The 72,089-nt window shown below is 35.3% G+C and overlaps 1 protein-coding gene across 2 annotated transcripts; it reads right to left on the bottom strand.

The window, feature by feature from the left end:
- Nucleotides 1-22,041: 22,041 nt before the first annotated feature.
- LOC149774202 (uncharacterized) lies at nucleotides 22,042-58,887 on the bottom strand. 2 transcript variants are annotated; one of them, XR_016416948.1, is made up of 4 exons: nucleotides 58,815-58,887; nucleotides 54,111-54,171; nucleotides 26,030-26,431; nucleotides 22,042-22,524 (listed from the first exon to the last, which is right to left on the bottom strand). XR_016416948.1 is itself a non-coding variant. In XM_089945618.1 (3 exons), exons 1-3 carry the CDS (start codon nucleotides 58,877-58,879, stop codon nucleotides 26,102-26,104), a joined length of 456 nt encoding a protein of 151 aa, XP_089801744.1. In that variant the 5' UTR covers nucleotides 58,880-58,887; the 3' UTR covers nucleotides 22,042-26,101. The 2 variants fall into 2 exon arrangements, 1 of the variants encoding a protein (XP_089801744.1); XM_089945618.1 differs by having other exon boundaries at nucleotides 22,042-26,431.
- Between the last annotated feature and the right edge of the window lie 13,202 nt (nucleotides 58,888-72,089).

Here is a 72,089-nt window from a genome sequence, read left to right as displayed (position 1 = left end):
CGGTTCTTCTTTTTCTCTTTGTTTTTCTTCTTCTTTCTCTTTTTCTCTTTGTTTTATTCTTTTTATATATTCACGATATTTAGAATCATATTTGTAGGGAGGTCTTTTGTTGGCAAAATATATCCAATCGATATATTTTATTTTTTCAATAGATTTTACATTAACGTTTGGTCTTAAATATTTATCCTTTTCATCAAAATCCGCGGCGATATTGACTAAATTATCCTCGTCCTTGAGTAAAGTAATAGTATCATCGGAAAAAACACGTCTAATAATATGCTGAAGATTTTCATAATCGGACTTCGATGTTTCTTCCTGTGGTTGAATTTCTTCTTGTGATTTCTTCGAAGATTCTGTCGGTAACAATCCCTTGTTGTATTTTTTCCTTGCATTTGCGGCACCTAAAAAACGAACATAAATAGGATTCGTTTTTTTCGCCTGGGATAAATTAAATCTACCTCGGTATAGATTATTATACCAATTACTTCGTGTTCCAATTTTTTTCAATCCGTCTTCTGCTAAAAATTTCATCCTGTTGTCAAAAGAATCTTCCGCAAATGTACCAAATAATTCAATGTTATTACCAAACAAGTCAAATTGTTTTGTCATTGTACTCCAACCATCATCAGTAAATTTTTCTTTTATTACATCTCGAGGTTCTCTTCCCCGACTCTCTTCCTCTTCTTCTTCTACTTCTTCTTCTACTTCTTCTTCTACTTGCTGTGGTTGTTCTTGTGGCGCTTGTGCTTGTGCTTGTACTTGCTGCACTTGTTCTTGCCGCGCTTGTGCTTGTGCTTGTGCTTGGCGAATTTGGTCCAGTCGATCTGGCACTATTCGAGTATGTTCCTCAATGTCTTTCACCATGGGAACAATTCCGCGTTTCCTGATATCCGGACCTTTTTCGTCACCATATGCGATTCGCTCGGCTGTTTCGGTAACTGGCTTTAACAATCTCGACGATAAATCGGTAAGTTCATATTTCGCGTCTTCGTAATCACGAACTTTTTTCTTATATAATTCTTTTACTGGAATAAATTTCTTTAGTGCCGCTAATTGCTCTCGCGCTATTCTGGCAGAATGAGGCTCTCCAACTGTGCTAGTTTTCGAACTCATATTATTTTCAAGTATATTATTTTAATGTGACGTAAAATTGGCCAAAAGCAGCCCACGTTGCAACAAAAACAAAAAATTATTCCCTGACATTTATTTTTCCTGTCTCGAACGCTATATTTACTAACACACACGGCGCGACCAACCGATGCACTCGGTCTGAAATGCATGAAATTTGATCTCCGTAGAAGGCTTTGTTTTTGAATTCTGAGGCTTCTACAGAGAAAGTTCGCGTAGGAAGGTTTATTTTGGCTGGACGCACTGGTCTGTTCAACTTCCCTGCTGCTGCGGGTCACAAATAGTGAATTGCGTCTAATATGTAAATATGCAGTCATATAGAAAAGCTATTATAAAATTATAATGAACTACATAAATAGCAGATTAAATATTCAATATATATGAAAGCGAAATGGAAATGAATGGAATAGATAGATAGATAGATAGATAGATAGATAGATAGATAGATAGATAGATAGATAGATAGATAGATAGATAGATAGATAGATAGACAGATAGATAGATAGACATATAGATATTTATGGTTAGGCGTTTGTTTATAGCCTGAGGAGACTCATAAATGACCCAGGAATGACATTGCAACGTGCATGTTGTTGGAGTTCAGCATCAGGAAGAAATAATAACAAACTACATAATTGTTGCTGCAGGCCACTTTCAGTGACTTCATTATATAGTATATATATAAATAAAACATAATTATAGTCAAAAGATATACAAATGCATACTTTACATACATAATGAAGCTCAAGTGCTTGAACTTTTGGGCTCCGACCGCCCTTACAGACATAGTAAAGATCAAGTGCTTGAAATTGTATACGTATACACACGATAATATGCGAAACTATATAATAAAGATCAAGTGTTTGAAATTTTATACATCTAAACATACATGATAAAATTTGAAACTACAACCATGCAATAGAATGAAACTCAAGTGCTTGAAATTTTTTGGGCTCCGACCGCCCTTACATACATAATAAAGATTAAGTGCTTGAAATTGTAAACATATACACACGATAAAATGCGAAACTACTACCATGCGACAAAAACCAACGGTGATAAACATGTATTTATGATATGCAGATTACATGCAAAAATAAAAAAATAAAAAAAAAAGGAAAAAAAGAAAAAAATGGTTGGTTGTATATGGGCGGAGGTGGGACTTAAAATTCCACTTAAATGTACTTACGCAGGCGTAAGTAGTTTTATGGTTAGGCGTTTGTTTATAGCCTGAGGAGACACATAAATGACCCAGGAATGACATTGAAACGTGCACGTTGTTGGAGTTCAGCATCAGGGAAGAAATAATAACAAACTACATAATTGTTGCTGCAGGCCACTTTCAGTGACTTCATTATATATTATATATAGAAATAAAACATAATTATAGTCAAAATATATACAAATGCATACTTTACATACATAATGAAGCTCGAGTGCTTGAACTTTTGGGCTCCGACCGCCACCATACAGAGAAGACCCGCCACATCAAGCGCATTTGTGTGTTCTTGCAGCATTTTACAAAAATGAGAGACTCGCACGAGTGTAACGTAATATTTTGATTGCATGAAGTCAACCGTTATGATTAATTTCAAACATTTCTAGTTGTTATGAGCAATGCCAGATTGCGATACACATTAGCAGAAAACAACTTTTGGCGATATCGTTAGGGATCAATAATTGTTTGTGGAAATGAATGAAAAATACAATCAAAAGCGATGCTTAATACAATAATGATAAACAACCTGACCAACATACTAGACAATGCTATTGTGTTTGATATAAGAAGCCAATCACAGTTCTTACATACAGGTCACTGACTATAAATTAGCTCATACTTCAGTGATAATAACCCTTTATCTTGTTTATTTAATTCACTGACAACAGTAATATAGCAGCCTTTGATGAAAAAGAAGAAAGGGGCACTCTGGTTTATTATAATAAAGCTAGGGAAATACAAATCAACTTTTCTTTTCTGATGTATCAAAGAGATATAAAAGTTTGCCTTATCAGCCCTGTTAATAAATATATAAATATTTAAAAACATTAGCGTAGGGCAATGTCACTCCTCCACAATATGATAACGTATGCAAAGACATACAGATACAAGATACTATATAACATGATGAGATTAACGAGAATAATTTAATGATTTACACTCATGTGATCACATTTTTGACCAGCAATATTGTTACAGAATTGAAATACAATTAACAAGGAAATGTGCCGTAAATACTGTCTATCAATGCGCATTTGTGTTGTACATGGTAATTAGCTTCTTCCACCAACCTGTTCCAATGAAGGAGTGAGAATATGTGTTGATATAGAAACTTGGATTTTCTGAATAAAATTATTCATAGCTCAACTTTCCTGTACTCAAGAGGACGCAGAATAGTATTAATACTTGTCAAGCCCAACTTGATGAAAGCATGATATAGCGACGATTTGATGTAAGTGTATACATCTCCTGTCCCCTGAGCTATTCGTCCAGATATATATACAAACCCTTTGCTAACTATCAGCTTAAAGTTATTTTACTATTCCTTTAGCTTAATATCTTAATATCTCCTTATTTCATCATGTTAAGATGTGATAATTAACCTACGTATGCATTTACATTTGTGTACTAAATGCATGCTAAGATTGTGATAAGTAGGGCAGTGGTAGTAGCGATTGACGTGGGTGTAAATAACGAGATACAGGTAGCAATAACCTAAAATTAGCTGCGACGAGCTTTGTATCAAGACGATGTTACCCATTTATCATTTAAGTAGACATGAGTGATGTTGAACAAATCTTCAATCTTATCATTCTCTGTGAAAAAAATATATATGCATCATCAACGGGACCTATCTCATTTCTTCAGTGACTTTGAAAGCATTTGAAAGAGTATGGCATGCAGCCTCATGGGGCAATATGAATATATACAAAATAAACGCTATGCCTAACAGTACCTTAAAAAACGGTATGACAAAGCGACTAGCTTAGTTCTCAGATTCGGCAATATATGAGACTGCTTCAGAACCATGGGCGAAGACATACAAGGGTGCCTCCCCTTACACATTTTTCAATATCTACCTGGAAAAATTATGCAATAGCAGCTGTTTGTATGATGATCACAGTCCAAAGTGATGTCACATTTGATGTAATTGGTCCACAGACCTCGGGATTTTTCAGATAATAGCAATGCCCAATAAGTAGAAAGAGTTATGGAACACTGGTACAAAGGGTTAAAATTAATAGCTGGATAAAACAGTATTGATTTGTGAATGTATGCTGTTTGAGAACTGGTTTCTACTAAGAACCGAATTTTCTCTACAGAACCGTTTTCATCTGTAAGCAGGTACAATAACCTAGAAATTTGATTCCTCACAAAAAACATGCGATTTCCTTTCCCCACACCACAATGGGAGCTGGCAATCCTGATCTGATTTGAAAGCAATTGGTCAGTATTTTATGGCAACAGAAACAAAAGGTTAGGGCTGTTAGGCAAATGCCACTGGTTGTCATATGAAAAAGAGTGATTTGCATATATATATATATATATATATATATATATATATATATATATATATATATATATATATATATATAAGCATATTTATTAGGGGACGCACATACATTGTGTATATATGCTGAGGGTGGGGCATTTGAAGTTGCACTGCGGTCAACTCCGTGTTCGACTTTTGAGAAAATATAGAGCGTTCATTCAATGTTTATATTTTCTATTATGATGCACAAAACAATAATTAATATATAGGTTAATACTTACAAATTTTATTTGTATAGTTGATGTTCGGCATGTATATATGTTATGTAATTGAAAAGTTCCAATTTTGGAATTTGAAAAAATCTGACAAATGAATATATAGCACTAATGTAACCGGTCACAAAACTTAAAATTAATTAACCGACTTCAGTCAAATAAAGAACAAGACACGCCCACGTTTACATCTGTAACTTTCCACATTAACACCAGATTGCATCCTTGAGGGTAACTGAAATGTAATTCAATATTTGCTGACATTTGCATTCCATGATAAACATGTTCAATTTGCATCGATTTAGTTGTGTGAGTCCTTATATACTTTTATTGATTATTTTGTATTAAAAAAATTCTTTAAGTACAATAGCATGAACATATATCTTTGGCTTGTCTCTAACACGTCTGTTATCTCATGTATCGTTTTAAAAGTCATTCGATAGAGGACCCATATTTATAATTTGTGAACAATTGCTTTTATTAGAGATATCGAAGATGATAACAGACTGAGAAAAGGGATTTATGCGTGTCTTACAGTTAAGGAGGTGGTATTGCTTTGGAGTCGTCCGCTAAAGTAATTAACATGATACATACAAAGAGATAATAACTGGTCATAAAATCATAATGGCAAAATAAAGACAATCCCCTTGAAACATTGCAACCTTGATTTACGCGAAATTCTTTCAGTACGATTTTACATTGGTTTGAAAATATCCGCTTTTTCACTTCAATTCATTATATCTGGTTTTGTTTTGTTACAGATATTTTAAAACATTTTGCAAAACCAATCATAGCGGTGTATGATTTTGTCCGATAGTCTTAAAAATGGTTATACTCATCCTTTTTTAAGCGATACATGCACTATTTAATTATTATCATAATGATAAAAGCCAAAATGTAAGATTGCTGTTCAAGATATACATATTTTTAATATATTATTTGAGGACAAGATCCGACAACAAAAGCTATTATGTTTTGCCTTATTTTGATATATTGTAAAGCTGACGTCGCGTCCTTCACTAGCTCAGTCTATAAATATAAAACAAGAAATGAACACATAATTAAGCCATAATAACTCTGTAATCTCAATCCAAATTCTCAGTTGTAATTAATATGTAAGGTGCAGCTTTATCCAAACGTACAGCTTATATTTATTTATCGGAACGTTTCTTTACTGGCTTAATTTTAAATGTCGTAAAGGTAAACATTGGAAAGCGAAGGTATTGGAAACTTTGCAAAAATATGTTTATAATTATTTCAATAGCAATTGGTACGAAATGGAAATATTTAAATCTTATAGAGTTTGTTAGCATTTTCGTGTAACTAGATACACTCACATACATATATGTTATCATCAATTTCAATTTCATCTTTTTCAGCCATTCTTAAACGAGCTGATATTAGTCTGTTAGAGGAAAAGCGACACAAAATGTCATATTTTCGATTAGATGGATTGGGATTTTACCATATCAATTACTCAGTGCAAAATTGAAAGTCTTTCATCGTCACATTTGCGAGAAAATGTTCCATTCTTGTGATCAGTGTAGTTTTGAAGCTTCAAATATTCCTTTCAACTTGAACGCGTCCCTAATATACTTTTCTTTTACAAGATTGTATGACACCCTGATACGTAATGCTTTCACGGGCTTGTATGACTCCCTAACATAACTTACTTTCTCAGGCGCGAATAACAACCTAATACGTAATATTTTCACAGACACGCGTGAGTCCCTAATTCATAATATTTAAGAAGCTAGTATGACTCCCTAAAATGTTTACTTTTTCTTCACAGGCAGTATGACTCCCTAACGTACATTACTTTCTCAGGTGCGAATGACTCCCTTATACGTAATGCCTTTACAGGCTCGTGTAAGGCCCAAATACATATTTTCACAAGCTCGTAATACTTAATAATAGGTAATACTTTGACTATATTATAAGGTTTCGTAACATTCATTACTTTCTCAGGCGCATACGAATCTCTAATGCGTACTAATTTCACAGGCTCATATAACTCCCTAAGACATAACTTTTTTCGCAGGTTGGTATTGTTCGCTAATACGTAATAGTTTCACAGGTTTACATATCTCCTTATTATCTAATACTTTCACAAGTTCGTTTGACTCCCTAACATACATTAGTTTCTCAGGCTCGTATGATTAACTTTCCAAGGCTTGTAAGCATACGTTACATTCAAAAACTTATATGATTATTCAATATGTATTTTGTTCAGGCGCCTTTTACCCGACTTACACATATTGATCTTAAAGCATATGTTACTTGTACAAGTTCATATTCTTCCACATTCGAATCACTTCGTATGACTCCCTAATTTGCATTACCTTGACCAGTTGGCATTAGTTCCTAACAGTATTAGTTTCATCTAAAGTACCATATGAGAAAGTGCACAGAGTTGCTATGTCGAGACTTGCTATGTCGAGGACACATGATAGGAATTACTAATGTAACAATGACTAACCAACATTACAAAATGGTACGTTTGAGCTAGTCGATATCTGACAATCTAAATTAAACCCATAAGTTTAAATGTATATATGGATGGTTTGGGACCTCAGAACTTTAAAGGATTTACTATGTTTACATTTTTGATCTAATTCAATGTGATTTGTAATGCATTATATCAAATCTGACAGTGGCAAGTGGGGTACATAATATGCATGTTTTTAGTTGGGGTTGGGGAGGGTTGGGTAATATACTTAATTGTAAAACAGTTGATATGACATGGATGCTACTCAAACAAAAACACGCAGACCGTCATACAAAAGACTGGATGAACATACACACAGATATGAACGGAGATAAAGCATGAACGCGAACTAAAGAAGGGTACAACAATGGATGCACGGAATCTGTACAAACCGACTGAAAGAGCATATCGATGTTCTAGCAGATAGCATTACATTTTTCGTTGGGGACGTAGGGTTTCACTATCGAATACTGAGTCAAATTACAAAATAAAAGTAAAAATCACCGTTCGATACAAATATTTAGTTGGGTTTTTTTTATGTAAACTATAAATACCTTTCAGAATGTAAATAATTTAGTTTTCAGTTGCAGTAATATGCATCTGGCTATTTCCTGATTGTTTCATGTCCTCTTTGTGATTTTATAATATCGTCTTCAAACAGTTGTCAAATATTTTATGAAACACTACATCCAATAATCATTTTAAAGAGTATGAATTTCGAAGTATACTTTGCATTTGAGAAGAGGAATCTGACAAAAACGTGAATGCGTCATTATATTTACTTTCATATCTCGAAAAGCGTGCATTATCGTCCTACATACAATGATGCATACTGAATATTCATGAATGTTCTTTCTAAATATGCAAACATCGTACAGATGAGACTATTAAACATGACGGACGGTACTTTTTCACGTTTGCAATATGCAAACAATCTTTACTCATTTACTTTATTTTACTCTTTCAGGAAAGCCAAAGCTTGTGGAATTAAAAAAACCAATCATTTACCAACCATTCGAACTGATGTGCAGCGGTCCCTTTGGGCTTACATGTTTTATATACAAGTGGAAAATTGACGGTTCAGAGATAATGCCCGTCCGCAACGTAAATACGCTTTATATCTCCAGTCTGCGTGTGACTGACAACTTGAGCCGAATTACATGTCAAATATGTTCGAATGAAACAGCAAGCAACTTCTCAAGTGAAATTTGCAAAACTGATGGCTGCACAGTAGATAGCGATTCATATAATATCGAAGTGATATGTGAGTTAATTCAGCATATATCTATCTATCTATATATTTATCTATCTATCTATATATCCATCTATCTGGAAGTATATATATATATATATATATATATATATATATATATATATATATATATATATATATATATATATATATATATATATATATATATATATATATATATATATATATATATATATTGCTAAATAATATTAATTCCATCGTAATTATCGTTTGCAGGGATCGCAATCATCGCTCACTTACTAGTAAAGTGTAGATTTGGAAACTGCAAGATGAGATTTGAAGCTCTATCGGCGATGTATTTATGTTTGAAATTTTAAGTAATATATTATCCAGCAGATCATTGGCAAAAAACCTAAAATTCAAATAATTTTTCAATCCGTTTCTGGTATGGAGGTATATTTATTCGATTAATGCTGTCATCGATGTACTTATCGTACAATATACATAGCATGTATAGATAATAATGTGGCCATACATGTTCGCATATTATCATAGACAATTATCTAGAGAAGAACCATTTCGTTTCATGAGATATATAAGTTTTGCACACATCAGTTTTGTTCACATACATGGAAATATTTATATTTTTCATTTATTACTATATCTCCTTTGATGAGTGGCTCTGTAGGACAGTCGATTGAAGATGTTTGTGTCACATTTTAACCAGAAGTTGTCGCCATGCTAACTATACTACAATTAAGATACCTACATGTTGGTTTCTTTTTTTTCTCATACATTTCTTAACGTACATTCTCTTCAACGGAAGCATTAATAAGTTAATTATTTTTATCACACCATAGTGAAATCCGTTTAGTATAGTTCAAGCACTGTCCAGAGTAAGTATTATTTGATACAGTGATGGTGATAAACTAAACTGTGACCCACTTCATATTCTCTCTCCCATTTAGATGTGAGAAAATGATCATACTGAATTAGGGTTAGCGCTGCAAAACCTCTTGTATCAAATGAAGGTCTGTCCTCGTATCTGTTTCATTCTGGTGTCTACTTTATTTATGCTACGTGTTTAAAGTCCCGAATTGAATTGTTTCATCGGTTTAATTACTTAAAACTTAAAACTTGAAATGAAATTATTGCTATGTCCATTAGCGCTTATTATGTTTGCAATCGGTTTTCTTACTTAATTAATCATATTGTTTCTTGTGATATATCAGATAATTAAGTGTAAACAGGCCCAGTGCAATCGGAAAAGCCAATTATATTCTGTGTAAATATGGCATATCTATTTATAAGCAAATCTCCTCTTCAAATGCAGACTGTAACTTTCTGTAAGAATTGAATTTAAAGTGGCATGGTAAATAACATCTGATTCGATATTTCTTGACTGTTCTTATTTTTCAGTAGTACTGTGTATCTATTAACTTTAAATAATATTTACATTCTGCTTATAAGAAACAATAATTTTCATATCATTGTTTGGTTTAGTTTAAAACACCGCCTTGCAAAAATTGTACCAAAAATTGTCAAGTAATGCATTTCGTTTGATTGAATGGTTGTCTTTATTCTACTGTTTATCGTGTTAAGTCTTTGACTTGGCTCACTTTATTCCTCATCCTCAAACTTTCTGCGTTCTATGTTCTATAATCTCGTGAAAGTTTTCCAATATATTTTTCAAGTTTAAGCAAATGTCTTCCTCTGGCAAACTGTTACGTCTTGTGATTTATAAATATTTCAATTGTCTGCATGTTTTACAGTCACCACATTCCATTTACCTATACGAAGTATATGTTGTCCTAAACAGCAAAGCTTTCTAAAAGTCAGTATTATTTTAAGATTTGCTTCAAGCTATTAAAATCATATTTCAATTGGTTCAAGTCATGATTACAATAACATTTGTACTGGCTCAAACAAATATATCAAATGTTGAAATTTAACAGCAATACAATTTTAGTATTGCATAATTATTTTAAAATAGATAGTACAAAAATAAGTAGAAATAGGCATACAGCAGGTGACAAACTTAAGAACATAAAAGCCAATTTAAAATATTTGTATAAAAAGCCACGTAAGGATGGAATATAAATAAAATCACAAACCTGCATTAAATGCTTCAGACATTGCTACCAAAAGAACAAACAATTAAAATTAGTTCACTTACCGAGACGTTGAATTGTACAGACGTTCAGATAAAACATGCATTAGATATAATTCCTTATGCATCATTTGACGGTTTGAACTTGATGATTCCTGGTCAAAGTACAAGGTAGTGTTACTATTAAACACAAAGCGAGTGAGAAATGCCATCAAAAACGAAATGAAGATTACAATAGAAAGGTACGGTTTTCAAAATTGTTGCTTAATAAGTTTAGAGGTTGAAATCAAGAAATGTTTCGCTTCTATTACATATTTTAACACAGAGTATGTTACCTAACATTATCTTAAGAATTTTCATTTCAATTTGGAAGGCTTTCACTTGTATAAAATATTTTCGTTTCTTTTCTTAATTCGTTTTGTTATTTGTTTAAGAACATTTTTTCGCATTAGAACAAAGATAGACCGACAACAGCAGTTGTTGTATGTATTGAATATCAAACAATGCTATATGTCTCTCCAAGATTTATAACTTAGTTATCAAAACTATCTGTGTTTATATATCGAAACATTATTTTAGACCAATAATATCTTTATCGTTTAAATGGTTATGTAATGTCTGTACTAAGTGAGTCGTCTAACTTGGTCACCTTAAAGCAATAAGGTACACTTATCCTTAGATTTTCATAGATATTTGTTTAAACATTTTAATCACTGCTAGGTAGACTAAATAAGCTATATTAAACAGTGGAACATTAAAATTAATTGTTATCTGTGGAATATTTGAGCCACTTTACATTAAAATTAATTGTTAACTGTGGAATATTTGAGCCACTTTTTAAATTCATTTAGATTCATTTATTAGATTGCTGGATATCTGTGACATGGTTGACATTATTACTTATCTTCTTTTGCTCATCCCATGATATCTGAACCAGAGTGATAGTACGACCTAGAACGTTGGATATCGAATTCATTCCTTGATTGTTGAATAATTGAATATATATATATATATATATATACTCTCCTAGATTGTAGGTATTATATCAATTTCAATTCGTTTTTTGTTGAATATCATTATTAATTTGCAAAACAACGATTGACTTTATCTTATTATATTACTGGGGAATGAATGGGCATCTCTGTTTGGCCCTATTAAGAAATGTTTAAGTTAGACTGAGAACTTATATAACATGAAAGAAGGAAAGATGTAGATCAGGTAATAAATCATGGCTGTTGTTTTTACTATAATTTGAACTACAGTCTTCGGAACATGTTAGCTTTGCTTTCTAATATATTCTCCTCTTTAATGAACCTTTCTCTCACGAATTATATCATACTCTTGAAATGAAATATTAAATGCACCTTCAAAAAGGGGGTGGATGTTTAACGGATCTTATTGAAGTATTGTGCTGATGGTGGGAAATATTGGTATTCCAAAAAATCGAAAGATTGTAAAGTGGTCATGTGTTTGAAAGAATTAGGTTGAGAGACGGACTGCTTCGTTTCTAAATTTGGTGAACAGTAAAGTGGTAGACTAATGCCTTTCACACACAATTTGTTAAAAAATTGTGTGGGTGGTTTTTGTCATTGTAAGATTATAAGGCCACGATATTTGTAATAAAATATTCTTGTCCTGTTGCAGTTGGTTGTCGGTATTTAAAACATTAAACGAGGGTAGGTGAGTGGGTGGTCAAGGAAGTTTATATTATTTACTACTGATATAACTGAATCTTTGCATGAATATTAAGCCTACATCTGAATATCATTGCCTATCAGCAAATGGTACAAATTTATATCAGCAGTAATCCCCATGTGGGATTCAATAAAGTGGAATAAATTGAACTGTTCAAAGGAAACGTTTGCATTGTTCAAAGGTAACAAATGCATTCACTGAATTTGGGATTAGTCCACTAATTAATTCAACTGACTTTGCTTGAATATGTCTGTGAATTATATATTAGGCTCATTTCCAAAGACCTACGAATATGATGCATTTATATGCATTATAATATAAGATATTACTAATAGTAAATACAGTGGCCTGATATAAAAGGTGGTGTTAACACTATTTCTTCCTTTTGAATCGAGTTCTTGACCAACAGTGTTGCTCCTTACTGGGATCTAAGTGGCTGTTAGGCATAAGATACTACTTCATGCAGTGAAGCTTGTCACTTAATAGATCACATGTAAATGTCATAAATTAATTGGTTGTTTTAGGAGGCAGTTGCTGGATCGCTGATTCCACAAAATACGTATGGCAAACACTAGCAGACTGTCGCCTTCAAGGTGTGAGTGTCATCTCGTGCTGACTGGTTTATTGGACCAGCTTTGATACTGTTATGCTTACCACAACATGACATAGACAAAAAAAATTACCATAACTTCGAAACTGGTCACTTAATTTTCATTAAAATGTTCATCAAATTCGCTCTACAGCAAAACACAGATCTTCAACTTCATTACGATATTCATATTTTGAAATCTGCTAATAAATGTTTTTGAAATTATCAGGTATTGATCAACAATGTGTTTCATCTATAAAGTTTACAAATCGTCTGCCCATAATTGTTATAGATATTGACGTTCAGATTTGTTGTTATAACTTAACTCAGCTACGATCAGATGTTGAATGATCTACGTAGTGTGCAGTAATTAGATCTTATCATTAATGACACCTGGTATATAACTGAACTGTTCATAGGTGTGTTGAACGCATTGCGGCAATCGGAGTAACAAAATCTTACGCACGGAAACACAGCAACAACCGACAGAACACATATTTGCATCATTCGAGGCCTCGTCATTTACACAGTCAATCGACATCTCGATCATTTGCATTGCATTTTTATGTAAAGCGTCCCTCAAGATTATAAGTATTGCAGATAAAAGATGTTTTGAAATCAAAGTTAATCAGTACGTGCAAAATTGAAAATGTTTAATCATCCTGAATAAGAGATAATAATGATAAAAAATCATCACTTTTATAGTATTTGTCTTCGTCTTCGCATCTGTGACGAAGGAGTCCATATTATATGGAAAAGGCCATACATATGTTCATACTTTACGGGTTAGAATAAATTAAATGACTCCGTAATAATCATATTTTTTATAAGTTAACAAGTAAATTTCCTTTCCTGGTAACTTACTTTCAGATGGACCAGATAATATAACCCTCAGTCTCAAGGAACGCCATTTTTACCTAAAAGAATATGAGCCTTTCACAATAAATTGTTTCGCCAGTTGCTATCCAAGTTGCACGTTCCGGTGGATCGGTCATGCCACTATCAATGGCGAGAAACTAAACATCATCAGCTTTGAGCCTAGAATGGCCGGACAGTACACATGTTATGTTACAAATCACCAAACAAATATTACTTCAATAGCTGACCCAATTATCCTGCATCATGTAAAAGGTAAAGTACAGTTCAAGCAACATACTTGTCTGTAAATTGACCATACATAAGTTTGCGTTTATCATCATAGTGTAACCCCATAATGTACATTAGAAAATATATGTCCTCAACTGATAAAATTTAAATTAATTTAGGAATAATGGGCAAAAGTATTGACATTTAAATTATGAAAAATAACAAAAGGAATATACTTTTATGTTTTGTGGGTACAGTTTACATGCATAAGTGGTTTTTGTTCTCCTTTTTAATTGCCATGTCTATTATTGACATTTAAAGAGGAATTTACTAACAATGGTGACAGAGGTGCATTACTACTGTTTTATGTTATATACAAATAATATAGATATAGTTTCTTCGTCCAAATATGATATATAAGGTAACCTAGACAGTATGATTATATTAAAATTCATATAACAACCAGATCATCATTATTCTTCAATCGATGTTTAGAGTAAGTGGTTGTTAAACGATACGTTTTTTTTAATTGACTTGCAAAATGAAGCTCATTCCCACTTACTCAAGAAACTTTATACATGGAAGACTCAAAGGTATTATTTACAGTGGATAACTATTTAAACAAGTTTGGAAATTTCTCCCCAAAGTTAAAATGTGAAATTATTGATGCACTAAATTCCTAAGTTAGTAGGTATAGGATCGAACTTTGGCTATCTTACCTACTGGATATAGTTATAGTGACACAATTAAATAGCTTCCATTCAAAATGAGATTGTCTATTCATACTTTACATAATGAATCGTGCAGTTGTAAGAGACCACAATCTACCCCATTAGATCACAGGCTTGTATCTTGTCAAATGTGTTAGGAGACGAGAAACAATTTTTCTTAGATTGCCAATGTTATTTTGCCATTATGAAAAATCATACATATTCTCAGATACGGTAAGCTACAATTTTCAACTAAATCTGCCAAAGTTAGAAATTTCTGAAGTATTATCTTTATGACATAAATTTAATACAGTAATACGATGAAAGCTCAATAAAATTTACTCGAATTGATTGATCGATCCATCGATCGATCGATTGACTGATTGATTGATTGATTGATTGATTGTATTCATTTTTTAAATACTAATATCATTTTTTATTTAGTCTTACGTTCGAAGTTACTTTATAAAATGCCTTTTCTCCGTTTTTGTTACTTCATACATGCATTATTCTGATATTTAATGTATAGTGTTCTCCTGATACTAATATGGAAAGCATTCACGAAAACCCAATGCTGCTTATATGTGTACGTTTGATATAATTTTTGATTTTTTGAGTGTAACAAACATTCCAGCCTAACTCTCTGCAGGAAACTTAAATGTAGATGTACATATACGCTGACGGCCAATGGGCTAGATGCAATAAAAGTCCAGTTATATGTTAAAAATGCCAGAATGCTAGTAACCATAATACAAGTATTATTTTGAAAAGCTCTAAGGTCTCGCTGTTTACATTGTCATTGAACTATATAAATTCAAAACCCTTATTCTGGTTAGCAATTATTGTAGTATGTGTTATAAAGATTTACGAAGGAAAGATCTGTCTGAAAGTAGCCAATACAGCAGGAATTCGAAATAAACGCTCAAAACAATGTTCATTAGAAGCTAATATTTAATTCGACCTTACTTTAAATATTAACAGTATGAAAATTCCATAACTAAGAAAGAATGTATTATCCATCTCTGCGCATATGAGTGTCAACGACCCCGCAAGTAAAGTAGTGCGTTATTTTCTTGATTATTTGTTAATACACGGATAAAACAAGTTGTGTCAGTGTAGCTGATTCGTTATGTTTCCGGACACCTTTCCTTCTCCGTCTCATCTGTACAGAGTCTAAGGTTCGTTCCAGAATTGCGCGTCATGTTTTCTTAGCGACGTTCTTGTCACAAACCACGGTATTTCTTGATATCGTAACCTAGTGAGTGGCCTATGCATGCATTTAGAATGTTCCCGTGACATAAAAGTATTTATCAGGTATTTACTTATTTGATATTTATAAATATGAAAAGCATGGGTATGCATATAAAGGAACGCAAATTGTATTCTGTTGTACCAAACAATTCATGTTAACTTACCAAAATTACCTGTTGAGAAAGAATTTAGAAGAAAAGGCACCACAAATTTACAAATTATGGTTCTTTCGGTATTAATCCTGCAGGAAGATACGTCGCTACAATATTATGATTTTTGACAACGTTTTATGATGAGATCCATGTTTGACATTTTATTAGGGTAATTAGATGGCACATGCCAGAAATATCGTGGCATTGTTGATTGCACCCTCTATCTTAACTCCTTTTCTCGCTAGAAATATCCAAGCAGAAGGACACCAAACAGCTTATAATAATATCAGTTGTGACCCAGTGAACAGTGTAATGTCTAACATGATGGCGAAGCAAAAGTGTACAGCGACTTTACATAATCAATGACATTTTCATGAAAGGTTTTTTGAATGTTGATGTTAAAAGCAAATGGATTATAGGACATTTTATTACATTCGGATGAATGTTGCAATATTGATTGAACTATAAAATTCATGTATCAATTGTTTCAATTACAGATGAAAAGCTTAAAGCTGAGGACATGGGAGGTAAGACAGTATATTAGGTCAAGACCAACTAAAGGTTCTCTTTCACCGTAAAACTTCAAACACCGTTTAAAATCTGTTCGTTTATTGGTTTGCAGACTTGTTAGTGTATTTTAACTGAAATGAGTTTCCGTTTTAATTGCTCACCTTGATCAAACTTATATAAGATTTTCCCGTTGCTATATTTATTTTTAAAAATGGATCTGCCCTTCCATCGTCTTACTAGTTGGTATCTGTTCCAATGATAATATGTAGATACTAAAATTAGGTGTATAATATTCTCTTCTTAGCTATACCTGCAGACCAGATGTAGCATGTGCACGTAAAAGGATGAGTGCAAACCGGTCGCCAATTCTTGTTGTAATACTGGCACTCTGGTCAACAATTAGCAGTCAATGCTCTTTTACGAGTGCAATTATTAACGTTGGAGTGTTCGAAAATTAAATCTCATAAGCACAAAGAAAACAACATCGATATAAGCACACACATATTATTTTAATCACTGCATTAAGGAAGCATTATACACATTTGTATGCGATTACTAAAATATAAAGATGTGAACGTCATGTAAACGAAGTCATAACGTCGTGTGCTTCTCACCATCATAAGGCTTTCAATATCGTTAGCTATTTTGATAAGAGAACATTATTCCAGAAAGCTAAACGTATTTTATTTATTGCTGAATGATGTTGCTCGCAATGTTTTGTAATACATTACGCTGATGATGTTGCTAATTGTGCTCATACATTAATCATCGTAAACGTTAAAATAAATGTCATTGAACGTATCTAAGATAAAATCGGTATGATGGCCAATCACGATAAAATGAATACCAGTGTTTTCAAAGCTGTTAGATATCTTATGTAAAAGGATGTTTGGCCCTTTCAAAGAGACACGATTGAATGCAAATATATGGGCTTATTTTTCACCAATTGGTTGTTTGGACAAAAATATCAGATAATATCTGCTCAGGCAGGAAAAGCAACTACAAGAGTGTTTATGTTTCAGAAGGTATTTGGCTGCTTTAGTGTAGAACATATATTTTTGATAAAAATGATTCTGAAAACAAAACGCTTTCTACTAGTCAGAAATTTAGCGATATGAATTTAGTAAAGATACTGCAATGGAAACACAACGTTTGCAGACAGTATTAGGTGCAACTAAAACTTTCAATAACGAGAATTGTATGGGGCAGTGTGGAGGATACTCACTTTGTACTTTGAATCTATACAGTTTATTATATAATGGGTGAAGGTTGTCAAAATGGCCCCAACTTACTACTCACACCTCAGTTATTTAATATTGAAAAGATTAGCCAACCGAGTCAACTGGGTTAACATTATTAAAGACGTGCTATTTCGTTTCTTGTTTAGATGTCCGCATACATTGTCAATTTTCCTCTATATTTTCGTAATGAGCTAATGATTGGTGTTTCAATAACTGGCAATTCAAATAAATATGTATATTATGGTCTGCATGCAGTTGATACAGAACCGGACATTTATATAGTATGTGCATTATTATTAAATATCTAGGAAGTTACTTGCTAAGTTGAGTTACTCAGCGCACATGCTGATAGTAGAGACAGGTAGACATAGTAACAGTGAGAGAAATAGCAGGAACTGTGACTTATGCCGGAAAACTAACATCTTGTTTGTGTTTATCAAGCTTACGATCATTTAAGAAAGAAATACTTTAATGAGATTTCTTAGCCTTATCTTTATTTAGAAAACTTGGCATCCTTCATGAGTCATAATAGTATACTAATTTTGTGGAATCTTTCTAAATATATCAATTCGGCTTTTCGTCTCTGACAATCTTTTAATAGTTCATACGAATGTTGAACGATTAACATAGTGGATTTAATATATGTATAGCATCTTGTAGTGATTTATTTTATAGGAAACTGAGTATATATAGATGCATCTCCATACAGTGATATAAAGAAATGGATAATGGTATCCCTACTACCACATTACTCATTCGTATTAGAAAAGCAATTTAACTGGTTAGTCACATCTTTAAATTAACACTAGTAACTAAAACTCAGATATTAGTTAATGTGCATATACCATATTTTAGGTACGCTTTAAGAGATAGAGATCCACCTCATTTTATTTTAGGAGTGTCTCAAGGATACATTCTTTTAATACTTTCCTTTACACTGATTATCACTTTTTATTGTTTGTCGTATCTGATCATACGTATATTTCAGTGTATGGGGATGCATCAATATTGACGATATTGGTACGCCAACAATGCTAGGTGCATATATTCAAAACACAAGGCTTTACTAATTGACACTACTTAGAAGAAAAGGAGAATGTAAAATGATCTATCCCTATGTTGCGGACGTGACAACTTTGAATTTGTCATTCGTTAAACCCTTTTCAAATTTACAGTTGATGAGGATTTATGATGGAATAAGCAAAGAATACTATGTACAGAACCGAATCTCCTACAAGTTTCTACCTTTGGACTGACTTAATCATTTGCACGACAGAATAACATATCACTTTTCATTTAATCTCTGTTGCTTCAAGTTGATTATTCTCCCAGTATTAGTAGGCATTGTTCATCTACATTCATAAACGTATTTGATCTATTCATATGAATGTCTCTAGAACTCTTTTAGATGAACATTATTAAATACCCAATGCAATTTTATATTGAAAACCTAAAATTGTGATATTACTAAGATATACTAAAATACAAAGAAATAGTAATTACTTATAAAGTTAAAAACAATCAGGTACCAAAGTATATGAATATTTTTACTCCAGTCATTGAAGTTCTTTGTCAACATTAGCGTTCTTTTGTTAATATTTTAACAATAAATCCCAGACCACATGACTAGAGTGTTTTAAATGAGTTATATATGTGGTTGCGCTCTTGTAAGAAATACATTACATACTGATATTATACAACTTTTACTGGTTTTACATATATATGCGAAACAATCTATTTAGTTCCGAATATTATTGTATCGTTTTGTTTCAAGAACTTATGATATTATCTTATTTACAGTTTATGATAAACCTGATCGTGTGTAGTACGTACTGTCTTCTAGATTATGTGAATACTGTGCATTGTACTGCATACATACCCTGTGTAACATGAACCCTTTACTTATTAATCCATTCAAGATAAATTTAAGTTTATTATTATTATTATTATTATTGTTATTATTATTATTATTATTAGTAGTAGTAGTAGTAGTAGTATTGTTATTATTACTAGTAGCAGTAGTAGTAGTCATAATAATTACTTCCGACATTTTTATAATAAAATTCTATTTCGCAGAGAAGTTAAGCATTGGTGGAAATGTTAAATTAGGGGATATGCATAAGAAGCAGAATTAACCATAGAGAAGAACAGCATTATCCCCATGATTAAGGGCAATGAGAAATAGACTATTTTCGGAATGTCCGCAGGAGAATATTCAATTCAAACGTATTCATCAAAAGCATTGAAATGAATAAGAATTTTTCAAGATTTCTATACATGTGTGTATCGCGAAAATGATATATTCAAGCACAATGATATCTTTTCTACTTGTGCCATTTTAAATCTATGTTTGCACCAGACACTGCAGTAGATGTTGCAAATATCAACTAATTAATGAATATTGATTTATTTTATCACATAACATACTATATATGGACCGCAATCAACACAATTGTTCTCTTTTCACATATTCATCATATAATGAGTAATCTTCTGTGTAACAATGCGTCATTGTTTCAGCATTATTATTTTTATTATTATTATCCACCAAATAGTCTATAAATTACTTTTTCAGGTCTTCGACTAATGCAGTACTGGATAGGACCAGTCATTGTTTCCGCCTTGCTCCTCATTGTTGGAGTTTTAATGTTAGTCACGCATTGGCGTAAAAACACAACCAGAGTAATAGGTATGATTTATTATTTTCATGAATCAGCTCTACCAAATATTTTGTATGGCCACCACATAAAGACAAGCAAACATATTCTTATGATATTGCCAAATTAAGGCGATTGGCCATATAAACGTTAGTTCCGGAAAGCTAAAACAAATCGAAACTTTTTTGCATGAATATGGGAGCCAAAGAAAGATGTCAAAGAGGAGTAAATTTTAAAATAACAGTTCTGAATACGAATGATGTCAAAATAAATTTATTTTATATTGTTGTTTACGTTGAAAACATGTTTAAAATCCTATGTTTGTTTGCTCTCGATAATTATATTTCTGACAAATATGAATGAAATGTTCTCGGACTTCAAACAATTTGATGATAACACTCAAACAATGTTCTGATATTGCAAATATATACAATATATAAGAACTTAAGATAACAAATTCTGAAATCGAACAAACAAAAGAAAAAAAACAAATGTATACACTGAGGCTCACTATGTCGGGGTTTGCTTATCTTTTTGACTATAAAATTAAAGAGGAATATTAATAATAAAAGCAATGTTGTGAAAACGTAAGGCCTGCCATAAAAACATCCCAGACACCACAATTCACTCCGATTCATTTGTTTTTTATTCATAGTAGTACCTTGATTGAAGAAACTAAACAATGTGTAGAACTAGTGCACTGTACACACACACACACACACACACACACACACACATACATACATACATACATACATACATACATACATGCATACATACATACATACATACATACATACATACATACATACATCCATCCATCCATCCATACATACTGTATATGGCATCATAATGAAGTAGCAACGCGATAAATTCGGATCTTATTTCTCCGTTTTTTTTTACAACATTACCTGCTAAGTAATGCTTGATCCATAAGTCGAACTTATTCATCATTTAAGATGTTTCGATGTTTAGCTGGGTGGAACTAAGGTTTATATCTTATTCAAGCACAATTACATATTGCTTAGAGGAGACGCGCTATCAATGTCTACAGAACAATGTTTCTTGTGTAAGGAATAAAATGTATATCAATAGCTAGAGTTGTTTGTAAGCTGTAATATTTTAGTTATACGCCTTCTGTGCATCCATGTAAAACATACGAACATAAAAGTTTACTACAGATAGCATAACGCTTATAAAAACCATATCAGCCTTCTGTCCTTAGCTATATCAGACTAATAAACCATAAACTGTATTATTTGTGATGAAGTGTGTGTGAGAGGATATCAACATTAAGGAGGAAAGTAAGAATTTGAGCATAACGAATAACACTGAAAACGATTTTGTTGATGCATGCCACATAAGTGACATTTGTATTGAAAATAATAATATATTCATATGATCTAACATGCATAAGGTTATTTACAAAATTACTTTAACATAGTATGTGATAAACTACAAAGTTTAAATTCAGACCTGAATGTAAATTTGTGACCATCAAACCAAAAAACAATCCATTTGGGAGCTGAGACCGTTAAATTCAGACCTGAATGTAAATTTGTGACCATCAAACCAAAACACAATCCATTTGGGAGCTGAGACCGTCATAACACAGGAACCATGCAAGTCACCCACTTTGCATGGGGCCTGTGCAGCCCCAAAATGGACCGTGGCCCGCATCAACCATGCCTTTCTCAGTCTGCTCCCCGACATTTGTGACTCCCAAGTGAGAATGATAGAAGTGCCAACTGTGAAGATTGCACATAGTGAACAACTATCAATGCTGTTATATTCACGTTGGAGTTATATTGTTCTTGACTTCAGCCGTGGTTCCATCGTGTGTACTTTTCCTGTCATATTTATCAGCAGTGAACTCACTTGCTATTCTGATGTAATTATACAGTGTGTTCAGGTCTGTAAACGCATTAGACCTGAAATGGAAAGAAACGTTTGCGCGAGTATTTATGTGACATGAAAATAATTTGATATAACATTTCTATATATAATGTAGGGATGAGTGGTGAACCTTATATTTAACCAGGTTATGATTATGATGGAAAATGTACTTGAAGGTGGATTTTAAACAAAATGTAGCTAAGAACAGCCGATACCTCTTTGTGTGCTAACTTAATTGAAAACCGAAATAAATTAGAGGTTGGAGTGACGTTTAGAACATCTGATATATCGTTTGAAAGCATCCGATTTCCATCGCCCTGATTGACGAATCTGACTATCGGACAAGCCCTGCGCCGCAGCAGTTGTTGCTGCTCCGATTCTAAAGCTATGACTCTTGAAGCATTTTGGATCAAATCTGCAGAACTGCAGAGCGAGTTTGAGCTGTGCATTGAATTCTGCCCGAGTTATAGGTGTGTTTGAAAGATACTAAAATATTGGGCCTGGACCCGTACCTCGCTTTTGGATGTATCGCTGGAGATTTGAGACCGGACACACTGCAGTATTATTGTTATTTTATTTAATTTTTAAAGTGAACTTCTGACCCTGGCTGTGTTTGAAGGTGTTAAATATCAGAGTGATGGAATGGTGATCAAGAGCCAATGATCAATGTGCAACAGATTAGGGTTATGGAGGCTAAGGGACTGCACTGTGATCTCCCAAAATATCAGGAAGGCATGGAATGCCAAGGAAAACAGCTCGAAATAGGAGCTGTTTGTACCAAGAAGGTATAGTGCACGTTGTAGCATGGATAAGTTTTTCTAACATACACTTATCAATTGGCAGTCTAGCATCACAAGTGGCATGCTTGCATCAGTTTCTGTATTAGAAAAGAGTTTGTAGGGTCTGCAAAATTACTGATTTTGTGTACAAACCCAATGGCAGATACATGAGGATATCGTTGCTGAGGCATAGTGCTTGTTAACCAGATAAGAGATGAAAAGTGCCAAATTAGTCTGAGAGACTGGGATTGAGGTTTCCAAGGTATATTCTGCAGTGAAAGCTCGATATAAGTTCCAGTTGCGTCCGTAGGCTGCTTTTGACATTCGTGTCAAGGTACTATCCAGTAGCGTATCAAGTGTGTTTATTAGTGAATCAAGTTGGGAAGTGCCGGTATGGACACTGGTTCTGGGTCCGCATGTGGAGCCATGGTCTGGAATCTGTACACCTGCAATCGAGAAAGAGCGTCAGCCAGAACATTTTCTTTCCCGGGATGTGACAGGTTTGGAATAGTATGTTGTATCTGAGGCATGCAAGGACCAGATTTCGGACAAGGAACATAATGGAAGGGTTCTTTGAGGTTTGCTTATTTACAATATCAACCAATCCCTTGTTGTCAGTGTGAAAGTAAACGCAATTGTTTGCACGTTGAGGGGCCCAAATTTTGATGGCTAGAACAATTGGATACAGCTCAAGGACTGTGATATCTAGCGCTCGCCATTCCTTATTCCATGTGCCATAGAACCATTTGCTGCCTAATACACCGACATATCCAACTGTGCTTGATGCATCAGTGTGCAAATGAATGGCATCAGAGTCCAGCCAGCGATCAGGGAGGAATAACGATTTACCATTGAATTCTCTTAGGAATGTGTACCACAGATGCAGATCAGCCCGAACTTCCCTCGCAATGCGTATGAAGTGATGTGGTTTTGACACACCCACTATCAGATCAATCAACTTCTCAAGAAAGCTCTAATTGGCAGGACAACTGCACACGCGAAATTGGGTGTACCAATTATGGATTGGAGATTATGGAGCGTCAGTTTTGTTTTTTGTTGGCAGAGTGTTATCAGACTGTAGCAGTTCTGGAGTTTATCTATGGGAAGTCTTACCTCCATCTTGATTGTATCCAGTTCATAGCCCAAAAAGGTCAATGTTGTATTGGGAAGAAATGTTTTTCCTCAGACATGGGAACCCCAATATCTGCACAAAGAATTAAGAATTGGTCTAATTTCTCCTTACGGGTGTTATAGTTTGATTCCAACAGCAGAAAGTCATCTAAAACATGTACCATGTGGCCAATGCCCAATTTGTGTCCTGCCACCCACTGTAATGCAGTGCTTAAATATTCAAAGATTTCGCAACTAGATCTACAGCCCATGGGAAGGCACTTGTCATAATAATATAGGTTATTCCAAGAGAGGCCAAACATATGATACTGAATCGGGCAGAGTGAAACAATTCTGAAGGCATTAGCTGTCAGTTTTTGCCATAACACAACCTCTACCAAGTTTTTTAATGATTGCAATAGCATGTTCTACAGTTTGATATTGAACAACACATTTTTCCGGAGATATACCATCATTTATAGAAGAACCCTGAGGATGTGATAAATGGTGAATGATGTGAAAAGTACCAGGTGTTTTCTTTGGAACCAAGCCAAGTGGTGATATCTGAAATAGCGAGAAATCTAGAAAGGCCATGCAAACCTGCCAGCCTCAAGTTCTTTGTCTATTTTGTCTTGCACCATCTGTGGATCTTGTATGGCTGACCTTAGATTATGTGATTGAATAGGGGATAGAGAACCCTTGTGCCCCACTTTAAATCCAAATATAAATCCATGTATCAAAATTTGTATCATGGCAGTGTTGTACCCTTTAAATCAATGTTGTAACCTTTCAGCTTTAACAGGAGTAGGAAGTTTACTGTTTTCGCAGGTCCCCTTTTCCTTGCTGGCTGTGTTGTAGGGAGTTTGATGTAGGTCATTGGGACTGAGTAGGTTTGTAGCCACCACGAAAGGGCTGTATGCTGTCAGTTCTAGCTTGTTTTGGGCATATTTTGGCAACAATTTGAATGGGTGTTGAATGGGCAGTTTGCATTTGCTGAAGGGATGGGCTTCCAAGCAATCGAAACAATTATGCTGGTATTTACAGGCTAGCCTTGCTGAACACTGTAGACCCCTATGGTAGTTAAAGCAGGCCCCTTTTGGAGGATTTGATTTTTAGACTGAGGATGGTAATGTGGCAGTGCTGATGGCCGCCCTGTCACCAATGCTGTCCAGAACAGATCGCATGTAAAGTTCAAGGTGGGTGGATCCCCATTTTGCCTCTCCCCTCTCTATCATGCGCTGAAACTGCTCATTGAAGTATCTCCAATGAGCCCTGCGCTCAGACAACTTCATGACCATTTCTATGTGGTGAGATAACACTGTGCTCAACCTGGCGGATTTCATGCATATTATTGTAGCAAATCTGTTCCATGCTGTCAACCACTGATTGATCGAGAGAGGGGACTTCCTGGCCATGGGGACTAGGTTAAATTCAGATGTGTTTGATGTGATATTGCACTGTAATCTATATGTATTGTCCATGGATGTCAAAAGGAGAGTTTGAAAATCTATGTATGTCCCAGCCCAAATCTGCTGCTTAATTTTATCAGTTATAGAGGCAGTTATATCAATTGATGTGCTTACAAAGTTGGACTGACTGTGTGTATCTAATATATTAATAGGTGCTAATAAATCACTCAGAGTACCTATACCTGCATGAGAGAGTCCAGTTAAGGTGAGGTATTCTATGCAATGCTTCCCCCGACGGACTTTTCAACATTGCCTTATGTTTGGACTCTTGAGGAGGCAGATGGCCCTTGCTCTGTTTCCTGCGACAACATGGCAGGCTGTTGTGGACGAGTGGTCCCATGCAGCATCTCCAAGATGTGGTCCAGCTTTCTGTCCACTTGAGCGATGATCACAGGTGTAATCTGCTGTACCACTTGCTGTGCTATCCGGTCAACGGTAGCTTGGTCAACTGTATCTGCATGTGATGCTCCAGCTCCATGCTGCTGTTTTTGGCGATCAACTGCTCTAATCCTTGAACCAGATGACTGAACCCTCTTTACAGCCTGTTTAACCCCTGTTGATGTTTTGCGCTTGGGTGGCATGATCTAGTTAAGTTAGAAAAAATAATGTATTAAACATAATATTAAATGGTAAGAAACAAGTAATATGGACTACCTTGTATGGTCCTATGCACAAGGCATGTCATTACTTAATGAAAAAAGCACAAACAAATTGTCATTAGCAAACCAATGCATGTAAGGTTACCTGAAATAATTTCTTCATTGGTAGACACATATACACACACACACACACACACACACACACATATATATATATATATATATATATATATATATATATATATATATATATATATATATATATATATATATATATATATATATATATATATATATATATATATATATACAAACCCTTTGTCCTTAGCAAAATGGCCTTTGTATAGAAGGTGGTGGTCTGGTATGCAACCGGACCTGTTATCAGGCCAACAGTCTGATGCAAAAGTGCAAAAGAAAAAGAGGACAGGTACGGGACCTGATGTGTTATCTCCCAAAGTGAGCAGATAACAAAAGACATTGAAACATGTTCCAGGAAGCCACTCATAAAGGACCCCCTGTGAAATAATTAATAATTAAGAACAAGGATATCTTGGTATATAGTCATTAAACTTGGGGGTGGGGGCAACAAAATAATTATGGGGAAACCCTATTATGTAGACCAGAGTGGCTTGTCAGGAACAAGTCCCAAAAGGATCAGGTACCGGACCTGACCCAGTGCCTCCACAATGGCAGACACTAAGGTTGTTTACGAAAAACAAAGGAACAGGTACGGGACCTGGCCTGATATCTCCCTTTGTGGGCAGATACAAATGAAATTGAAAGCAAAATTAGTACAAGAGCTAACCTAGCCTAGTTATCGTTGAATGACTGTGCGTTATTTTATAACATGCATTGAGAAGAGCTCCCCGAAGTGACTTATAAAGGTGCCACTGTCCTTTAGGGGACAAATGAATGACATCTGAGCGAAATTTCCTCCCTCACACGAGGCCTATCGAAGGCAAATTTGCTATTATGGTCCCAAAATGTTAAATAAGGATAAGCAGACACTTCCGATCTCACAATATCGTTGACCTCCTTTGCTAAGTGACAATACATCTCCTTATAGTTTTTATCGGCTGCTTCATTGTTATGGTTTAGTATTCCCGCGACCCCAACTTGGTGTAACGTTGCCGGGATTCTAGGCATAAGCTGACAGAATGATCTGTTTAACCTTATATTTCTTATGTAAAAGCGTATCCAATACGACCATCTTATGTGCAGTTACCTCTGGCGATGTCTCTGCGTTTACATCGTTGTCTTCAATCAGGAGAATTACAATATCGGGGCTTCTTAAGCGGACTTCATTCATATCAAGGCGAAAAAACTTGTCGATTGTGCGCCCTCCGATACCCTTCATGTTTACATTACAAACTTCCGTTACATTAAAAGACGGAACTAGTCTAAGATCCTTCCCGGATCTCAAATACCGATCTATCCATTTACAAAGTGAATGGTCTGTAATAAGTGTTTTTGTCATTGTCTTTCCAAAAGGTAGACGATGGCCATGTACATAAAGGAATTTCTACTAACTTTCTTCTTTCCAAAGTGCGAGCAAGAAAATGATCCTCACAATTATGAGAAATAATTGTGCAAAAAAACAGGAACAATTAAAAGGATCGAAAAGAAAAAGAAAAAAAAAATGTAAAATTTATGCTCTCTAAATATACTACCCGTATCTCCAAGAATTCTTTGCAAGTGACGCTAAGGATGCTGACCGATATATTCATACCCCTTAACTATCTTCCATTGGCTGAACGAGTCATGTAACCTCATTCCTGGGTTCGGCTGCCCCCCCCCCCCCCCCCCGGACAATATTGCTTTGTTTCCATTGCATAACAAGACCCGTTCACCCCTCATCACAAATATCCTTGCGCTAGCGCAAATAGCTTTCTTTCTTTAAAATATATCTAAACCAGCTTCTGCATCTCTTTGAAAACAATTTCGTAACTATTTCCTATCCAAGTAAATCTGCTTTGCTAATGTGATTATCCTGCCATGAATACAAAAAAAAAACATACTTCTTGGCAATTTGTTCTGGTATCATCCAAAAACATATTGCGATGAGTCCTTGCTAAACAGTTGCTCAAAGAGATATCTGTAGTAGCCCGAGGAACATTTAACATAGTCGCACAGACTGATTAATTAAGCTAAGAATAGAAGTGCCTGAGAGTTCAACATGTAGAATAGACAGATCTTTTATATGTCGTGGAATTAGCAACAAAATTCACTGAGAATGGAAATATAAACGAATGTGTTTACATAAGGATGCGAACCGTTAAACATGAAATATTTTAATCGAATTAATCATTTTCGTGCAATTTTAGAACTATAGTGGGTTCAATCCCTGGCCGAGTCATACCCAACAAATATCTTTAAGCTAACTGTCTTTAAATGTGAGATTATGACTAGCCTGTGTTTTTCTCTGAATGAGATGAGATCAAATGTACCCTGAAGCTGCGTAATGTAAGAGTTCGGTTTGGATAAATATCATAATGAACATTATGGATGAACATTGCGGTGACAATATTATTATTAAATTGGGAATTAGTTTCAAGCATTATACTGCTTACAATATACTGTATGCTAGCTATATCAGTATTGCTTTGAATCTTGTTGCAGATTCAGGAGAATTTTGCCAGCCATGTATTGGACAGACTGACAATAAAATATCCCAAGTAGAAATAGGGAGCTCAAACAGATCTTTGCCCCATACAGCAGTGCAGAAACATGAATCCAGAAAAACTAAAAGATTAAAGTACGATAATTCCATAAGTTCGCAAAACCATTCTGACCACACAGAAAGCTTAAGGAATCATGATAGAGAAAATGTACCTTTACGACCTTTGCTTCACGCATTGCACACCACAAAATGTCAAACAAGAAACAGTACAATTAGTTGTGACTTGAGGAGTAACAAGAGTAGCTCTGAACAAGATGTACGAGAAGTTGTACGAGAAGATAATTCTGCAGCAAAACTCCAAGAAGACCCATACTGCGCCATTGATGAAGTAATATTGACGATAGACCTCTCTCTCTCTCTCTCTCTCTCTCTCTCTCATATATATATATCTGTTTTCGTTTATTTATCTTAGAAGTTTAATTATTGTGCAAGTCTTGACTTGCAATAGCTGTTGATTTCAGAACAAAATTATTTGTTTGCGTGTCATAACGTTTGATCTCAAATGTTTCCTCCTAGTGTTCTTAAATCGTATATCAAATGATTCCTTTCACAATTGTTTAAGTAATAGGACATTTCGGTATGGTGCATATTTTTACTATGTCTACTGATCATGGAATATTTCTCAGCACAATACCGAAGGAAGGTTTTGCAAGGAAACTATCCAGACCTATCTGTGAAAGTTTGTAAGAACATGTTGACCTTCTTTTCGTCACAGTAACTTGACAGGTGTTACTCTGTTGAGGGAATTGAAAAGGTTGTTAAATTCGTTTTGCGATTTGAAAGTTGGCAGTGTTTGTTACTATGTCTTACAAAGAAAAGAGAAAACCCAGCATTACAAACATTTATTGTGCTTTTTTATCAAAACAATATTTCGTGTGTAAATTTACAAAGACTAAAAACTTCATAACGTTCTAGACTTCCTGCGTTTTATGTATCATATAAACATAGACAACAATCACGTAATCAGTTAAACATAACCAATATACCATTGAGATGCAGAGGAAACTAATGTTTCTGAACAATTATCAAATCGTTCTGCACGACTTCAAATAAACACTATAGTTTGAATGCTAGAACAAACGCTTAAAATTTATAATAGTATGAGTATGAATACTTTCCGAAGATATTTATCGTATTCCATGAAGTCGGCAGCATAAACTATTAATTCACAGATTTAATTAATGTCATTAACAGATTATCCTGATTAGTAGACAAAACTTTTTAACAGAAATAGAACAATCGGCGACATTCCATACTCACAACACACACTGGAATAAAAATGTAACTTCACACATTCGACATGGAAATAGTGGCTAGTTTTGATACTTATCATTATTATGCTGTTATAGCTTATCAGTAATTAATTACAAATTTACAAGGAACAAAATTTCAAAATCTAGAATTCGAAAAGACATATTGTATATAATTTCAAAATCTAGAATTCGAAAAAGACATATTGTATATACCTGAAACGAGGAGAAGAGAACTCTCTGGAGGGCAGACACAATTATTCCTCAATCTTCCTCCTAAGAGCCGATTACATAGCTCTCCTTGTCTGGGATGTGCTGAACCTTACAAAAAGGACATAACGAAACCGCCAGGATGCTAGTACTCGGCACATTCATAAATATTTGAATAAGGCACGTTATCCATGACATAGCTTTTGGTTCTCTTTACGTTGCATATCCTATCCCATGGACTTGTAAAAGGGGGGACGGAAGAAAGTCGGCTGGCTGATTTTCCGTACATTAACAAATGTTACATGTCCCTGATTTACATAGATAAGGAAAAAGAAGAAATACAGAACAGTCGGCTCACAATCTTGTATCAGTTTGCACTGAAAGAAGCAACTCTCGGAGGTTAAAATGTACATTCTACATGAAAACGTTTAGAAAGTTCAATCTTCGCAACATGAGAAAAGGAGCACAATGTTCAACCAAACTAAGCTATGCAAGCATAAATGTCCTCTAGACTAACAGTTATCGCACCTTTTATCACATGTAATTTACTAGGATAATACAGAAGTCAGTTTAAGATAGATGACACGGGGTGATTTAGTTATGAATTAGCTAACAGTCTTTATGTTTCGACCCAGTACGCAATGTAGATGCATGACGTTTCACCTGATTCTGCAAATTTTCCCCTATAAACCTTTCATCCAGCTCAGGGATATCCAACGTAGTAATTACTCTGTTATTTCCTTGGCTTCTCTGCAACAATAAAAATATATTCCCTCATATCCTTTTTCTTAAGGATGTTATGTCAGTCAACGATCACAGCATGGACAACCTATTTGAAAACCATTCACACCAAACTGGAAGGACTGCTGAACACGTATTTTATGACTATGCCCGTTCTGTAGAAATATGTCATATTGAGACTCCAGCGGTACATGTAATAGATGAAACCTATATAACCCCAATCAGTGATTTGCTTCGTCCGTCTGACATGTTTCAGGAAGAAACCTATATTACCCCAATCAGTGATCATCCCCATCCTGCTGAACATCGTGAAAACGTGGAAACTGATGCGCTTGGAACAGGTCAAACATATATAGCACCAATAAATGATTTTGCGAATCCTGATGATATATATGACGTTGAAAGAAATGACGATAATGAAAGAGACACATCTTATAGAACTCCAATTACTGGGTAATAGTATAAAGTCGTGAATTACTGCACAATACATAATTGAATCAGACGACGCATACATGAACGAGAACCACGGTGGCTCAATGGTTTCCGTGCCAGAATCAAGACTGCAAAAGTGCATGTTTGAATCCTACCATCTAACCAGTCTGTGTCAGCTACTCTGGCGTGTTCATGGGCAAAGTACTTTAATCTATTTGCGTCGGCACTAACTAATTTACTTGAAGTGCTTTGCCAAACAACAACAATCAAACCAAACCAAACCAAAATCATCCAAAATATAATTTCAAAAGTTTCATTAAAATTAAAAGGAACATTATGTTTGTCGCTATCTTTATATTAATCATCATTTCATAGTTGTAGACAATTGTCGTAGTTTCAACAAAATCAGTATATACGATATACGTTACTAAATTGGAATTAAGTGTATTTTGTCATAATTTCGATTTAAAATTTAGAACGCGACATGACTAGGTGTCACCTGATTATGTATATCTATTATGTATGCTTAATTTTTGTCCGTAATAACGGGCTGGATATCTGACACGTGCTATGATTATAAGTGGTAGACAATAGGTTTACACGAAATATTAAACTTTCATATCTTGAACAACATGAAATGATTGAATCAGACATTTTTTATAATGTAAATATGAGCACTTGTTTCCTTATGTTCCAATTGGACAAATGCAATCTATAATGACATTGAGATTCTATATTCTACACCTGAAAAACATCGTCCTTACAGGATCAATCCTTTCAAAGAAGAATGTTTGAAAAAAGAAATACAATACCTACTGGAGGAGGATTTTATATAAACACGTAAAAGCTATTGGAGTTCTTCATATATTCTTGTGCTTATATTAGATGATACATTCTGCACGTGTACTACTCACTAGAGAAATTTCAACAGTGCCACCAAATCGGATACATTGTAAATGGCAAGAAGAGATAATTACATTGAGACAATTGGAAATATAACATATGTCACCACGTTTCGCATTTTAGTAGGATTCTGACATATTCATCTCACGGCAAGAGCAAAAGAAATTTATGCATTTTCAAATCCGGATGGACTTATATAAATATAATGGATTTAATGACATAAAGCATAATGTGGTACCATTTGGTATGAAAAATTATCAGGCAACATTTCAGCGTTTAATGAACATGACGACATCTGGACAAGAGACATGTGAGTAACATGTACATAGATGACGTAATCATCTACATCTATAACTGGAAAGATAACTTCGAAAAAATTCGGAAATTCTTTTATCGCAGCAAAGATGCAGATCTGCAACTAATTTATGTAAATCTAGTTTTCCCGTGTTTATGTCACATATTTATGACTTGTTATTAGAAAAGGACAGGTTAAACCTTTGGATGGTAAAGCCAAGATTATATCTGAATTCCCTGGTGCTTATTATGAATAAGCAGCTGATGCCAATTTTTTGATAGTCTTTTCTGTTATCATCGACGTTTTTCTTCAAATTTATCTTTAATTGCCGAGCTTGTGACAACTTTTTAATTAGGATATCTAAGTTGCATTGGTCCGACAAGCGTCAGGAATCTTTTCACAAACAAACGCCAATACGTTAAGGTGCGACGCTTTTTCGGCCCCAAATAGGCAAACCATTATTTTAGCTCCTACTTAAAGTAAATTATGAAAAATGTTCTGTTCTTGCAATAAATATAGGCGTTGGTGAAGTATTATTCAGGAATCTTTAAATTTATGTGGTTCATCCAATGTGCTATTTTTTTTACAAAATTAAACATTCACTAGAGCAATTACTTTACAAACGAGAACGAATGTTTAGCTTGATATTGTCGTTGCACCATTTCAAGTGTTTGTTTAGCTGCTCTGATTATTGTATTCAGTGATCACGACACCTAACGTCGTTACTTTCATTAACAAAATGAGAAACAAAAATCAAATATTGTTGAGTTTGAATTTCATGCTATAGGAATACAACCTTGAAATTAAGCACAGCAAGCGAAATGATGTGATCGAAGTGCAATTTCACGTGTATACATGTACCATATTATTTTTTGTGTAATTAAACTGGTTTTTATTAATAAGATTTATTTTTATAGTATTTTAATTATTATAGTAGTATGTACGTAAAAATATATTTATGCTGTAAATCTTTATTTTTAATTGGGGAGGTGTTATATATGTATATAATGCATGCTTCGTTTTTGTCCTTAATTGTGGTTGGAATTGTTCTCCTACTAGACTTTCGTCATGAATATAAATAGTATATAAGATGTTCATTTTAATTTGAGTTCAAGGAATGGCCGTAGTTACGAATTAGTCGGAGTTTTCTTATGGAAACACATATGTCATAGGTCACTGAAATGTGTATATCAAGGGGACTTGATAAACATTTCATACCTTTATCATATCAGACATATAAATCTATGATCAGAGTTTATGGTAGTGTTCAGATGTTATCCTTCAGGAATAATGTATCTGAATCATTCATTAGATTTACTAAGTGCTCATCGATTGTATTAAACATTGTTTTGAGATTATTGTGAATTCATTCAATCGCATTCCTGATTGTTCTGTTGGTACTACAGTAAAATATTATAAATTTAAAATAACTGATTTGCAAATATCATAACTTGTGCATGAACTTATTGTTCCAGGAATTCGATGTCTCGTCAACTTCATGTTTGCATGCACCATTTCAGAACAATATATTTATACAAATGCTAGCTGATCATACAAAACATTACCTATGGAATATCTCATTTAACTGTTAAAATTTATATCCACTTCAAAAATCTAGCCAATTATCTTCTCGCTCTTTACTTTAATTATGTAAAGTGAATGTGGTATCCTCGGTTATTATTATGGTTATATTTACATTTTTATAATGTCTGATCGCATACATAATTTTGAAAATATTTCCGGATTTGGTTTGGAATGTACACAAAATGTTGTTTATTTTTGTTTACTTCTTTAAACACCCAATGTCGATATCTTCCACAGCTATTTATATTCTTCTTCTTCTTCTCCAAAAGCAACAGCGCTTTCCATGCAACAAATGTGAATGTCAATAGAGTGAAGAAAAAAAGAAACGAAACATATGCACTAGTAAACAACAGCACCAATCCTCCGCCCATAAAACATTTCTAGAACTTCGAAGACAGGATGTGATTTCTTACATACTACAGTTAAAACTTTACAAATACTCTGATCCCCGTATGTATTTCTCCTTCGAAGGCGTTTCCCGATCACGTTAAGAATATAAGTTCTACTTCCTCCCCCATCCAGCGTTCCCCAAAACGAAAATTCCTCTTTTCAGTCAATATAATACAGACAGTGGGCAATAACTCTTTCACTTACTTCCCACTGCCACCTACAGGTGGCGCTAGGTTTAAGCTTTCGAGCCTTAACTGGCAAGATCATTCACCTTGCCGCCCCAAATCCATTGGAATGCTACTTTTCATTCATTCATCAAGGATTTTGTTATTTTCAGATGTACATAAGGATTATTCTACGGGCGGTATATATTTTATGTTTTGAATTTCGACCATAATTATGTAGTGTTGTTCACCTATGCGGAATTAGTTTTGGTTTTCTCTGACCACACGGCTCTAGACTATTTTTGAATGTTCTTGGTAGAGCACACTGTCTATTTATTTATCGCCCCTGATATAGCATTTGTCTCTGCCGTTCGTAACGCAGTTGACTATGCATTCCTTCGTTTATTTTATTACCTTCTAGTTGGGGAATCAACAATGACGAATATGTAAGCTAAATGGAAGAATGCAAGACAGAGAGATATCTCATGACTTATGCCTCGCATATATAAAATGAACAGCGCCGGCTACGTGCAGCTTGTGCTCCAGTTGGTAGCGGGAGACATGGTCGACAGACATAAGAAAAATTCCAAGTAACAGGGATTAACGTAGGAAATCAAAGGAACGAGAGTATTGGTATTTTGAACATTCGATAATCAAAGGACCTAGAGTAGTTGTATTGTAAATATTCTTCTTATAATTAGTATTTGACCGGTCTGGAGTGGGACTCCGAGATATCTGTGGATTATCGATACTTTGGGGAGGGTCACGGAATTTTAGATAGCCCAGGTAGACTAAGCTCTCCGCACGTCCGAGCATAGCTTTTGGGCCTGTAAGTCACGGCACATGGGTTTTATAAATGACCTGAATGGCCATTTCTACATCCTGCCAATTTCCTCTGTTTTATGCGACAATGTCTAAACTTTGGGTGAGATTCCACCCAACGCTAGACCACCCAAATGGATTAAATCCGCCCCCCCCCCATATCCGAATATGGCCTTTGGACCTGTACATCCCTGTTCACGGAAACAAATAATGACTTGAATAAGCTGCGTAGAATATCCGCGCCTCAGTTCTCGTGCCGTCTCGGCTGCCAACCGTACCGCCCACCTCTCCGGTCCTCGATCCCTATCGTTCAGCTGAACATCAGTTTTTAAGCTGTCTCTGCTGTCAACCATAACTTCTTGATAATCCGGCTTTCGATTCATATCGTTCAGTGACCGTATGGCTTCCGTTACATATCGTTCTCTGCCACATCATCCAGAGCCATGGAAATTTAACATTATTGTGGACCTTGCTTATGACACGTCCGTCCGCATCACATTGCCAAGACTCCCGCGGTACAATCGTCTACACTGCCGTCGTACGCCAACACCGGTATTATCCGTTCATACCAAATCGACGACTACATTCTGCGGATAAGACTAACCATTTTACTAATGGCTTACCATCTTGGAAAGTTGTGACAGTACTCAAGACGATAAACCTCCGGAAATGTATTATCTTAATCCCGATCAGGACTACCCTACACTGAATTTGGGGATAAATCTGATCATAATTCATGCTCAGATCCCATCATCGACGGGACTGAGTATAGCTTTAAGCTAATACAATTTTATTCGGAGTTGCCGAACTCAGAATATCCGCCACCGCCTATTCTGTACCGGCATGTCAAGGCCTCCGTTGGTTTGACGAACAGGACGAGACCCACTTCAAAGCTCGTTCACAGTATAATAGACAAGTATTTGTTGCTGAACTTGGCATCTCTGGTGATGTTTCAGGCTTGAAGACATGGACGGCAATGCCCACCACTCTTGACCTATGAACTTCCATTTAGATCGTCTCTGCTGTTCGGTGAAAATATAGATGACTTATGCAAGCAGGCAGCACAATAATTGTACCTCCATCTCTCTGCGCGGCAACTATCTCTTTATACATTATCTCCAATTCAACTTCAATGAAGGGATGACCGGATACAAAGAGATTTAGTATCGTTCTTTCCTCAAACCAAAAGTCAGCTGCTATCCCAATCCTATACAGGAAGACAGTCTGATCATCAGTTTAGACTGCAGTCATATAAAGGGGTTCTGAAACAATGTTTAACTACCCCTACACCTCAGCTCTCTCGCCTATGACCCCTGTCTCCGACATACCACAATCAATTATCTGAAACGCGACCGACTCTTGCTTTCTTTCAAGAGAGTTGAATATGTCTATCTGCGCCAAGCGAATAGGGGATCCGAATTGTCTCATAGGGGCTTCGGTTCTCATTGTACACACTTCCTCCCTTTTCGTCCTCTCTATTCCTGACTAAAGTAACGCTGGACTAGGTAAATGATTCACGATACTAATTCACTTCGCACAGTAATGTTATGCAATAATTATAATAATAAAATCCAAAAGTTTAAATGTCCGATTACTCATGATCAAATCTATTTTTATCAGCATACCTGCATCCTCAATGATAACCCATGTGTAAAGAAAAGTATATCAACCGCGGCAGTTTATGGATCTAACTGTGTTTGAAACAAGTGCTTTCAATTCCGAACTTAAGAATCAGGTCTTAACTTCAGTGATTAGTGCTCCAAGTTCAGTACTGTTAAAGGACTTAAATTTCGCAAATAAAACAATATCTCTATATATTTTCAGTTGCACTTATGATAAGCTTTTAAATAAATCCTATACTTCAGCATTATCCCATCCTTGCCAGACAAGCCTATATATACTTTCTTTTTTCACCCATTTTCAGATTGGTGCCCATTTTTCCATACAATTAGTACCGAGTGGACACACTTGTACATCAACATGTCCAGGCGCTCATGGAGAAGCGGGAGTTGGAGAGGCTTTTTGTTCGGATGGCCAATAGCATTAAAGATTTAGACGGCCTCACCATCCGTCCGAAACATTTAGAATCTGTCAAGATCGAACAGGCGAATATATTCATATTCCAGTCCCATCCGTCCTTACGGTTTATATGCTGAGGAAATCTTTGTCAGTTTTATGTTTCAATTTTTCTCCTGGCTTGAACATAAGTCTTTCAGCCTTTATGAAACTACTCCAATTTATGGTTTCCATGGTCCGTATAACTTCATCTATTTCCACGGATCCCTATTTGGACGACATCGTCCAGACATATATGATCCGTTCTATTCAATCAAAAGAATGATCTCAAGTAACGTGTTCATCATTAAGGCTTTCTAATCAATTAGGAAGTCCCACTTATGTCCGTCCAGCCGTTCATCCAGCTGGGGATCGGTTTTCCAGCCACATCAACCAGATAAGTATTCACTACCCTTGGGTGTTCCAAATCGTCAACTTCTTAGAATAGATTTAGAACATAAAATAGATAACCAGGGCGTTTCTAAATTCTCCCTTTCTAGATGATGTTGCTATCTTAAGGGTGTCCATGAGAGAATCAGCGTAAGGTATGAGATAGTATAATTTCTGGTCCAGTGACGCATCCAATGTTGGCTCACGAAATCAATATATCGAACCCGGAAATGACAGTGTGTACAAACGCACAACATGTGCGAATGAGCGATACATCTGTTACCGAAGTTTTGCACTATCAAGATGAAAGCGTTGACGAAAGCCTGTATTTTTTGGAGCAATCATCTGCAAAACAAGATTGATCCCATCATGTCAGAAGATGCAGCGGTACCAAGTTATATTCTGGTATGTGGGTTCCGTCTTTGGTAGGCACTGCACAATATCGACATCCAGATCAAACCTCTTACAGGCATACTCGGTGTCAGGGCCGATACTCTGTCAAAGACGGAACTCGTTCTCGATAGAGAATGGTTCCTCCGTCCTCTGGTCTTTGATCAGATTTGACAACTCACCGTAAGGAATACCTGAGACCCTTTGCCGACCCCCAGCGATATTAAATTTAAAGATCATACAGAACTGAGGGTCCAGGAGTGACAAATAATTATGATTGCCCTTCTTGACTGGAACAAACACTGGACCAACCATATGCTCGATATAGCGATAAATATACCCAGGAGCATCCTGCCCAGCCTAATTTCAGTTTCGATATATGGTCTGGCATTACTTAAGGCGCAACACAATTTCATCCCCAGAAACTGGGTACCATTAGAGGACAATACAAACGTAATCAAACATCCTTTTTCTTGTATTGACACGGCTAAAGAGGCTTTCAAACACGGCCCAATACGAGTGAGCAGATTTTATCTGAAGCAAACAGAGCCAGCTGCTTGAGCTCAAAGACGCCTCTTTCTTCTGGTAAAATCTTGGACAGAGGACATAACCTCTCAATCCTCTCTTCCAAAGTACACATAAGAGATCTTTTTTTTTAAAAGGGATCATTTTCATCTTCTTTGTCTTCCTTTTTATCTCAGACCGCTGAGTAAAACAATTCCAACTATTCCTTTCACAATAATCAACGCTCCAGTCAATTCTTTGATCAAGTGTCCTAACAGCATGGGCAAAAAAATCCTTCGCGTTGCACCAACATATTTTTCTTTTGTACACATGGTTTCGAGAACTTCTTTTGAGGCTGTTTGAATGAGTTGTTTTCTCGTGGGTGGATGGGCCGTCGACTGGACCGACAACACGTCCCAATGTTTGACTAAACAAGAAAGCAGACCTTTTCTTTTTCTGTTTATGACAGGAGAATGACGATGGTGGTGTACACTTCTTTGTGTGGCTAATCTTTATATCATTAGCAATACAGCACTGAATCGAATTGACTGGCACGGGTCGCTCTTATACTTGAATACGTATCTACTGATTGTCGGTACGTCGTACAATTTTCATGATGGTTATCACTCAACGTTGAGGGGTTTACAACGGACTATATCGTGACAGTTCTTGCTTGGACAAATCCAGTAAACTTTGTAACAATCATGATCTCTCTCGTAGTTTGATCTTGGTGATGGTACTTTTTTAGCGGATGCTATTGCAGCTAAAAAAGAAGAGATCTTCGCCGGAGAAGTTCCTTTAGAAAAAAGGTTTCCCTTTTTTCACCATATAGTGAAAGAAGCGTGTTAGATCGGGTTTGGCTGGCATCACGAGCAAATGCGAAGTGGAAGAATTTGCTGCTGGAGACACGGTAACCTGAGGTCGTGGTTTAGGGAAGTAAGATTGCGTCCTGGCAAGACTGCCTCTCTTTCAGGTAGAATGTAGTTTATTGGGTCTTTTCTTTTTGTTGGGACTTTCTTTTTCTAAAGATGTGACCTTGTCGTGCCATACTTTTTCTTCTTGGAAGTCTTTGAGGAGAGACATTTTTCTTGAGTGTCTGCTGATGAGACATTAGGATCCCATTTTGATAGGAAACGAATGATGACAACTCCAAGAGAACCGCTGCCTCCAAGTTTCAAAACGTTTTGCTTTTGGTTTGAGTATCAATTCTGCCTTCAGCGAGTTGCGACAAGGCTACTTTTGTCTGTCAAAAAAAGCTTGGGTTTACGAGGGATGTGGATGATGCTTTGAAGTAGTTGACGCGCTATCACCGTAAGCCAGCATGCGAGTTCTTTCTTTGAGATAAGCTTCTAACGCACGAGAACGCACTTGTGTAAATTGTCACGACTGATTCCATAAATTAAACGAATTAATTTGGCTAGAAGATGATTTTTAAAGGAAGTCATATTTACGATTTTTGAGACAGACATAAAGTGTCGGGGTTTTTATAGTTTATATTATGTCGAGGAGGATGTGTAAACGAAGAACCCTCCGTCTTAACAATAGTCGTGAAACAAAGGAGAACGAAATCGCAAATAATCGGGTGTGGTTGGTTATAAATAAATAACCGTGAGGTGCTTAAATGGCATCATCGTACACATAAGTCACCCAACACTGGGCTAACACTTGCATTTGAGATTTATCTCGGGTACTTTTAAACATGTATAGGATGACCAGATGTGTTTGATATGTGTCAACCACAATCATGTCGACTTCGCGACGATGGATTCTCCTTGACTTTCTTGAAGTTGGTTGTAAGCTGATTGCCAGAGCACCACACGATGCGCTGATGTGGACAATCCATCAAATGTGTTTTGTTCTCGATCAAATGTTGCACGTTTTCGGTTTTGCTTGAACCGCTCGGTTCAGCAATCAACATGTTAGAGAGACGGCGAAGATACATAACCTCCCAACACGACCGATCTAACGTTTTCAATGGCTTTGACAGGAGAGGAAGAAGAAGAAAGGGAATATGTATCCCTAGCAAGAGTGTTCAGAATTTTGAAAATAACATAGACACGACAAGAAATTTTATACTTTTCAGGATACTTTTTTGACTGTCAATATATTGCGATTTGACACGAAATCAATAAGAGACAATTTGTTAAGTACATGGCTAACATGCAAAGCTAAACGATTAAAATGCAATACAAACAAGTCATTGTACAACATTTTCGAGGAATGTTTGGTGTCCTAGAATTTTTTTTTTGAATTCTGTAATGTTCTTTGAGTCTCTACATTATTGACTGTCTCTACGTTTTCCTCCCAGAATGACCTTTATTTTGTGTCGATGTCGACGACGATACTGCCGTACTAAATTTGGTTTTCCTCTATGCCGTGTTCTTCAGTCACTTTGACTAACACTGGTACAAATGCCACATTTGTCATTTGACGTTTCAAGTCCACTCTTTTCTGGAATCAATTACAAATGGCATAATTAGCTACGTATGCGTCCAAGCATCAAAGTTAAAGCTTTTCAAATCATGTCCATCTTTCCAGTAAGGCTTAGTCACAAGCTACACACACATCTTCGTAAGCATCTAAAGGCGATAAAGTTTTACGCATCTTTTCATTAGGTTGAATTTGAAAAGTATCGATATGAAAGCGCTACGATTTTAACAGACTGAGTGCCTCTTGCATATTTAAAGGAGGAATTATGATGTTTTTATAGGTACTGTTTGTAAATAGCCCACAATGAATCTGTTGGCAAATTAAATGCCATAAACTAAGTCGCTAACACGCACAACACATGGCGTCCAAAATTCACTTGAAACAGTTATTTATAAAAGGCTTTGGTAATCCTAAAATGTTTGAATATGGTTACTGATTTCCTTCCAATGGATCTTTGCAAAAATACTGATAACGGTCGTATGATGGTAAGTTTTCATTACCTATGTCAGACAAAGTCTGGAGTTTCCTTTCTTGGTCACACACTTGTAGCAGAGTAGAATGTATCGATGTAGAAACTTATTTCTGGTCAATGTCGACGAGGGTAACTGTCACGAATGGAAATGAAATCTTCTAATGAAAACAGTCTAAAGATTAATACTCTGAGAAACAAAGTCTTGATCAAGAGAAATCAAATTACTCTGTTTAATTTTTCACTTTCCATTTTTGAATTTCTTGACACAAAAGGTCTAAAGTCACAAATTGATAATTTGCTCTTGCAAGTTCGATCCAAATTTCGTTGTAGATCTTGTTTTGCAGTTCTGTTGGCAATCCTTGAATACTAATTTTCAAATTTTGGTTTAAATATTTTGCTCCAATGAGTAAATGGTGCTTTCCACCTGTTGGCTCTTAGCCAGTTTGACTTCTTAAGCAACATGGTATGCAAAATCGGCGTAGGCCACTTTTGTTACTTGAGTCCTACTAAAGGAAAGTAGTGACAGTGCGAGACTATCGAGCATGCTTCAAGTAAGCTGCGTCTACCTGATCCAACTCGCGAAGCGAATCACCGCAACTGAAGAAATTGACTTTATCTCCTTCTCCCAAGTAGATAAATCCAGCTCTGGCTAATTCGTTGGGTATAGGTCCTCCTAGATATTTGGTCCTTTTTACTTTGAACGTTTGGAAACAACTTCAAAATCTGACGATTTGGTAAGTGAGTATACATACAAGTTTTGTCGTTTGGTAGGTGGTCACTATAAACCTTCGATCCTCTCCAAGCTGCAAAGCTTCTTCAGCACACCAAACTTCACCGCTTGAATCGTGTATTGATTTAACACCAGTCGGTGTGCAATTTTTCTCGTTTTTCTCGGTATTCGTAACCGTAATTTTTATGGACCGCCGCTAGCGTAACTCATACTCTTGTTTTCGGGTGCTTGATGGTACATCCTACTAAACGGTCTCCTTTGAACTTAGGATGAGGCGATCGATGTTGCTGAAACTGTTCGTGTTAAAGAACAGTACACGATCTTCAAACTGGTATAATGCTTCGTACAATTTTAAGCGAGCTTGGACCGTCAATTATGCATCAATGGTTACATTTCCAAATTCATCGGTCAGTAAAAACAATTTTTTCCCTAATTTACCAGGATCAGATCTTGGCGAAAGACACAACATAAACATCAGTTTTCTTTGGCAATGGTAAGGTAAGACGGAATGGTACAAGTGAGTGGGAGGCAAGACTTTGCATCTAATCAAGCCTTAGTATTGTCGAATGATTTTCGCGTCAATGTGTTCCGTCACCGTTAGTGGCAATATTTGTACATCCAAGGATACAGTGAACCCACGTCCATGTATTTTATTTATTTTCCTTTCTTGTCGTTCGCGTGGTAGTGCAGACACATGGCATTCGTGCGTCCTCAAAACAAAATGACCCGTGGGTCAAGAGGGCCTACCAGGTTATAACTTTCCAAGATGCATTTAAAATCGACATCGGTTTTAAATGGCGGTTGTACTTGTTTTACAACTTTTCAATGACATGGTATTCTTGTTGATCTAACTTCAATTGCCGTTGACAAGTTTCCTAGTATACATCTTCCATGGTACGTTCTGAGAATACATTTTGTCATGTCACGTTGAGGTCAACAGATAGGGCATGCAGAAAATAAGTATCCCTAAAACTCCTATAAGTTTTTGTGGTCTTCTATGTCCCAGCCATCCACTGAATATGTTCCAATATTCATTTCGCCTCCTCCATTTACGTTCCGTTTCGCACAAGATATATAGCCAGCGCAGAGATGGACGGCGTCTGACCGCTATGGTGTTCTCGGGCATGAATCGCTTGCGTTACACCAAGTAGCACGCTTTGGCTATGGTGCATGCTTCCTCAAACGATCGATCCCTGCATGATCAGTAAAAAGGTCTCTTATTTTTCCACCTCAACGATGTAACATGTCCACGTCAGAGTGACAATACTTTAATATTTCTTCCTGAATATCGAAGGGAAGGGGTCCAAAGCATGAGAGCGTTGCCATGCGGAGAAAGATTCTCGTTGTTCGGTGCTCATGTTGGTGGCTTCTTAGTGGTGAGCGTCAGACAAATGTGGCAGGACTGCGTGCTGATTCGCTTCAGTATTGATAAGTGTAGAAAATATTGTTTAGCCATTTCCGTCATTCCAAATGTTTTAGCCATTCGAGTCAAAGCCATGGCTACATAACTCATAGGATCTTTAAATAGAACGCGCCCTATTTACAAGGAGATGATTTTGGTTCCGTTTATGGCCTTTTGAAGGTATTCGGGTCATGTTCTGCATAATACTCTGGAAGAAATTATCCATCGTATACCTCGAAATTGTGACCCATCACCGCAGTCTCCATAACGTTCCATGTCATATTGACACCACCTGTCGTCTATAGGTCTAGATCCATCGGGCGAAATCGGTAGTCCTCGAAAGATTTATTTCATCTCCTTTAAGAATTGTGCTACAATGTGGGCACCAGAAAAAGATTCGTAAATGCACTTCTCGCGGACTCGACAAGCCACGCAAAAATCAGGAATGTGAATCTTCTACTTGAAATCAAAATAGATGAAATACAAATTTTCCGTTTGATCCTCCTCATCCTCCTACTTCTATTGGTATCTTGTAAGGTAGCACTTTTCCAAACCCTCTTTTTTTGGGGTGGTGGGGGGTGGGTTGGACAAATATGACAGAGTTTCTTTCCTTCGCAAATATGCACTTTGGGTTGTTGCTGCGTATAATATTTCCACAAGTGAAGCACAATCTGATGACTTGGCAAACACTTTTGTGCAGTGAACTTTGCGTCATGATATGTTGTTAGCAACAAGGAGGGCTGAAAAATGGTTTCTCACAAGCGGACCAGTGAATTCGCTATTGTCCTTCGTGAAAACAGGGCTTAGAAGCTTAACAAACCCGACATTTCAAGCCAAAATAAATGCGTAACTCTCGATTCCTTACCCAACGTCGTATTCCTCACAATAGTAATAGTGTCCCAGGAATCCGGTGATAATGGTAATGGCATCGAAATGTTCTTCGTGATGATAGACGTGAATGTATTTTCTGTCTGAGAAATCGTTGCCATGAAACACCAGAGGTCAGTACTTTTAACGTGTGGCGTGGAGCTAAACCGTATTGCAGTTGTTTTGCATATTTATAATGCAACAGTCAGTCTCTTTACACAAGCAAGCTTGCTGTAACATGAGTTCTGATTCTCTTTGTTGCTAGGCTCGGTCCCATTGTGTGATGTTCTGCAAGGCTCTTTTCCATTCTGTGGCAACTTTCTTGTCAGAATACGTTTGTCCCAGGATGAAGGCCGGGGCTAAACACATCTGGTCTTCAGTGTTGTTGTTAATTTTGGTTCTGCGAAGTTTGTCCACTAATAACACTTTTCTGTTTTCTCTCCCTGTCGGAAAGAAAATGCGGGCCATGTAACGTGTAGCTTTTCCATCTGTGATGTGATGTTGGTCATTGGATTGCTGAACGTGTCGAATCTTGTCGATGACTTTAAAAGGTGTCAGTTATGCCAGGCCGCTAAATTCAATCCAGACGGGCGACGTCAAACTATCGTAAAAAATAGAATGTCTCAAACAATTGTATTCTTTGGTTTGGCATTGATGTTTCAGTGTCGTTAATAAGGAATCCCACAAATCGGCGATGAACCCTTCTGTTTTCTGCAGCGGCATTTCGGACTTGAAATTTTTTAACTTCACCGTGTAAAGTATACGCCGTTGTTCTTAATTTTCTGTAGCAATGTTTTTCCGCCTCTCGAAAGTGGTATTAATGTTGGGGTATTACTGGTTGACTTTGGCTTGCAATAGACTCTCTCAGCATTAGCGCATATGTGGAAGGTTTTGATTCAGACTCACTCATGTCGTATTCTGGCATGGATTTGAGCAAGACTTCAGCTACCGTGCGTGGCTTATTATTTTTTTCAAGGTACTGATGTACATGATAGCAGTTGTTGAAAGCATCTCCCATCTAGAGGCTGAGGCCATCGTCCAGGACAATTGTCAACACAGAATTAGTTCTTAATATGTGTATTTGTTGTCTGTTTGTTATTTATGAAACTGTAAATACGAACGCAAACAAAATTCTAACAATCATAAAATAGTTGTTGTTGTACCATTTGTATCACATATTAAATGACAATAACATTAATCCATCATAAGTTTTCTTTTAAACATTTCTCAGCTGTAACCCTTTGAAGCAAAAGGTTCCATACCTTTAACTACTCATTTGTTGTAAAATCGTAAGGAAGATATCTAAGAAAATACATTTCTATTTCAATCTCTTTGTATGTCTACATGCATACATTAAGCAGATCCTAGACTCCCTTCAAGACCTTTCCTTCATCTAAATCAGTTTTTCTAAGACTAAGTTACCAAAAATGGCATGCAAGCATCATGCAACAACTTGGAATAACCCTCATAACAATGAAATATGGAAAGACTGCCAGTAGCTCCAAGTGTTTCTATGGATTTTTTTCTCAGGATTTTCCCAGATTCTTGCTACACAACGTATACTGGCCAGCATGTAAAGCCTATAATATTCTGAAACAAATGGCATTAAACCCAAAACTAAAACAGGGCCCTGGGTGGTCCAGTGGTCTAAATTTCTCACCTATACAGATAACTGACATTTCACTTCCATCCGAATCAATCTTTACCAGCTCATGCTTTTATTATTATTATTATTATTATTATTATTATTATTATTATTATTATTATTATTATTATTATTATTATTATTATATAGTAGTAGTAGTAGTAGTAGTAGTATTAGTAGTAGTAGTATAGGAGATAGACTAGGGGGAAGGAGTTATAACATGAACATTTACTCAGCATATTTGTGATGACCACCATGATCTCATCACTGAACAACTGGCTTGGCTCATTATTAGTGACATCTGGAGTCTAAATCATTACATATATTACTATGGAGACTGAATCTGTAACATCTAGTATGCCTCCCTCTCCATTTACACATTGCCCTACACCATTAATTCATTTGTAATGATACCCTGTGACTCACCATTATCTATTGCTCTAGAACTGCATATAGAAACTGCTCTATTTGCTCTATTTCTATGTAAACACACAACAATGTATAAAAACTATCTATCCCTGAGTAACAACAGTAGATAGTCACAATAAATTATTGCAAAATCTTCACCAGTAAATCTGCCATTTCCACCTTATATTACTTTTGTTATTTTTCATGTCATGCATAGTGAAATGCTCTTTTCCGATGAAGAAACTCTTTCATGTCAATGTTTGTCCTTTAAATGTGATTTTCAGCCATTTTACAATGGAAAATAGCTTAGCTTCAAAATCTCTTAACATCTTAAACAGAAGAAGAAAAAAAAAAAACAAATGTGAAGTAAAATTTATGAAAATGTATATAGTACTTCTATGAAAGCCTTAGAAACAAATTTCTACAAACTGGCTTCCTTGTTGTCTTCAGTATAATTATCACATTCTCATACAATATAACATTCTTGCAAAACTTCAAATCGCCCACAATAAAATATTGGAATGAATAAATATAGTGCTACAATTCTAAGGTCTTAAGCTAAGTAAGAGAAAACAGTAAAAACCATAAATGATTTGTAAAAATATTAAAAAGAACTTAAGTATTGTGATTTGAAACCCAAATCATAAGTCCAAATGTATGATGTTCCAATTTAAGTCCAGTGGTGTTCAAAATAAATTCGAATACTGGATGTCTATTCTCTGTTGTCTCAAATGTTCCAATGTGTTGTAATGTGGCAATGAATTAAGATTCCTTTGATGTATCACAATACTATATTCCCAAATGTCTTTGACTGAATTCACTATAATTCCAAATTAATGATTTTATCTATGAAGTATCAATGAGCACTTTGTAATTCTAGTGAATAACAAATTGAATAAATAATTCTAACCAAAGTAGAATCTGAACACAAAAATAAGACTGATTCTGCTTCAGTCGCAAAAGCAAGAATGAATACCTTTTTCAAGTCAGCAACACTGATTTAAAAAGCTATGATATAATAATAGAACCTGGATGTAGGTCAATCTCCTCTATAAAACAAGTTTATGAGTTTCCAAGTGAAAAACGCCATGTCCTAGGCTCGGATTCAAGTAAAGATGGTAAACATGTTTACTTCCATTAATAATGATTTGAATATTTAGTTTAGAATCTAAGAAAGAAATGTTAGCTATGCATTATGTTCATTACAAAATTAATGTCACTAGTCAGGTACACCATTAACTTGAATGTGGACAAAGGTCAGTAACAAAATACAGATATACATCACATGTAACCATTGAATAAAGCCAACAAATAATACCAACTAAATATATACAACAACAGGCATTAATTTACATTGATTGATACATGGATATTGCTTTTTATGGCATACCCCAACATCCATGAACATCTTGTATATATCATGTGTGACAGTTCGGAACAGTTTGGTTCTGCATTTTACTTGCATTAGACTTAAAAATATTAGATATGGAACAAAAGTCTGCACAAAGTTGTGGTAGTTTACCAGAGCCTTCACACATATTGGAATCACTGAGTTGTAGTATCTCATCAAAGTCTTCACACCTACTGGAATCGCCAAGTTCCAGTAATTCACCTAAAACCTTCATAATTACTGGAATCACCAAGTCCAAGTAATTCACCAAAACCTGCTGGAATCACCCAGTTACATTAATTCTATCTGTAAAGACTTCACTTTTAGCATTTTACAATCATGCAGGAGTTAAGAAGGTGTTTGCTCTTTCGACCATTGAACCCTGCAACCACACAGGGGGTGGGGACATAATTTTGACTAGATTAAAACATAATAATAAACCATGACATAATATGAGATACATGTTCTCAAAGATCAATAAATGTAACAATTATTTTTTAAAGAAAGAAAAAAGATCTCATAAAACAACACAAGGCTATGTGATTATTCACACATCAAGCTTACCACGTCAAACCAAACATCTTCCTATGTCATTAATATATTCAGTAAATATCTCAAAATGTTATTAATATACTCAAATGACATACCACTATGGCATTAATATACTCAACAAACATCCTATTGTGTCATTAATATACTCAGTAAACATCCCACTATGTCATTAATATACTCAGTAAACATCCCATTATATCATTAATGTAACTAGTTTGAACTGCTTTTTAGTAATATGTTTAATTATGAAATAAGATTTTCTAGCTTGATTCAGTTCTGAGTGATGTATTTATTTCTGAAATAAGATTTTAATTTGTAGAAGTAATATCTTAGTCTAATATAGTATTTTAAATTAAACATCTCTTAATAGATTACCAAGATGCAATACCAGTAGTTTCGTTTATTAAAAATCTCAACCAATGAAACTTATGAATGAATTTTAGGCACCACATAAGAATGAGTCATTTTTAAAGTGCAAATGTACAACCATAGAGAAAATTAGTATTTAAAATATTATTAAATGAATGACTATTACAATCATCATGAAAAATAATTCACGTAATATAGATATACATGACAGTAATATTTTGGCATCACAAAATTGTTTGCAATGGCAATATAAACAATTATATTTTGCACGAAAGAAATAAGCTGATTGTGAAAATGCATTGTGAAAATGCATTTTCTAAGTACAATTATATATCAGATTTTTTTTATTCTTTTCGTTGCTATAACATGATTACTTTAAACAAACACTACATGTTCCATCCTGTGAAATTAAGTGATGTGTAAATATACTAGCATAATTGTTAATTCTATTTATAAACGGAACATATTTCTTAAAAGGACAAGATGTCGTTTTCAGAAATAGTGATAATATGATATCTCATTGTCCATATAGGTCAAATGTCAATGTATCAATTGGAAGACAAATGCACATGGTCTCCTAATGGCGTTTTAATTTGGTTTCCTAAGTTTTACAAGAAACATTACCCCATCGCAACTATTATATTTATTAATAGTATGTGTAAGGAAACGCTTATGTGCGTCACATGACACCAGGTAAACTGAAGCTATGATGTGAGTTCTGTCTGCTGTCCTATCATGGGATAAGACTAATTATTTCAAAGATTGCCACTACGTGTATTATCCATAATTTGTTATGATACAACTATAATACGAAAAAAAATGATTACACATTTTCTGCTCGGACTGTTTTACGGAATCAAAATGTATGTGTCAAATGGTTGAGATTTTCTCAACAGATGATATTAGGAATTATAATTATTATTATCCGTGTAAAATGATGTAGTCTGTAATAACACGCACTTTCAATATAAATTTAGTAATTTTATTAAACATATAAAAGTATACATTCTGAAAATAGAAAACAGTATAAGAATAATATATTTTCTGCATATGTTCAAATCTTTATTTTAAACACAAAAGAAACTTGAAAGAGTGTGTAAATCCTCTCAAAGTAAATACTGATCAAGGCCTTCACAACTAACTCTGCGAAAGCTATGTATGATATCGTTAAAGTAGCTTGTATATTAGCCTGTCGCCAAGCAATCTTTAGACAATGTAGCATACACTTTTTCTGATATTTGCAGGCACGACTGACCATTGCACAATATGATGAAGTGTATTTTCAGAACAACTTACACTGTACGAATGTGTACGTCCTCTCAGTGCAAGTGCAGTTGAGGGTGTCGTACCTAATTTGTAGAACCCACGCAATAGGGCCTTGAAACGCAATCAATAAATTATGTTTAATTTCTATTTTTGACATTAATCAGTCTGTCCTGAAAATGTGGACAACTATGAAATCATCTAGAAATGAAATCATCTAGAAATGTTAACAATTATTCATCATATACAAAAAGAGTAATATCGACATTTAAAAGTCTTATAGTGCTAAAACAGATCAAGGCATTCACATGAATCTTGTCCGTGTTTCCTGTGATAACGCATTATGACTCTTGTTTTGATACAGTTATATTTAATTAACTAAAAAAATTGTTTAACCTCACTTGCAGTGACAGATAAATATTTTATTATATGCCAAAAAGCCGTATTAGAAACGATAATTATATGTAAGTGCGAGAAATATATATATATATATATATATATATATATATATATATATATATATATATATATATATATATATATATATATATATATATATATATATATATATATATATATATATATATATATATAAACGTTTGCTCTATTTCAAACGAAGTTGGTTTTAACTGCCACGTATGCTTTATAATTATTTTGGCAATCTTAAGACTCATCTGAATATCCAAGCAACAATTCGTCGACTAGAATAAATTATTACCATACTTCTACGGTTACGTTAGACATATTACAAAGTCGACTCTATACATGAAGACAATATTAGTAATCAACGTTTCTAAGTATCGGTACTTATAATAGATCAAGGGAATTGTACATAACAAAAAGTATTGTACACGGGTCTCCTAAAAACAATTTATTATTTTATTCGCATTAAAATTATGGAGGAAGGATTTGCTATTAATGCGAAGTGCACCCCTGGGTAAGATATTATCAACATCAAAATTTATAATATAGTAATATACCTTAACCCGGATACTGCTCGTTACTTTTTAATAAACTTTTATATGCTGTAGATCAAGAGTATGCATGCTATTGAGCCTCAGCTATATATATGCTTAAATAAAGTTTAGAAATGGGCAGATGGAAATTGACTCAAACCGTACAGAAGCAGGAAAACTAAATATGGCCAAATATTGGAAAATTATGTGTGCCGAATCACCATTGTGTTTATAAAAGACTCCTCAATTTGATTTTATCAAACATTTTGCAACAGTCTTCTCGTTCTTCGGAGTAGGTTCAATTAAGTCAAAGGATCCAATCATGACTATGCGTCCTTACATAGAGATAGTTCGAAAGCCGGAAACAAGTGCAAAAGCCCCAGGCAGCATCTCGAGTTTGTTACTGTGTAAAGCCTTAATTTTCTAACCATACCAGATCTTTAATGTACAATGAAATATTCTGTACTAATGGCTGTCTATTCACATAAGTATTAAAGATAATGATAGGGCAGATAAAGTTACCGTGCAACCAGCCATTTGCAAATGGACGATTGCATAATCTGATTTCAAATGTTATATAATTATTCTTCATTCCTGGCTAAACAGAGAATGGAAACTCCACAAACACGTGTCAGAACATTCATCTTATCAACATAGAGTGACATCCCTCATATATAACAAGTCACAGAGATAAGGTGATATCATGCAGATCGCATATAGTACACACATTCCTGACTCGTGCATGCATTCTGAACAGCTAACTTCGACCATATTGCACAATCTGTTAGTATCCACTGATAGTGGGGTACATTCTTATGGAATATGTCTACCTAGTCCGTGTGAGACAGAATTATTTTTAAAAAGTGTCATCCATGGACTCGATGAAGAAACTTTAGGATGATTACCGCCAGACAACATCTTGGACTTTGAGGGAAAGTGGTTTATATACAAAAATATTTTAAGGACTACTTTTTTAACAAACGCTTTACATAATTATTTCATATTTTCCTTTAGACGACTCGCATTGTTTAATAGTTCATTTTAAATGCTTATGAAAGGCTTTTTGTGATTTTTCAAATAAATTATAGTATTTGTTGGTGTAATTCGTTATAGTAACACTTGCAGAACTATACCTTTAATTTGAACCATATTGCGGGCATTACATTGACGTGATTTGCATCCTACTACAACTATTACATTACCAAACTGAGTAAACGTATTTCCTTCTCAGAAAAGGAGTAATGAACTGTTTTAGCAATCACATTTTAAAATGATAAGGCCTTTTGTGTGACTGATAATATTAAACAAGCAACTAATAATAGAGATTACGTATGTTATACATTTTGCAGACAAAATGCACGATAGTGATTTCAGAAATAATAATAATAATAATAATAATAATAATAATAATAATAATAATAATAATAATAATAATAATTATCATCATCATCATCATCATGATAAATGTGCTAGGCTTGTCATTCACAAAGTGTTTATAAGAGTGCCTCCTCACAGTTGGAGCGTGGTTTCGTTAACCGGGATCGTAGGTTTCATTCTGTTTTACCCTGTAATACTTCAATAACTGGACTGCAGTCATTGTAGACTTTCTAACAATACAACGAAAAGTCGCTTCTAGAAGCTGTATCAATATAAGTACGCAAGACACCTCAGTTTCAATACAGGTCAATGGTAATGTGCATGATAAAAGGTCAGATATGTGTAATACTTCAATAACTGGACTGTAGTCATGACAGACGTTCAAACTATACAGCAAAAAGTCGCTTCCAGAGACTGCAGCAATACGAGTATGTAAGACCGCTCAATGACAATATAGATCAAGGGTACTGTGTGTGTTAAATTCAAAGTTAATGTGTGTGATAAAATATAGGATATATGTAGCGATTCAATAATTCAAGGTTTTACTGCAGTCATAATGAACGTTCTAACAAAACCACGAACAGTCACTTCCAACGGAGATTGCGACTATATAAATATGTAAGACTTCACAATGTCAATACAGGTCACTGTAAATGATAAAAAGTCAGATATACCTGCCTCCTTCACTAGGTCTCATATTTTTGTTCTTATTCTTCCAAATTTATGAATGAAAGCTTTATTACAATCGCACCATGTATAAGCAATTAGGTGTGTCAGTAGAAACATATTTTAACACATGGCGCTCCCAAATTGACTTATCTTATTATCCCGAGGACAAAGAAGTATTAGAACCATACTAACCGAATTTAGAACGAAAGCTACTAATAAACCGCAAAATTTTAAATGTTAGATCATTATTTTAGTCACGTGTGTATCTACTCTCGATGTAAATGCAGATTAGAGCTTTCGCATCTAACTTAAAAGATGAATTACCTTTGTTCCGAGTGAGAAGACTGTAATTCCATTATTGTGATTCGAGGTGAGGTGGTAGTTTCTAAAAAACAATGTCAAATGTTACTTTTATTTATATGTAGAGGCTATGAATGAAATTATGGAAAAACAATGATTTGTCAACATTTTAGATTTCTTAGTAGCAAGCTTAAATGGATTGTAAATAACTTAATGTTATCTCTACTGTTATGAAAGCCTGGCAAAGAGCACATGTAGTGATATTATACCTTTTTGGAATTATTATTTCTTAAACGTTCGTGAATAAAAGAATACCACTCTGTATTTATATAAAAGAAGGCAAAATAGTTATATATAGTCTAACGAAAGGAATTTGTATCACCTGAAATGACATGAGGGATCTTCTTAATATAAATATAGAAACACTTGATTACAACACTATTTTGTTGCCATTAGTTCAATGTAATTATTCTATGGCATCTACCTTCTTGGTCAGATATTAGAAGATACGGGGAAGTATTTATTTTAAACGTTTGTATTCTCTTAGCTGTAGTTGTAATATGGACTGTAAACATCTATGAATACAACATGTTTAAATAACTGTGCAGTGAGTGTGGAGTGCTTCCTTTAGCACCCTTTCCTGTTTTTCAATCCTCTCTTAATTTTTGTAATAAATGTACTACTCAAGGATTTCCTCATTAATTATTTTTATTTCCAAAATAATCGGGTTGCATTCACTCCCTGATAAGAACTTTGGCAAATTCTTGAAGGATACTCTTTTTCATTTCATAGGTGGTTCGTTTGCCTGAAAAGGAATTGCTGGTGGCAGATTATTCTATTAATTCACACTTTACATTTTTTAAATATTAGTTCTTGCCATTAAACTTGAAAATAGTTTTAAGTACGTCTTCTGGAAAGTTGTGGAAACTGACTAGTACTGTAGATCTATTCTTGAAAGAAACTGAGTTGTCTCTCAGGTGAATGAAATGCACAACCGAATTTCTTGATGTATTTGCAAAAAGATAATAATAACTTCAAGGAATATGTTTCGGTGCAGACAAAAGAATGTATTTGAATTGCTTTAACAGCCAGAACAGTTTTAATTTCAAACTGAAAACCATGTAAGATTTAGTCGGAATATACACAAATCCTGCTGATCGAGGAAACATTGAAGTAGTTAAGATCCATTTTGTCCTAAGTCAAATTAAGTCAATATCATGAAAGGTGCATGAAATAACGTGAACTCATTTGATTTACAACGTATGCAAAGATTTTAGACAACGCGTTCAAGGAGATTATTTGTATGCCATGCTAGAAATTTCCAAATTTGTGAGGCAATATTGAAGAAAAACATTGGAATGTATCCTGAGGATATTCAGTGGAGAACGTTGTTACAGGTTTTTACAGTGAATATTATTCATGATGTATATATTGTGCTTTCTAAATACATGGTGACTCCACAATGAGTGAAGTATCCTTGTGGACACATTGTCCACAAACCATGCTTATGAAATTCACACAAACCTGTAAGAAAGATTATTTTGATTGAAGATTACATTTTGTATATATCTCTGAATAATTTAATTCAAATCATTGATGTCTAACTTGAATCTGCAGACATCAAAATAACATTCATCCGTGTATTTCCTTCATTTACGGTTTTCCCAGCATATAACTTTAGCAGGTATCGACAAGCAAGCATAGTCATATCGGGTCGAAGAAAAACAAATCGTAGCTTAATTTGCATATAAATATGATGCTACATTAGTAACATACAAACTGTGAGCTATGTCTTTAAATAAGAGCAGTAACAGGAATGTGTTGTCTTCTTGTTCTCCTGCATTGTGTTTTATTTTATGTATATCTGCAGAGATTACCTCTAATCAGTAACTAATCATAGAAACTTGTCAGATCATGATATATATTTGTGGTGTTCGGTAAACGCTGTTTTGTAATTCGTAGAAACACGAAGATAAACTAATGATAGGAAAAGATGGATGTCATACAATTCATCAAAACGCGAGGGTAAGCCGATAATCGGAAAATATGGTTATGAAATTAATCGAAACAACTGGGCTACCTGATAATCGAAAAAGATGGCGGTTTTGTAATTAATAGAAACAAGAGGGCTAACTGACAATCGAAACAGATGGCGGTTATGCAGTTCATAAAACGAGTGCTAGCTGATAATCAGAAAAAATTGCGGTTAGATAGTTCATAGAAAAACAAGAGGTATCTGATATTCGAAAAAGATGGCTGCTATGTAACTGATAGAAACTCGAGGGCTAGCTGATAATTGGAAAAGATGGTCATGTAATTCATGGAAACACGAGGGTAGCTGAAAATCGGAAAAGGTGTGATTACGTAATTCATAGACAGATGAGCCTAGCTGATAATCGGAAAAGGTGTTTGCCAAGTCATTTATAGAAAAACGATGCCTAACTGATGGTCAGAAGAAGAAGAAAAAAACCGGCTTGCAAGCCATTCATAAAAAACGTGGGCTAACTGATAATCTGCAAAGATGGCTCGTGAACTTGAGTTAATATGACAATCATAGCCCGCGAACTAAATTTTGTCAAGTGAGTTGGTGTATTTCATATCCGGTAAATCAGTTTAAACCATTCAAAGACCATTTTCATTTAATTCATGTATCGTCTCACGAATCCTTAGATTTATCATTATACTGGTCACAGGCATCAAGATCGTCACTTCATTCTCATTTGACCGTTTGCAGTTTAATTATAAACGGGGCATTTCGCAAATAGAATTACAACATTAGAAAAATGTAAACCTTTTAAGCAAAAGTTTAATTGAAGAAATTTGTGTCTGTGAAATGACACAAAATTCAAAGAGGTTAGCGAGAATATTTCCTTGATTATGAACTTGACCCATTATAAAATAGGCAAGCGTTCTTGTTATAGCATGAATTAGCATAGCTTTAAATTGATTCATCCTAAGGATGATGACGTTATTAAAAGGGTTTGGAAAATATGTGCAAATATAAAACTTGAAAACTGAAATATGCTTTTCGGTTTCCTACTAGGGTGAGATTCACAAGAACGTAAGTACGAAAACGCAACACCAGGACGTGCCCTTCTACAAAATGCATAGCTGTACTGGTGACAATAGACACCGCAACAAAACATATATGTTATGTCAATTATCCAGGTCTTTACTGAAAATGCGATATGGGTCCTATTTTAGGAATAAACCTATTATCTGGCGAAACCGACGATAAGAAACTAATGCATCCGGGACATAAGGAGGCAACATTATCCACCTGTATGCATTTGAATAAGGTAATCTGAGTCGTGTTGTTGAAAAACCACACACAAGATAAACGATGTTTTCATTTTTAATTGTCAAACCTTGAGAAAATATGTTCGAATTAAAATCAGACGATTGCAGGTAACTAGACAGGAATGTGAAAGTTGTAAGCATTCCGTGTCGTGCTTGATGTGATTATAGACAGTACAAGCCCATAGATGCAAATAAGCGAAATTAATACTCGTCCCTTTATCAAGAGCGCAAACATATATTTTAAGCCAAATATGTAAATCTCCATTTTCGTACCATTTTAAAACATACTCTTAGCGTGTACACTATTAAACCATATCTCCCCTTATAGTTGTGCCATCTTATTATATTGCCATTGTAACCTTTTTGTATTACGTCAGTTTAAGTCTGGAAACTATAATGGCAGTTTAATTCTTGGTAATATCATGCCTGTTTAACTTTGTGTACTATAACGTCATTCTAACTATGTGTAATATAATGGCTTTTAACTCTATGTACCATAATGTCAGTTTAACTCCATATACTATAATGACAGTTTAAATCTAGGGTCCTATAATGTCAGTTTAACTCCTTGTACTATAATGTCAGATTAACTCCATGTACTATAATGTCATTTTAACTCTGTGTACTATAATGACAGTTTAACTCCATGTACTATTATGTGAGTTTAACTCCACGTACTATAATGTCATTTTAACTCTGTGTACTATAATGACAGTTTAACTCCATGTACTATTATGTGAGTTTAACTCCATGTACTATAATGTCATTTTAACTCTGTGTACTATAATGACAGTTTAACTCTATGTACTATTATGTGAGTTTAAATACATGTACTATAATGTCAGTTTAACTCTCTGTACTATAATGACAGTTTAAGTCCATGTGCTATGTCAGTTTAACTCTGTGTACTATAATGACAGTTTAACTCTTTGTACTATAATTTCATTTTAACTCTTTGTACTATAATTTAATTTCAACTCTGTGTACTATAATGACAATTTAAGTCCATGTACAATAATAAGTTTTACTCCATGTACTATACTGCCATTTTAACTCTGTGTACTATAATGAAAGTTTAACTCTGTGTACTATAATGACCATTTAACTATGTGTAATATAATGTCAATTTAACTCTATGTACTATAATGTCAGTTTGAGTCCATGTACAATAATGACAGTTTAACTCCATGAACTATAATGTCATTTTAACTCTGTGTACTATAATGACAGTTTCAGTCCATGTACTATTGTGACAGTTTCAATCTGTGCACATAATATCAGTTTAATTCTAGCAGTTTAACACTGTGTACTATACTGACATTTTAACTCTGCGTATTCTAATGTAAGTTTACCTCTGTACTAGAATGCTAGTTTAACTTTATGTATTATAATGCCATTTTAGCTGTGCTTATCATACTGTCAGCTTACCTTTGGGTACTCAAATCTCTGTTTAACTCTGTGACTTGTACCGTCAGTTTGACTCGGGATACCATAGTGGCAGTTTGTCTGTATGAATTATAATGTCGCTTTATCTAAAGGTACTCTCAAAAATAATGTAGTGGGTCACTGCGTAAAGACTGTAATCATTCACCACTATGCTGATTTCTCCTAACATTGTAAAGTTGTTTGTTTAATGGTATTTGTTAGCTGTATGTTTTCTTCCAGGGTCAAAACCTTGTCAGGACGTTTGCCAGGATCTTTGAAACTTAAGTATTACACGTTTGTGATATCAAACTCATTTTTAGCACATGGATGTCAAGTGTGAATTAGTAACATAATCTACCACCAGCAACTCTTTGCTCTAATTTGACATTAGACAGGAAATATTGCAAGCGGACACTGCAATCCGTCGCTAGCATTACATAGCTCCAATTTGACAATACAAATCCACTGCTACAGTCTGACACTAGCAAACCATTGCTCCAATATGATGCGTGCAATATATTGCTCCAATCTGACATTAGGCAGCCACTGCTCCAGTCTGATACAGAAACGTACTGCCCCAATCTTCACTAGCAATACATTACTCCAGTCAGACACCGAAACGTACTGTCGTAATCTTACACTAACAAAATATTCCTCCAGTCTGACACTAGCGAAGCACTGCTCCAGTCTGACACAGGAAATACTCTGCGCCAATCTAACACTAGTAATCTATTTGTTTAATTCCGCCAATAGTATCCGCGGACCGCTCTCACTAGAAATGCTCTATTTTAATATTAACATTACATTGATGTGGTCTTACACTAGAAACGTACTGTTTTAATACTAACATTACATTGGTGTAGCCTGACACTAAAATCGGAATGTTTTAATACTAACATCGCATTTATGTAATCTGACACTAGAAACGTACTGTTTTAATACTAACATTAAATGTTTGTGGTCTGACACTATAAACCCACTGTTTTAATACTAACAATACATTGCTGTAGTCTGACACCAGAAACGCACTGTTTTAATACTATCATAACATTGCTGCAGTCTGAAACTTAATACTGATAAGTTATTTCTGTATTCTTACACGATACACATGCTGTTTTAATTTAATACTAACATTACATTGCTGCAGTCTGACACCAGAAACCCGCCGTTTTAATACTAACATTACATTCCTGCAGTCTGATACGAAATACACGCTCTTTTAATTTAATACTAACATTACATTGCTGCAGCCTGACACGAGACACGCTGTTTTAATTTAATACTAACATTACTTTGATGAAGTCTGACACTGAAAACGCACAGGTTTAATACATATATTGCATGTATGTAGTCTGACAACAGAAATGCACTGCTTTAATACTAATATTACCTTGCTGCAGTCTGTAATGAGACACACGCTCTTGTAATTTAATACTAACAAGTAATTGCTGTAGTCTGACAAGAGACACGCGATGTTTTAATTTAATACTAGCATTGCATTTATGGAGTCTGACACCAGAAACGCACTGTTTTAATTTAATACCAACAAGTCATCGATGTAGTCTGACAATAGGAACGCTCCGTTTTAATACTAACAGATTGCTTTTGTCTGTCATGAGGCACATGCCGTTTTAATTTAATATCAAAAATTGCATTTATGTAGTCTGACACTAGCAACGCACTGTTTCAATTTGCTACTAATTTAATAGATATTTTTAATTTAATACTAATTTAATACATTTTATACATTAATAATAATAATTTAATACTAATTTAATACATCGCTCTAGTCTGACACAATGAACGTTCCGTTTTAATACTAACTTTACATTGCTGTAGTGTGACACTAGAAATAATCATCTCAAATCGAACGTTACCAAAACATTACAGAAATCTTCTTCTCCAGTCTGACAATACCAATACATTGCTCCTGTCTGACAATGCCAATACATTGCTCCATTCTGACAAGACCAATACATTACTCCAATCTGACAGCACCAATCCATTGATCCAGTCTGACAATACCAATACATTGCTCCAGTCTGACAATACCAATACATTGCTCCAGTCTGACAATACCAGTACATTAATCCAGTCTAACAATACCAATACATTGCTCCAGTCTGAAAGCATCGTTACATTGGTTCAATCTGACAATACCAATACACTGCTCCAGTCTGAATACATTGTTACATTAGTTCAATGTAACACTAGCAAAACATTCCTCATTTTGACACTAGATTTGCTTTGCTCAAATCTGAAACAGAAACGCATTGATCCGATATGCCACTAGAGGCATAATTCTCCAATCTGATACTAGAACGCTTTGCTCGAATCTGACACTAGCAATGAATTGCTCCAATCTGACACTAGCAATACATTACTTCAATCTGATACTAGCAAGTAAGGTCTACAGGCTGACAGTAGCAATGCATTTTACGATCTGACACTAGCAATAAATTGATCCAATCTGACACTAGTAACTCATTACTTCAGTTAAATGGTAGCAGGATTTGAACCAGCACCATTCTCGTCACCAATACAAACGATACTCACTGAACATGGGTTAAATGATAGCTGCTAGACTGATATCATTGAAGATGGGCTAAATGTAGCCATTAGACCAGTATCACTGAGTATGGGTTAAATGTTCACATGTAGATCGATATCACAGTGCATGGGCTACATGTTGACATGTCGACCGATACCACTTGACATGGGCTATGTCACGTTTGCTAAGCCCAGGATGAAGACATGTATAAGAGCCGTGGCCATGTGTTCGATGTCTAAACATTAGCGCTGTCTGGAGTTAATCATTTACGCAATGTTACCGTGACCCGCCAGAGATCGTAATCTTGAATAGACACAGGTGACAGATCGTGCCAACCGGACAACGGCTTGCCGTATGACACCTACATGTTAAAGGTTTGCTCAGAGATCAGAGGAAACGAGGGGTGAACGGGGCGTGTTCTCACCCGTCTCCGCGTAGATAGACGGCAAGAAGGACATTGTCCGGTAAATTTCATTGGATCGGTTCACAGCGATATCCAATTGAGATAGAGGTATGACTGCAATTTAGATTCTAATTATAACTGCATAAGTCACAAGCAAAAGGTCAGTAGTTCTCCTGGGAACATTGCTGAGCAAATAGGATTACTCCCAGAAAGCCACTCGTAATTTGGCGGTATGTATGGAGTACTTGGGAAACTTGAATCACTTGACTATTGAATTGTTGTTAAATTGATATTCGTTGAATTTCACTTTTTTGTTTATATTCAATCATTTAACGGTCGGCATTGCTGACTGGGGGCTCAGAGCTTTACATCCATTTTTTACTAATTTAACTTCCAACCAAATTCGAGCCTGGGAGAGACTTCCATAATAATATAGATAAACTCTAGGGAGTACCCCACCCCAACCATAACAAACCCCACAGGCTAAATCTTGACATGTAAACACATATTACAGATCATGGGCTAAATGTTGGTAGGTAGACGAATATCATGGACGACAGACTTAACATCATAAAAGCAGCAACTCGATGTCATCTATTAACTCGAAATCAGAATCAGCCTGGTGAATTTGAAACTCGGAATTAGAACCGGCCTGGTGAATATTTAACATACATCAATCATAATCGGCCTGGTGTATTTGAAACCTGCATATATCAGAATCGGCCTGGTAAATTTGAAACCTGCATGTATCAGAATCGGCATGGTGAATTTGAAACCTGCATCTATCAGAATCGGCCTGGAGAATTTGAAACCTGCATCTATCAGAATCGGCCTGGTGAATTTGAAACATGCATCTATCAGAATCGGTCTCATGAATCGGAAACCTGCATCGTTCAGAATTGGCCTGGTGAATTTGAAACATGCATATATCAGAATCGGCCTCATGAATTTGAAACCTGCATCTATCAGAATCGGCCTGGTGAATTTCAAACCTGCAACGTTCAGAATCGGCCTGGTGAATATCAAACCTGCATCTATCAGAATCGGCCTGGTGAATTTGAAACATACATCTATCAGAATCGGTTTTGTGAATTTGAAACCTGGTTCCATTAGAATCGGCCTGGTGAATTTAAAACCTGCATATATCAGAATCGGCGTGGTGAATTTGAAACCTGCATATATCAGAATCGGCGTGGTGAATTTGAAACCTGAAACGTTCAGAATCGGCGTGGTGAATTTGAAACCTGCATCTATCAGAATCGGCCTGGTGAATTTGAAACCTGCATCTCTCAGAATCGGCCTGGTGAATTTGAAACCTGCATCTCTCAGAATCGGCCTGGTGAATTTGAAACCTGCATCTATCAGAATCTACCTGGTGGATTTAAAGCATGCATCTATCAGAATTGGCCTGGTGAATTTTAAACGGCAGTGACAGTAATTAATTCTCATCAATCTAGAGTCACTCCGGATTCCTATACAGAAAGGATCAAATCAAAGGATATCGACTAATTATAGAGAATTAAAAATAAAAATCAAATAGAACGGAAAGTTATATCACTGGTTCCTACAGGAGAATGTTTGAGTACCTATTAATGTTTATCAACGTATGAAATGACCAGAGTAGGAGATCGCTGTCAACATGACTTATTATAGGCATCGCCAATCACGGACAATATGGTTGATAAACAGCATTTGAAATTATTGTTGAGATTTGTGCATGTTCGGTGTCTAAAATTAGGTCTCTCTGAATAGTTTCGTATTTTGACATCACCCTAATTTTTAAGGTAAAAGGCATGAACCTACTTATTATAAGCCTAGCATTTATAAATTCACACATAAGCTAAATTTGTAATGTGGTTTAGATTTAATTTGAGTTAGGCTTGAAAATAGGTTGGTTTTTTGTTGACTGCCTGTCAAATTTAGACTAGCGTTTGAGATACTAGCGTTTGAGATCAAATGCGTGACTTGGCGTTAAAGTGGACAGCTTAATTGGCTTACGTGTTTACGTCTGTCTGCTACAGAGGTAAGTATCTAAAAATTGAGATGGTTGAGGGGTGATGAATAGTATGCTAATTTGTTATAGTACTAGAGAACTTTATTCATGCACAAGGCACATACTGATTCTTTTAGCTGCCTTGTCACGGGAAAATATTCAAAATAGCTCTTTGTTGTCAAAAATGAATGTAAAAAATAGGAGTTGGTGGCAGCGTTGGTTCAGTATAAAGACACCAGTTGTATAAGAAAAGAACCTGATTGCCTCAGTCAAAATCTCACATGCATCCTCTCTACTAAAATCATTCATTTGTTTTGATTTGTAACTTCATTCTCAAATTATTCTCATTTCTCTCCAATAGCTCATTGTCGGATGACAGTTAACCAGAAAAAGTGTCCAGTGAGACATACTATCAATACCGTACTTGAATGGCGTATGAGATCAATTTCAGTAAGGTGCAAGATTGACACCTAAGATCAACGCCTACAACGAACACGATAGGCGTCTGAGCTGACTGACATCATGGTAAAGGCTCAGCGTCAGATATCACTTGCAATATTTTACATTGCCGGTGTCAGAGATTAGTTCCAACATAGAATAAGCTCGACGTCTGAGATTATTTGAGTATGTTCCGCTTGTTTACATTGTCTTTTTTCATCCATCCCTTGACTGGTAAACTAACCATGCAAGCAATAACGAAAGGAACAATTTTCAGACTCCATACATTCTATTCCGTGGGTTGCTTATTCTATAACCACCTCCTTTTAATACTTACAGTACATCGACATCGTGACTGAGTTAACCTGATTCTCATAAACACTAATCCAGTCATGATATATGTTACATATTAATGTTATTCAAGACGAATTGGAAACTGAGTTAAGCTGAAAAATATCACCTGTTCCCTACAATTATACAAATGAGTTTATAGTACACTGCAGGTACTAGCAGCTGCCTCGCTGGGTGCTCAGCATTAAGAGGTCAGTGTTAGGACTGGTCGGACAGGTGTCAGGATAACGTGACTGGGTGGGACATCATACTATCCATATGCGGTATGAATCCCCAGCGAGAGACATCAATATAAACTGCCACACCGCAGACATCGTAGTGTTATGGCTGAAATTTTTTAAAGCTACGTTGACAATCCAAACCACACACACACACACACACACACGCACACGCACATACGTTAGTACACTAAAAGACAATGAGTTGTTTATGGAAGTAACTGTAGAAGTTCATTCATGATGCACATATTATAAACCATACTGCCTCTATATTTCATTATGAATATAAGACATAGTGAGGAGATTTGATTGACACTATCGCTTTTCACCCACGAAATGATATATATATAGAAAAGATTGCGGTTAGATAATTTATATAAAAACAAGAGGTATCTGATAGTCGAAAAAGATGGCTGCTATGTAACTGATAGAAACTCGAGGGCTAGCTGAAAATTAGAAAAGATGGTTATATAATTCATGGAAACACGAGAGCTAGCTGCAAATCGGAAAAGGTGTGATTATGTAATTCATAGACAGATGAGCCTAGCTGATAATCGGAAAAGATGTTTGCCAAGTCATTTAGAGAAACACCATGCCTAACTGATGGTCAGAAGAAGAAAAAAAAAACGTCTGTCAAGCAATTCATAGAAAAACGTGGGCTAACTGATAATCTGAAAAGATGGCTCGTGAACTTGGGTTAATATGACAATCATAGACCGCGAACTAAGTTTTGTCAAGTGAGTTGGTGTATTTCATATCCGGTAAATCACAGTTCAAACCATCAAAGACCATTTTCATTTAATTCAAGTATCCTCTCACGATCGTCACTTTATTCTCATTTGACCGTTTGCAGTTCAGTCATAAATGGGGCATTTCGCAAATGGGATTACAACATTAGGAAATGTAAACCTTTCAAGCAAAAGTTTAATTGAGGAAATTTGTGTCTGCGAAATGACCCAAAATTCAAAGAGGTTAGCGAGAATGTTTCATTGATTATGAACTTGACTAATTATAAAATAGGCAAGCGTTCTTGTTATAGCATGAATTAGCACAGCTTTAAATTGATTCATCTTATAGCTTTAAACTGATGACGTTATTAAAAGGGTTCGGAAAATATGTGCAAATATGAAACTTGAAAAACTGAAATATGCTTTTCGGTTTCATGCTAGGATGAGATTCACAAGAAAATAAGAACGAAAACGCAACACCAGGACGTGCCGTTCTGCAAAATGCATAGCTGTACTGGTGACAATAGACACCGCAAAAAAACATATATGTCATGTCAATTATCAATGGTCTTTACTGAAAATGCGATATGGGTCCTATTTTAGGAATAAACCTATTATCTGGCGAAACCGACGATAAGAAACTAATGCATCCGGGACATAAGGAAGCAACGTTATCCACCTGTATGCATTTGAATAAGGTAATCTGAGTAGTGTTGTTGAAAAACCACACACAAGATAAACGATGTTTTCTTTTTTAATTGTCAAACCTTGAGAAAATATGTTCGAATTAAAATCAGACGATTGCAGGTAACTAGACAGGAATGTGAAAGTTGTAAGCATTCCGTGTCGTGCTTGATGTGATTATAGACAGTACAAGCCCATAGATGCAAATAAGCGAAATTAATACTCGTCCCTTTATCAAGAGCGCAAACATATATTTTAAGCCAAATATGTAAATCTCCATTTTCGTACCATTTTAAACATACTCTTAGCGTGTACACTATTAAACCATATCTCCCCTCTATAGTTGTGCCATCTTATTATATTGCCATTGTAACCTTTTTGTATTACGTCAGTTTAAGTCTGGAAACTATAATGGCAGTTTAATTCTGGGTAATATCATGTCAGTTTAACTTTGTGTACTATAACGTTATTCTAACTATGTGTAATATAATGACATTTAACTCTATGTACCATGATGACAGTTTAACTCCATATACTATAATGACAGTTTAAATCTAGGGTCCTATAATGTCAGTTTAACTCCATGTACTATAATGTCAGATTAACTCCATGTACTATAATGTCAGCGTAACTCCATGTACTATAATGTCAGTTTAACTCTGTGTACTATAATGACAGTTTAACCCTTTGTACTATAATTTCATTTTAACTCTGTGTACTATACTGACAATTTAAGTCCATGTACAATAATAACCGTTTTACTCCATGAACTATAATGCCATTTTAACTCTGTGTACTATAATGAAAGTTTAACTCTGTGTACTATAATGAACGTTTAACTATATGTGTAATATAATGTCAATTTAACTCTATGTACTATAATGTCAGTTTGAGTCCATGTACAATAATGACAGTTTAACTCCATGAACTATAATGTCATTTTAACTCTGTGTACTATAATGACAGTTTCAGTCCATGTACTATTGTGACAGATTAAATCTGTGCACATAATATCAGTTTAATTCTAGCAGTTTAACTCTGTGTACCATAGTGACAGTTTAACTCTGGGTACTCTAATGTAAGTTTACCTCTGTACTAGAATGCCAGTTTAACTTTATGTATTATAATGCCATTTTAGCTGTGTTTATCATACTGTCAGTTTAACTTTGGGTATTCAAATGTCTGTTTAACTCTGTGACTTGTACTGTCAGTTTGACTCGGGATACCATAGTGGCAGTTTGTCTGTATGAATTATAATGTCGCTTTATCTAAAGGTACTCTCAAAAATAATATAGTGGGTCACTGCGTAAAGACTGTAATCATTCACCACTATGCTGATTTCTCCTAACATTGTAAAGTTGTTTGTTTAATGGTATTTGTTAGCTGTATGTTTACTTGCAGGGTCAAAACCTTGTCAGGACGTTTGCCAGGATCTTTGAAACTTAAGTGTTACACGTTTGTGATATCGAATACATTTTTAGCACATGGATGTCAAGTTTGAATGAATGACATAATCTGCCACCAGCAACTCTTTGCTCTAATTTGACATTAAACAGGAAATATTGGAAGCGGACACTAGCAATACTTTACTACAATCCGTCGCTAGCATTACATAGCTCCAATTTGACAATACAAATCCACTGCTACAGTCTGACACTAGCAAACCATTGCTCTAATATGATGCGTGCGATATATTACTCCAATCTGACATTAGGAAGCCACTGCTCCAGTCTGATACAGAAACGTACTGCCCCAATCTTCACTAGCAATACATTACTCCAGTCAGACACAGAAATGTACTGCCCCAATCTTACACCAGCAAAATATTGCTCCAGTCTGACAATAGAGAAGCAATGCTCCAGTCTGACACAGGAAATACTCTGCACCAATGTAACACTAGTTATCGATTTGTTTAATTCCGCCAATAGCTATGCCCGGATCTCTCTCACTAGAAGCGCTCTGTTTTAATATTAACAATACATTGATGTAGTCTGACACAAGAAACGGACAGTTTTGATACTAACATTACATTGCTGTAGCCTGACACTAGAAACGGACTGTTTTAATACTAACATCACATTTATGTAATCTGACAATAAAAACGTACTGTTTTAATACTAGCATTACATTCCTGTTGTGTGATATGAGAGACGCGCTTTTTTAATTGATAATAACATTGCTGTAGTCTGACACGAGACACGCTGTTTTAATTTAATACTAACATTACATTGTTGTAATCTGACCCTATAAACGCACAGTATTAATACATATATTGTATGTATGTAGTCTGACAACAGAAACACACTGCTTTAATACTAGTATTATATTTCAACAGTCTGAAATGAGACACGCGCTGTTTAATTTAATACTAACAAGTCATTGCTGTAGTCTGACAAGAGACACACGATGTTTTAATTTAATACTTACATTGCATTTATGGAGTCTGACACCAGAAACGCACTGTTTTAATTTTATGCCAGCAAGTCATCGTTGTAGTCTGACATTAGGAACGCTCCGTTTTAATACTAACTTATTGCTTTTGTCTGTCATGTGATACACGCCGTTTTAATTTAATACTAAAATTGCATTTACGTAGTCTAACACTAGCAACGCACTGTTTTGATCTACTACAAATTTAATATACATTTTTAATTTAATGCTAAATTAATACATGTTATATATTAATAATGATAATTTAATACTAATGTAATACATCGCTCTAGTCTGACTCAAGGAAAGCTCCGTTTTAATACTAACTTTACATTGCTGTAGTGTGACACTAGAAATAATCAGCTCCAATCAAACGTTACCAATACATTACAGAAATCTTCCGCTCCAGTCTGACAATAGCAACACATTGCTCCAGTCTGACTATACCAATACATTGCTCCAGTCTGACTATAGCAATACATTGCTCCAGTCTGACTATACCAATACACTGCACCAGTCTGACTATACCAATACATTGCTCCAGTCTGACAATACCAACACATTGCTCCAGTCTGGCAATACCAATACATTGCTCGTCTGACAACACCAATACATTGCTCCAGTCTGACAATACCAATACATTGCTCCAGTCTGAAAACATCGTTACATTGGTTCAATCTGACAATATTAATACACTACTCCAGTCTGAAGACATTGCTACAAAGGTTCAATGTGACACTAGCAAAACGTTTCTCATTTTGACACTAGATCTGCTTTGTTCAAATCTGAAACAGAAACGCATTGATGCGATATGCCACTAGAGGCATAATTCTCCAATCTGATACTAGAACGCTTTGCTCGAATCTGACACTAGCAATAAATAGCTCCAATCTGATATTATTAATAAATTGATCCAATATGACATTAGCAACACATTACTTCAATCTTATACAAGCAAGTAAGGTCTCCAGGCTGCCACTAGCAATGCATTTCTACGAGCTGACACTAGCAATAAATTGATCCAATCTGACACTAGCAACTCATTACTTCAGTTAAATGTTTGCAGGATTTGAACCAGCACCATTCTCGTCACCAATACAAACGATACTCACTGAACATGGGTTAAATGATAGCGGCTAGACTGATATCATTGAAGATGGGCTAAATGTAGCCATTATACCAGTATCACTGAGCATGGGTTAAATGTTCACATGTAGATCGATATCACAGTGCATGGGCTACATGTTGACATGTAGACCGCTACCAATTGACATGGGCTATGTCACGTTTGCTAAGCCCAGGTATTAAGACATGTATAAGTGCCATGGCCATGTGTTCGATGTCTAAACATTGCCGCGGGCTAGAGTTAATATCTTACGCAAGGTTACCGTGACCCGCCAGAGAGCGGAGTCTTGAATAGACACAGGTGACAGATCGTGCCAACTGGATAACGACTTGCCGTATCACACCTACATGTTAAAGGTTTGCTCAGAGATCAGAGGATACCCGCGTGGCGAGCAGGGCGTGTTCTCATCCGTCCCCACGTGGATAGACAGCAACAAGGACAATGTCCTGTAAGATTGATTGGATCGGTTCACAGCGATATCCATTTTGAATTGAGATAGAGGGTATGGTTGCAATTTAGATTATAATTATAACTTCATAACACACAAGCAAAAGGTCAGTAGTTCTCCTGGGAAAATTGCTGTGCAAATAGGATTACTCCCAGAAAGCCACTCGTAATTTGGTGGTATATATGGAGTACTTGGGAAATTTGAATGATTTGACTATTGAATTGTTTCTAAATTGTTATTCGTTGAATTTCACTTTTTTGTTTATATTCAATCATTTAACGGTCGGCATTGTTGACTGGGGGTTTAGAGATTCACATCTATATTTTACTAATATAACTTCCAACCAAATTCGAGCCTGGGCGGGACTTCCATAACAATTTAGATAAGCTATAGGGAGCACCTATAACAACCCCAACTGGATAAATTTTGACATGTAAATACATAATACAGATTATGGGCTAAATGTTGGTAGGAAGACGAATATCGTGGAGGACATACTTAACTTCATAAAAGCAGCAACTCGATGTCACGTTTCAACTTGAAATCAAAAGTAGCCTGGTGAAATTGTAATATACATCTATTATAATCGGCCTGGTGAATTTGAAACCTGCATATATCAGAATCGGCCTGGTGAATTTGAAACCTGCACCGTTCGGAATCGGCCTGGTGAATTTAAAACCTGCATCTATCAGAATCGGCCTGGTGAATTTGAAACATGCATCTATCAGAATCGGCCTGGTGAATTTGAAACCTACATTTATCAGAATCGGCCTGGTGAATTGGAAACCTGCACCTCTCAGAATCGGCATGGTGAATTTGAAACATGCTATATCAGAATCTACCTGGTGAATTTGAAACATGCATCTATCATAATTGGCCTGGTGAATTTGAAACGGCAGGCAAAGTAATTAATTCTCATCAATCTAGAGTCACTCCGGATTCCTATACAGAAAGCATGAAATCAAGGTATATAGACTCATTATAAAGAATTAAAAATATAAACCAAATAGAACGGAAAGTTATATCACTGGTTTCTACAGGAGAATGTTTGAGTACCTAGTAATGTTTATCAATGTATGAAATGACCAGAGTCGGAGATCGCTGTCAACATGACATATGATAGGCATCGCCATTCACGGACAATATGGTTGATAAACAGCATTTGAAATTATTGTTGAGATTTGTGCATGTTCGGTGTCTGAGATTAGGTCTCACTGAATAGTTTCGTATTTTGACACCACCATAATTTTTAAGGTAGATGGCATCAACCTACTTATTATAAGCCTAGCATTTATATATTCACACATAAGCTAAATATGTAATGTGGTTTAGATTTAATTTGAGTTAGGCTTGAAAATGGGTTGGCTGTTTTGGTGACTGCCTGTCACAGTTAGACTAGCATTTGAGATCAAATGCGTAACTTTCGCTGCAAATGAACAGCCGAATTGGCTTTCGTATTTACGTATGTCTGCTACAGAGGTAAATATCTAAAAATCGAGATGGTTGAGGGGTGATGAATAGTATGCAAATTTGTTATAGTACTAGAGAACTTTATTCATGCACAAGGCACATACTGATTCTTTTAGCTGCCTTGTCACGGGAAAATATTCAAAAATCTCTTTGTTGTCAAAAATGAATGTAAAAAAGAGGGTTGGTGGCAGTGTTGGTTCAGTATAAAGACACCAGTTGTATAAGAAAAGAACATGATTGCCTCAGTCGAAATCTCACATGCATCCTTTCTACTAAAATTATTCATTTGTTTTTATTTGTAACTTCATTCTAAAATTATTCTTATTTTTCTCCAATAGGTCATTGTCGGATGACAATTAACCAGAAAAACTGTCCAGTGAGACTTTACTATCAATACCGTACTTGAATGGCGTATGAGATCAATTTCAGCAAGGTGCA

Source organism: Sinohyriopsis cumingii, unplaced genomic scaffold (genome assembly GCF_028554795.1).
Source record: "Sinohyriopsis cumingii isolate HCF-2022 unplaced genomic scaffold, ASM2855479v2 utg000379l, whole genome shotgun sequence".
NCBI lineage: Eukaryota > Metazoa > Mollusca > Bivalvia > Unionida > Unionidae > Sinohyriopsis > Sinohyriopsis cumingii.
Note: the sequence above shows the minus strand (reverse complement) of the source record. Positions and strands in the feature narration are given on the sequence as shown.

What these genes read in the sequence shown, in the direction of transcription:
- LOC149774202 (XM_089945618.1), bottom strand. Translation starts at nt 58,879, where the DNA reads ATGGTATCCCGAGTCAAACTGACGGTACAAGTCACAGAGTTAAACAGA. An exon ending in AGAGATTTGAGTACCCAAAG is followed by an intron (nt 54,172 to 58,814) that starts GTAAGCTGACAG and finishes ATTGTTTTTTAG; the next exon opens with AAACTACCACCTCACCTCGA. An exon ending in TCTTCTCACTCGGAACAAAG is followed by an intron (nt 26,432 to 54,110) that starts GTAATTCATCTT and finishes TAACTTAACTAG; the next exon opens with ATCATGCCACCCAAGCGCAA.